This window comes from Panicum virgatum, chromosome 5N, assembly GCF_016808335.1.
Source record: "Panicum virgatum strain AP13 chromosome 5N, P.virgatum_v5, whole genome shotgun sequence".
NCBI lineage: Eukaryota > Viridiplantae > Streptophyta > Magnoliopsida > Poales > Poaceae > Panicum > Panicum virgatum.
Window position 1 is genome coordinate 6,391,488 of NC_053149.1, and position 70,272 is coordinate 6,461,759.

General features: G+C 51.5%; 3 protein-coding genes and 4 long non-coding RNA genes across 7 annotated transcripts in view; 3 read left to right on the top strand and 4 right to left on the bottom strand.

Annotated features, from left to right (window-relative positions):
• The window catches only part of LOC120675850 (myb-related protein Hv33-like), a 1,253-nt gene extending 133 nt beyond the window's left edge, over positions 1-1,120 (top strand). Inside the window, exons 1-2 of the mRNA XM_039957058.1 lie at positions 1-119; positions 244-1,120. The exon at positions 1-119 is cut by the window's left edge and continues 133 nt beyond it. Coding sequence (XP_039812992.1) covers positions 1-119; positions 244-815 — 691 coding nt within the window. The 3' untranslated portion in view covers positions 816-1,120. The remainder of the gene's footprint in view (positions 120-243) is intronic.
• A 21,457-nt stretch (positions 1,121-22,577) lies between these two features.
• LOC120674378 (dihydrolipoyllysine-residue acetyltransferase component of acetoin cleaving system-like) lies at positions 22,578-24,864 on the top strand. The gene is made up of 4 exons (XM_039955558.1): positions 22,578-23,404; positions 23,864-23,953; positions 24,027-24,094; positions 24,265-24,864. The coding sequence occupies exons 1-4, from the start codon at positions 22,718-22,720 to the stop codon at positions 24,413-24,415; spliced, it is 996 nt and encodes a 331-aa protein (XP_039811492.1). The 5' UTR covers positions 22,578-22,717; the 3' UTR covers positions 24,416-24,864.
• Positions 24,865-28,303: 3,439 nt separating this feature from the next.
• Positions 28,304-28,766, bottom strand: LOC120672531. Its single transcript, XR_005674196.1, has 2 exons — positions 28,710-28,766; positions 28,304-28,636 (listed from the first exon to the last, which is right to left on the bottom strand). It is a non-coding gene; the product is annotated as an uncharacterized LOC120672531 (long non-coding RNA).
• A 178-nt stretch (positions 28,767-28,944) lies between these two features.
• Positions 28,945-29,436, bottom strand: LOC120676076. The gene is made up of 3 exons (XR_005675643.1): positions 29,380-29,436; positions 29,066-29,315; positions 28,945-29,002 (listed from the first exon to the last, which is right to left on the bottom strand). It is a non-coding gene; the product is annotated as an uncharacterized LOC120676076 (long non-coding RNA).
• Positions 29,437-38,334: 8,898 nt separating this feature from the next.
• Positions 38,335-39,621, bottom strand: LOC120676352. Its single transcript, XR_005675789.1, has 2 exons — positions 38,954-39,621; positions 38,335-38,868 (listed from the first exon to the last, which is right to left on the bottom strand). It is a non-coding gene; the product is annotated as an uncharacterized LOC120676352 (long non-coding RNA).
• Positions 39,622-50,359: 10,738 nt separating this feature from the next.
• On the top strand, positions 50,360-50,827 carry LOC120672823. Its single transcript, XR_005674337.1, has 3 exons — positions 50,360-50,415; positions 50,489-50,662; positions 50,770-50,827. It is a non-coding gene; the product is annotated as an uncharacterized LOC120672823 (long non-coding RNA).
• Positions 50,828-65,870: 15,043 nt separating this feature from the next.
• On the bottom strand, positions 65,871-68,189 carry LOC120674468. Its single transcript, XM_039955647.1, has 4 exons — positions 67,541-68,189; positions 67,295-67,470; positions 67,018-67,139; positions 65,871-66,918 (listed from the first exon to the last, which is right to left on the bottom strand). The coding sequence occupies exons 1-4, from the start codon at positions 68,187-68,189 to the stop codon at positions 65,871-65,873; spliced, it is 1,995 nt and encodes a 664-aa protein (XP_039811581.1).
• Between the last annotated feature and the right edge of the window lie 2,083 nt (positions 68,190-70,272).

Genomic DNA, 70,272 nt, shown 5'->3' on the forward strand with positions numbered 1-70,272 from the left:
GGGCACGGAAGCGATGAAGGAGAGGAAGGGGCTGTGGTCGCCGGAGGAGGACGAGCGCCTCTTCATCCAGATCACCTACCACGGCGTCTCCACCTGGAGCTCCGTCGCGCAGCTTGCAAGCAAGGATAATAATGCCGATTAATTCTTTCGAATCCAATTTGGTGCTAAATTTTGCATCATCAGTTAGCTCGCGTGTCATTTATAACCTGTTCTGACACCGCATCAATGGTGAATAATGAGCAGGGCTGAGGAGGAGCGGCAAGAGCTGCCGGCTGCGGTGGATGAACTACCTGCGCCCGGACCTGAAGAAGGAGCCCATCTCCAAGCGCGAGGAGGAGATCATCATCTCCCTGCAGCAGTCTATAGGCAACCGGTGGTCGACTATCGCGGCGACGATGCCGGGCAGGACGGACAACGAGATCAAGAACTACTGGAACTCCCGCATCAGGAAGCGCCTGAACGCCGCCGCCAAGGCTGGCCGCGACGACGGTGCCAGCACCAAGCCAGCGCCGGCCTCCGAAGAGAAGTTGGAAGTGGAAGCAACCAACAATGCGGACACCGAAGCGGGGCCTGTGCCCATACCCGAGCGTTTCCCGGTGTTCGCGTGCCAGCTGATCGACGGAGGAATCGCCGGCGGCGGCGGCAGCGGAGAGAACACCCCGTCGACTACGAGCAGCACGCAGCAGAACTCCGGTGAGGAGAGCGAGGCTAGCGTCGGCGACAGCAACATGATCCATTTCATCTCGTTCGATGATCTCGATTACCCAGCTGATTTGCTCATGGATTTACCGGGGGCCATGGACGCATGGGAGTGATCTGTACCCTTCAAATTCTACGAGCTCGTTCAATTGATCCAGCATCATTACAGCCAAGTGCCAACAATCATCGCGTAGCATATCATAGGTACTATGAGTTATGATGTATGCGTGAAATTCTCGCTACTAGTGTTTAAGTCAATGAATGTTCATGCTTGATTTATCATGTATGAGCTGAATTGAATTAGGAGGACAAGATCAGTAGCCAACTGTCGGTGTGGTAAAAATCGTACTTGTCATTTACATTCTTTTAGATGAGTTTTTTTTTGGTAAAAGATACTATTGTAAGTACCTAGCTACCTTGTGTTGCGTCAACTGTTTGTTCAGTTAATCAATACTAAGAGACTGTTCGATCTGCTTGTTTTGAGTCTCGCTGAAAATAACTTGTCTTTTCGACCACAATCGGAAAGCACAACTGGAAAACCTATCGGGACAGCTAGTTTAATTTGCGGAAAAATTTTATATTGTGTAAGGGAGTTACAGAGCTAGCAATTCGATCAAAGCTGATACTGATACTGATACGCATTTCAGCAGAGAGAGAGGTGTGTCTAATGTTTGCTGAAAGAATCGATTCTTTTTCCTGCATATTTTACTCGAATAATGCTTTCCGTTTCAGTAATTCTCTCTAACCAAATCTCCGACACAGTTTTTCTAAGCTATATTTGTTGGCAGCCAAAATTGGCACTGCCGAAGGCCGACCGGTCAGACTGATCTGGTCCTGTGTAATCCGAATCAGGTTAGATTTGATTTGTAGAGTCCGTTTGTAACCCGATTTGAAAAGAGTACGTCCTCTCCGTTCTATAAATATAAAGGCCATGGCCGATTGAGATCTTTCTACCCAATCGAATCAATCAATTTACTATTTTCCTATTTTGTTCTCCAAACCCTAGCTTTTCTAATCTTGTGCTGTTCTTTGCTCGTCTCGACGGCGTTCAAGGATGTCTTGAGTGGCCTGCCGACCTCAAGACAAGATCTTCGAGCTCCGAAGGGTCCCTCCCGAGCTTGAGGTTTTAGGTTTTACGGTACTATCTGCATCCAACCGGCTTGACCGGTTAGTGCGACCAGTCTGATCGGTCGCCGGATTTTCTCGCTGCTGATTTGATCGTTGCGATGCGCGCGTTCTAGCACTTATGTGTTGACCAGAACTGCGTCAACAACATTATTCTACATACAGCAGCTTCGATCTTTCCTGCGTGCAAGCCTATACGTAACGCTTGAGTTGAGATACAAACTATCGACGGCTGTCAGGATGCATATACACTGGCATTCCTGACATGCAGCCCCGGGAGCTTGCTCGAGCTGGCCTTCTTCGTCGTCGGCGCGACCATGGATGATGGGTGGTGCATGGCTGATGGCGCAACCAGCCGCTGCAGAAAAAGAACTGGTAAAGGCAGCGCACATGCAGCACAGTATTAGCGCGCGACAGCAAAGTTAATGTTTTCTGCTTATCCGCATACGCCCATGACCTGTTGCATTCTTCGCTTTACAACATATCTAATCTAAGATCAGTCCACAGCCTAGCCTGGCCTCTCTAGCTAGCCGTCCTGCAGGTGCAGCTATGTCTGAATGCATGGTTAGTTTAGTTCAGTAGTGGTGGTAGCAGTAGCAGCCCAGGTGGTCGTCATTAGCAATTGAAAACTGGAAAGCAAAGCCAGGTCTGGATGGATGGATCATGGATGGATGCCTAGGTCCATGCCAGGCATATGAGCTTACCTGCTCCATCCCATGCTGAACTAAAACTAGCTTGACTGTTGATTTGGAAGAGCAGCACTTGTCCAATTACACTGCATACTGCTTGCTGCATACGCGCGTAGGCTAACAATGACTGATGACCAAGACTAATGATGATGACTAGCTATATAAGTAAGTACTAGCTAGGACTAATATTGACTAAAAGGAGTACACTGCTACTCCCTTCATTTCACTAATTTCTAGTATTATTGTTGTCCATTGTAGAATGAATGATGCAACTATTTTCAATCTTCCAAAGCATTTAATTATAGATAGAGAGTGAAAACATTGCACTCAAACCATACTCTTGGAAGCACATTTTGGAATGGAATTATTCGCCTGATGCCAAAGACAAGTTAAGGAGAGTACCAGTAAACAAATTAAAGTGGGCCTATTGGTTGACAGTAATTAATTAATTAACAGTTAAATCACATTCATGCTTGCTTAATTGATGCCGAGTAACTTTCTAGCCCTAGTCTAACCACCGGCTGTCTTCGTCCAGTTAATTAACTCGTGGATCGTAGCAGAGAAGATCAAATCACTTGGACATACATACAGGTCGTAGTCACCAATGACGGAATGGCTAGGTGCCTAGAGCTAGAAGACTAACAATGACTATAATCATACTTGCTGATATACTACGTGTACAGTAACTGTCAGCTCAGCTCGCACTCGTGATCAACACCGTCGTCTAATTTTATTACCCTACTTGCTTACTAGTCTAACCTCTTGCTCATGTCTTATTCGCAATTAATTAAATCTTCATTAGGATCGTAGAAGAGATCGAATCACATGGGTGTATAGGTCGCGCTGTCTGCTTGTACCAAAAAATTCTGTCTCTTTGTGATTTTTTTATTTGCTCTTTTCGAATGTGTCTATTTTTTTAACCTCAACTGTAATAATGGAAGAAAGTCGACTGGGCGTTAACTTTTCCGTTGCTCAACTTCTTTTTCCTGGCGGCCGAGAGGCCTGTTAAGCTCAAATGGGGCGGTTTTTTTATTTTTTTATTTTTATTTTCATTTTTTACAAAAATATATTTTCGATTTGGAAATTTACAGGAATATACCCCCGGCCGCCCAGCTGCCGGGCGGCCGGGACCTGGCTGCCCGGGAGCGGGGCGGCAGGGGCATTTCTGAAAAAAATTTCTCGGAAAAAATTGTGCGCAGGTCCCTGGGGACCGGTCGCCCGGCAGCGGGGCGGCCGGCCCCCCAGGCCGCCCGGCAGTGGGGGCGGCCGGCCCTGGCTGCTCCAGGAGCGCCTCACATCCAGCATCGGCAAGGTCGGGATCGCCGTCGCAGTGCTCGTCTTCGCCGTGCTCACCGCGCGCCACTTCACGGGAAGCACCAGGGACGAGCAGGCAAGCTGACGTTCGACAGGCACCACGTCACCAGCCTTCGACAGCGTCTTAACCGCGCTCGTCGGCATCTTCCAGCAGGCCATCACCATCATCGTGGTCGCCATTCCCGTGGGCCTCCCGCTCGCTTTCTCCATGAAGCGGATGGTCAAGGAGCACGCGCTAGCTGGTGCGCACGCTCTCGGCCTACGAGACCATGGGCTCCGTCACCGCCATCTGCACCGACAAGACGGGCACTTTCACGCCGAACCAGATGAAGGTGACGGAGTTCTGGGTCGGCTCCGACCGACCAAAGCAGGTGGAGGTCACCAGCGCCATCGCCAGCTTGCTGCGCCAGGGAGCAGGGCTCAACACCACCGGAAGCGTGTACCCGACGGAGAAAGCACTTTTGTCTTGGGCCGTGGCGGACCTCGGCATGGACGCCGACGCGCTGAAGAGGAGCTGCAAGGCGTTGCACGTTGAGGCGTTCAACTCCGACAAGAAGCGCAGCGGCGTGATGATCAGGGACAACGCGACCGGCAAGGTGACCGCGCACTGGAAAGGCGCCGCGGAGATGGTCTTGGCGAGCTGCCCAGCATGGCCATCAGGCATATATAAAGTCATGTCCCATGAACAGCTGACTCCAACCAGCATGCCCATTAGCAGTATGAGGCCATGTCTCATGCACAGCAACTCTGCCCCTTCGATAGCCCATCAACGCCAACCAGACCTCTCTCGGGAACCTTCCACGATGGTCCAGTCCATGCCCCCAACGAATAAAAAACCACACCGCTCCGTCCTCTCTGCTCCTGATGACATGCTTCACACAGGCTTCCACATTCTTTATTTGTGGGGCATGCACGGAAGCGGACGCGTGAGAGAGGCCGGCCGCCCCGCTGCCGGGCGGCCTAGGGAGCCGGCCGCTCCGCTGCCGGGCGACCGGCCTCTAGGGACTTGTGCGTAATTTTTTTTGTAAATTTTTTTGCAGAAATGCCCCTGCCGTCCCGCTGCCGGGTGGCCAGGTCCCGGCCGCCTGGCAGCTGGGCGGCCGGGGTATATTTCTGTAAATTTCCAAATCGAAAATATATTTTTGTAAAAAATGAAAATAAAAAATAAAAAAATAAAAAAACCGCCTCAAATGGGACCGTTCGTAACTGGGCTTCAATGTTGGGCCGTAACAGAAGATGGGCCGAAATCAACCGCTAGTTCCTTTTCTTCCCATTGTCCGCAAATCCTTTCCATCTTCCGAAAGGTACAAAGAGGTTGAATCTTCTAATGTTTGAGATTCGTGCGGGCCACGGGAGCTGTACGATCTTCTTCTTCTCCCCTCCTCTTGCTCGGCTCCTTCCTCCGCCGAGCGCCTCCGGCGGCGTCCGCCTGCTGCGCGCCCTTGCCCGCCTCCTGCTACGCACCCTGTCGGGTATCATAATTAGGGACACCCTAATTGGGGTACTAAGATCGCTCCAAAAACACAAAACACCTGTTAAAATAACCGAACCCACAAAGGCCCACAACCTGCCTCCCATTCGGAAGAAAGGAAGAGACTCGAAGAAGCCCAACGTGCGGCCCATTCGCATCCCCCTCGAACCCGTGGAACGATCTCTGCCTCGCTCGAGGGTCCCTCTTGGGCCCGCCGGACAACCTCCGCCTCGCTCGAGGGTAGCGGATCTGCCCTCGAGCAGGTGACTCACCTCCGCCTCGCTTGAGGGTAGCGGATCTGCCCTCGAGCAGGTGACTTATCTCCGCCTCGCTCGAGGGTAGCGGATCCGCCCTCGAGCAGGTGACTCACCTCCGCCTCGCTCGAGGCCGTCTCTCGGTACAAGGGACAAACGGCCCCGCCGCCCAACCAACCGTCGTACGAAGGCATTAAAGGCCAGCCACTCTGCCACGGCTCAAAGGATGGGCGGCGTCAGACTGCCACTCCCACAGTGGACGTGACCGGGGTCCCCATCCGCTGACTCCGGTCACCATTCCGCCATCCCGGATGCTGTAGCAGTGCCTTGGGACCTGCACGCGGAACAAGATGGGCTCGGCACTGCTCTCATCACTGTTCTGCCGACGCCGACCATCCGGACTCGTCTCCCACTGGGGAAGGGGTCCAGGACTTCCACGTGTCCCCCGGACCTTCTAGTGTGCACGCCCGCACTCCCACCAGGGGGTCCGGGACCATCGCGCGTCACCACTACACACCGCTACACACCACCACCACGCCGCCTGCGGGACACTGCAGGACGACCGGCGCGATCTTCACAGGACCAAGGACAATGTCCAGGACGACTGCGACGCGCGCCGCCTTCCCACAGTGTACTTCCTACAGTGTTCGACCACTGTACCCGCGATTCGGGGGGAAAACGACGACTTCCGCGCCCCTACACTCGTGTATGCCGCCCCCTCCTTGTGACTATAAAAGGAGGAGGCGGACCCCCTTTAAAGCTCTCTGGGCTCTAACTGGACTCTAGGCTGCTGGCTAGTTAGTCTCTCTCTCTGGTTTCTATCTCCCGAGAGAACTCTCAGCACTACTGAGCACTCATCTCAACCGACTCCGCTCCTAGCAGAGACTTGGGAGTTTCCCTCCCTCTCTCGCCTCGCTTGTACCCCCTACTACAAGCACTCCGGGTGCAAGATAATATAGTGCCCTCGCACACCCCCTTTGCTGGACGTACGGCCCCGCGGTCGGAACCAGGATAAACCGTGTGTTACTGTGATTGCCTCTTGCATCATCATCTGGGATGAGGAAACACGCAGCATTTACTAGTTGGGATCCAGGCCCCCGGGTCGGGACACCGACAGTTGGCGCGCCAGGTAGGGGCGTTGCGTGACTTTTTTCTCTCTTTTTCCCATTTGATCTCCAGGGATGGCGAGTAGATCCAACCCATACCCTATGGGCGTTTTGGATCCGCTCCCAGCGGGACGCGTGATCTCGTTCGGGAGTCTTGAGTTCAGGGCAACCGGCAACGGTTACTTCATGCAGCTCCTCTCCCCCGGACGCAACCCTATCGCTCCGACTTCGCCAGCCCGGCGCATCAGGCGCTCGGGTCAGCGTTCGCGACAAGCACGCGCGGAGCGGCGTCGTGCGGCACGCCACAGCTCCCCCACGTGGGTCGAGGCTGGCATGTCGCAACTCAGCATCACGACCAACGGGGCCACCGTTTCGTCATCACGTGCCTCGGCGTCATCTGCGCCGGCACCATCGCCTGCGGCAGCAGTGGTGCCTCCCAGGGGGGACTCGACTTCGGTGCCGCTCTTCCCCTTCGGGATACGCAACGCTGCCACCCACGCCTCGTCAACCGGGGCTAACTTCATCAAGCATGAGGATCTGCCAGGTCATCATCTTCGGTCGATTCACAGCCTCATCGCGTCGTCTCCTGACGAATCCTACCCCGAGACGGCGAGCTCGATCGCCGACGATATCGACTTCTTCATGAACAACTTCGCGGCCGAGGAGGCCGAGGACTACTCCGGGGTTCGCGACCCCGACGCTCTTCGCTCGTTCCAGCTGGCGACGGCTTACTGCCTCACCTGCTCCGAAGACTCCAGCGAGGGGGATTTCGATCCTTCCCGGGAGTGCTTCATGGCGGACCTTGCGGACGAGCAGGACGATAATGCTCCGAGCAATGACGGGGACGGCGGGGCGGACGTGCGGGCAAAGCAACCGGTGGTCCCGCCTGCGGCCCCTTCCTCGTCAAGTTCAGCAGCGCGACAGGCTCAGCTGGCGTAGCTCAATGAGCTTCAAGCCAAGCTCGACGAGCAGCATCGACAAACCCAGGAGCTACGCACCACACTCGAGCAGCAGCGCGCCGTGCGTGGTGCACACGCCCAGACGGCGGGACGTGTTGCCCGGGAGCGCATCCTGGCCGACGAAAACGTCGACAAATCTCCGGAACTGCAAACGGCCGGCGAAAAACTCGTCGCTGCGGCCTACCTGCTTCAAGCCATGCCCGAGCCATCGACGCCTTCGGGCCGCAACCTGCACCGCGAGGCACAGGAGCTCATCGAGCAGGCTGCTGTGCAGCAGGCCGAGAGTTCTGCGTCTCGTATGCGCTCGAAGGCCCCAGAGCAGTGTGATGGGAATGCGCATCAGGACCGCGAGGTTTCAGTGCACACACCCCCAGCGGGAAAGGGCAAGGCAGCCGTAGCGCCCGGTGCGAGGGCGCCCTCGGTGCACGAGCGCATCGGGAGAGTTCCCGTAAGGGAACGAATCTGTGACAGTCGCGGACACGCCGGCGACGGCGACGCCCGCAACGTCATCGACGGCAGGAGGTACACCCCTCGACGGGGTGGACGCTTCGACCCTGAGCACGACAGGGGCGAGTCACCGGAGCCTCCGGGCACCCGGGTCTTCAGCCGGGAGATTCGAACTGCATCCTTTCCTCCGCGCTTTCGACAACCTAACACCCTCGTCAAATACTCGGGTGAGACTGACACTGCAGTCTGGCTCAATGACTACCGCCTAGCGTGCCAGCTAGGCGGTGCGACGGAGGATGCGGTCATCATCCGCAACCTTCCTCTTCATCTTGCTGATGCCACACAAACGTGGCTCGAGCACTTGCCTGCGGATCAGATCCACAACTAGGCCGACTTGGTCCACATCTTCGTGGGCAATTTCCAGGGCACGTAGTGCGCCCTGGGAACTCCTGGGATCTCAAAGGGTGTCGCCAGAAGCCCCGCGAGTCCCTGCGTGATTACGTGCGACGCTTCTCAAAGCAGTGCACCGAGCTCCCTAGTGTCACCCACGTCGAGGTCATCAACGCTTTCCTCGAGGGTACGACCTGCAGGAACCTGGTGCACGAGCTCGCGAGAAGCCGACCCATCAACACTAATGAGCTGTTCGACGCTGCCACCAACTACGCCACTGGCGAGGAGGCCGTTGGTGCCATCTTCGATGACAAATCGAGCAAGCGCAAGGACGATGCGCCCGCGGAGGGCAGCAACGCCAAGCCCAACACCCCCGCCAAGAAATAGAAGCGGGGGAGGAAGGGAAAGAAGCTGATCCCACCGAACCAGCGTGGGTCAGGGCAGGTGGAGGACTCCGAGGAGGCCCTCGCCGCCGCCCCAGACCGCAAAGGGCCTCGAGGCCCCCCTCGAGGTGGTGGTGGCCAATTCGACGACATGCTCAAGAAGCCGTGCCCTTACCACAAGGGCCCGGTCAACCATACCCTCGAGCAGTGCGAAATGCTCAACAAGTATTACAACCGCGTCACGCATCACGACGAAGACAAGAAAAAGGATGCGGGCGACAAAGGTGGAGATGACGAGTTCCCCCAGTGGAGAACGCCTTCTTCATCTTTGGAGGAACAACGACGAATATGACTTCTCGGCAGCGCAAGCGTGAGCGCCGCGAAGTATTTTTCGTCACCAAAGCCACGCCATCCTACCTCGACTGGTCGAAGGATACCATCGCCTTTGGCCGCGAGGACCACCCCGACTACGTCCCGCATCCGGGACGGTATCCGCTCGTTGTCGACCCCATCATCGGCAACACCCGCTTCTCCAAGGTGCTCATGGACGGAGGCAGCAGCCTCAACATCATGTACGCCCCTACCTTGGAGCTCATGGGGATCGGGCTGGACAAGCTTCGCCCCAGCAAGTCGTCATTCCACGGCGTCGCGCCGGGGAAGCGAGTCCAACCCCTCGGCCAGATCGATCTGCCTGTGTGCTTCGGCACAGCAGCCAACTTCTGCAAGGAGGTACTCACTTTCGAGGTGGTGGGATTTCGAGGGTCCTATCATGCCATCCTTGGTCGTCCTTGCTACGCCAAGTTTATGGCCGTCCCCAACTACACCTACCTCAAGCTCAAAATGCCGGGTCCGAAGGGCGTCATCACCATCGGCTCTTCGTTCGAGCATGCCTACGAGTGCGACGTCGAGTGCGTTGAGCGCGCGGAAGCTCAAGCGGAGGACGAGGCCCTCGCAGCCACCCTCGACAAAATGGCGAGCGAGGCCTTGGACTCCACGCACCGACATGCCGAGAGCTTCGAACCCACCGAGGGTATCAAGAAGGTGCCCCTCGACCCGAGCCACTCCGACGACAAGGCGTTGCAGATCAGCGCCACCCTCGACGATAAATAGGAAGTGGTGCTCGTCGATTTCCTCCGCGCCAATGCAGATATCTTTGCGTGGAGCCCCTCGGACATGCCTGGCATACCGAGGGAGGTCGCCGAGCACTCTCTTGATGTCCGACCCAACTCCAAGCCGGTGAAGCAGCGCCTAAGACGCTTCGACGAGCTCAAGCGCCGGGCGATCGGCGAGGAGTTGCAGAAACTTCTGGCGGCCGGATTCATCAAAGAGGTATTCCATCCCGAGTGGCTAGCTAATCCAGTATTAGTGAAGAAAAAGAGTGGAAACTGGAGGATGTGTGTAGACTACACTAGTTTAAATAAGACATGTCCGAAGGTTCCCTTTCCTTTGCCACGAATCGATCAGATTGTAGACACTACCGCGGGATGCGAACTCTTATCCTTTCTTGATGCTTATTCCGGTTACCATCAAATCAAGATGAAAGAGTCCGACCAGCTCGCGACTTCTTTTATCACACCCTTCGGCATGTACTACTACGTCACGATGCCCTTTGGCCTCAAAAACGCTGGAGCCACATACCAGAGGTGTATGTTCCATGTTTTCGGAGACCATCTAGGGCGCAGCGTAGAGGCATACGTCGATGACATCGTTGTGAAATCCAGGAAGGCGGACGACCTGGTTGCTGATCTCAGGATCGCATTCGATTGCCTATGAGCCAAAGGGGTAAAACTTAACCCCGAGAAGTGCGTGTTCGGAGTGCCTCGAGGCATGCTCTTGGGCTTCATCGTCTCCCAGCGGGGCATCGAACCCAACCCTGATAAAGTCTCGGCCATCACTCGCATGGGACCGATCCGAGACCTAAAGGGGGTACAGAGGGTCATGGGATGCCTAGCGTCCCTTAGTCGGTTCATCTCGCGTCTCGGCGAGAAAGGCTTACCCCTGTATCGACTCTTGAGGAAAACCGAGCACTTTGCGTGGACCCCCAAAGCTCAAGAAGCCCTCGAAAGGCTGAAGGCATCGCTCACTCGCGCCCCCATTCTCACACCATCCACGGACGGTGAGCCCCTCTACCTGTACGTAGCCGCGACGACCCAAGTGGTCAGCGCGGTGATCGTGGTCGAAAGACAAGAGGAGGGCCATGCATTGCCCGTCCAGTGGCCGGTGTACTACATTAGCGAGGTGTTGTCTGAAACTAAGACACGCTACCCGCAGATTCAGAAGCTGCTTTACGCAGTGGTTTTGGCTCGGCGCAAGCTGCGCCACTACTTTGAGGCTCACCCCGTCACCGTGGTCTCATCTTTCCCCTTGGGAGAGATAGCCCGCAACCGGGAAGCCGAGGGTAGAATTGCCAAATGGTCTGTGGAGTTGATGGGAGAAACACTCACCTACACCCCCCGCAAGGCGATCAAGTCCCAAATCTTGGCTGACTTCGTGGCTGAGTGGACGGACACTCAGCTACCCCCACCACAAATCCAGGGCGAATGCTGGACTATGTACTTCGACGGATCGGTGATGAAAACTGGCGCCGGTGCCGGCCTACTCTTCATCTCACCCCTCGGAGAACACATGCGGTACGTGATACGTTTGCATTTCCCCGCCTCTAACAACATGGCGGAGTACGAGGCCCTTCTCAGTGGCCTTCGCATCGCCATCGAGCTCGGCGTCAAATGCCTCGACGCACGCGGTGACTCTCAGCTTGTCGTCGACCAAATAATGAAGGAGTCTAGCTGTCGCGACCCGAAGATGGAGGCGTACTGCAATGCAGTGCGCCGCCTCGAAGACAAATTCGACGGCCTAGAGCTCAATCATGTCCCACGTAAGTACAACGAGGACGCCGACGAATTAGCGAAGATCGCGTCGGGGCGGACTACCATCCCCCCGAATATCTTCGCTCAAGACATCATTAATCCCTCCGTCGAGTTCACGAACCCGACGGAGTTAGGCCCCTCGTCCGCTGGGCCCTCCGGCGCGAACCCTCCGGCGAACGAGGTCGAGCCCATGGACATTGACTTCGAGACCACCTCCGCGGACGAGGCCGAAGCAATGGAAGTCGACGAGGCCCCCGCTTCGCGAGACTGGCGCGTCCAGTATCTAGACTGGATGATTCGAGGGGACCTACCCTCGAACCGCGCTCAGGCGTGGCGCCTCGCTAGGTGGGCCAAGTCCTTCGTTCTGATTGACAATGAGCTACACAAGCGCAGCCCCTCGGGTGTCTTGCAGCGATGCATCCCCATCCCCGAGGGCAAGGAGCTGATCCGCGACATCCATGCTGGCATCTGCGGCCATCACGCCGCGCCACGTACCCTCGTGGGTAACGCGTTTCGGGAAGGATTTTGCTGGCCCACCGCGGTCGCCGACGCCACCGACGTCGTGCGGACCTGCGAGGGTTGCCAGTTCTATGCTCAAAAAACACACCTCCCGGCCCATGCTCTGCAGACCATCCCCATCACGTGGCCGTTTGCCGTGTGGGGACTGGACCTCGTCGGTCCACTGAAGAAGGCGCCCGGGGGGCTTCACCCACTTGCTGGTGGCGGTCGACAAGTTTCCAAGTGGATCGAGGCTCGACCCATCGGCAAGATCAAATCCGAGCAAGCAGTTCTGTTCTTCACCGACATCGTCTTCAGGTTCGGGGTCCCAAACTCGATCATCACTGACAACGGCACCCAGTTCACAGGCAAGAAATTTTTGGCGTTCTGCGACAGCTTCCACATACGTGTGGACTGGTCGGCTGTGGCACACCGACAGATGAATGGGCAAGTGGAGCATGCCAATGGCATGATCCTCCAAGGACTAAAGCCAAGGATCTTCAACAAGCTGAACAAGTTCGGCCGGAGGTGGCTCACAGAGCTACCCTCGGTCATTTGGAGCCTAAGGACGACCCCGAGCAGAGCCACGGGCTTTTCCCCGTTCTTCCTCGTTTATGGCGCCGAGGCCATTCTCCCCACTGACTTGGAGTACAGGTCGCCAAGGCTCAAGGCATACAAAGAGCAACAAAACCAGCGAGCTCGCGAAGACTCGCTGGATCAAGTGGAAGAGGCTCGAGACGTGGCACTCCTACACTCTGCGCGCTACCAGCAATCCTTGCGAAGGTATCAGGCGCAGAGGGTCCGGCGCCGAGACCTCAACGAAGGGGACTTGGTGCTGAGGCTTCGACAAGACAACAGGGGCCGCCACAAGCTCTCACCACCATGGGAAGGACCGTACATAATCGCCGAGGTGCTCAAACCCGGCACCTACAAGCTGGCAAACGAAAAAGGCGAAGTCCTCACCAACGCATGGAATACACAACAGCTACGTCGCTTCTATCCCTAGAACTTCAAGTTTTTTGTACATTTGTTCGTACTCGCATTTTCAATTTCCCGAAGTAATAAAGTACGCTCTACTGGTTTATTTTTGGGAACCATCCGGGCCCTCGAAGGCTAGGATGCGCGCTAACTCTGAGGTACGCTCGGCTTTACCCTCGGCAAAGCTGAGCCTCCCTCGGGGGCAATTACGGGGGGAACCCCCGAACGTCCCCAAAAAGTCGCCAATGTTTTTCAAAATATTTCCGTCTCGACCCAAATTTTCTCGTATCCTTGGAAAAAACGGACGCGAGGCGTAAGCAATTACGGTACGGGGCCGGCCGAGTCGTGAGCGCCGTGAGCGCGGTGTGGACCGCTTCCTTCGCCGCGGTCTCGTCCGCCACCTTTTGCCTCATCTCTGAGCAAAGGAAATCGACATTAGCCACGAAAGAAAGCAAATCGGCGAAAAATCAAAGGTACTCACCCGCCATGTTCTTCTGCGCTTCCTCCCTCTGGGTACGGGCAGCCTCTTCGAGCGAGGACAAGGAGGCTTCCTTCTCTCTAAGGGCGGCCCCATGTTCTGGGGGGCCACCTCCTTCCCCTCGAGGGCCTCGCCCTTTTCCCGGAGGGTCCCGGTGAGCGCGACCACGGCCACCTCTTTATGGAGGAGCTTGGCCTTCTGCTGCTCGAGCGTGGTGCTGAGGCGCTGCAGCTCAGCGCTCTGCACCTCCGCCTCGCGAGCTCTCTCCTCGAGCACCGTCCGAAGGCGCTGCAGCTCGGCAGTTTGCGCCTCGGCCTCCCGGGCCTTCTGCTCCGCTGCCGCCCTCTGGACGTCTCGCTCGCCAGCAACCCGCGCTAGCTCCTCCTCCAGCGCCTGCTGACGCGCTCCCAGATCGGCCATTTTTGTATTGGCGTCGATGTTTTTGAGCACCAGCTCAGCGTTGTGTTGCCCGAGCTGGCTCATCTGGGAGTACAGCCGGTTCATCTCGACGCTTTTTTGGCGCGAGATTTCCCTCAGCCGCTGCAAAGGGGGAGGGCGTGGGTGAAGATGCGTAAAATCTAAAACCGAATCCGAGCAATTTCCGGGGGGAAATATTTACCTGGCTGACCTGGTAATCCGCGTTCTGATGGAGCTGATAAGCGCGGTCGAGGGCCTGCAAGATCTCGCGCCCGACGCCCATCTGCTTGTTTCAGGCTTCCTCCTCCTCCTGCTCCTTGCGGAGGAACTCCGAGGGGACCCCGGACGGGACGATCACCCCGAGGTGGCTCCCCTCGGACGCCCCCGCTTCAAGCACGCCCGCGCTGGCCGATGCGAACTCGGCGATGTGTGCGGCAGCGCTCGCCGCAGCAGCGGGGTCGATGTCCATCGAATCCCCGTACTCCTCGCTGCTGTCCGGCAGCTCCACCACCACTGTCACACCCCCTTGCGCCATTGGCTGAGGCACTACCGCAACGGTACCCTCGTCCAGGGCCTCCGCGGGCCCCGGCGCAGGGGCTCCTTCCACCGCCGGCGCTTCTTGTGCCGTATCATCCTCCGCGACGCCCCCGCCCTCGGCCCTCGAGGGCTCGAAGACGAGGGTCTCCTCCACACGGTCGGCAGGGCGCTCCTGCGCGCCCCCACCGGTCTCTCCTTCCGTATCCGGTCGGGCGGCGCTGGCCGCGTCGCCCTGACCGGCCTCAACTTCGATGGCCGCCTGGGCAGCGCCACCGACACTGCCCTGGCCGGCCTCTTCGCCGGCGTCGGCCGCCTGAGCAGCCGCCTCGGCACCACGCTGACCAGCGTCGCTCTGACCGGCGTCACCCTCCTCCTCCCGGGCTTGCTGCGCCGCCTGGGCCCCTCGGGCCATGGCCTCCCGTAGCCTAGCGGCCGCCGCCTCAAGATCCACGGTGGGCTGGGGCTGCGGCGCCGTGTGCGGAGTGCTGTGAGCCCCGGTGTTGAGAGCCTTGGCCGGGGCAAGCCGCACTGCATCCTTGGGAACGGCCCCGGGGCTGGAAATCAAGAGACGCGAGTTGAGCAGGACCGAGAAATCCACCAAATACATAACAAAAAACGAAATCCAAAATACTTACCCGGATCGAGCACTCATGCTCCGCTTCCTCGTGGCGCTCCTTCGAGCCCGGGGCAGCGAGCTGTCCCTCGAAGACTGCCCCGAGGGCGCCCCCCTCGTGTCGGCCCGGTGGCTCGAGGCGGCCAGCACGGACGACTCCTCTCCCGCCGCAGCCTCGTCGCCACGGATCAGCACCTGGGGCGCGGGCGTCTCCTCGCCGGCCGCCGGTGGGGATGACTCCCGCGCCGCACCCTCAAGGGAGGGATTCGCCGATGGCCCCGCTACGGCCCTTGGCTCCTCTGGCGCCACGGTCGCTCCCTCTTCTTCGTCCCACAGGTAGAACGGTGGGGGGCTCGCGCCCTCCCCGTCCCTCCTCGGAGCGTGGTCCTCGGCATCCGTGGCCTCCTCCTCATCCTCCTCCGAGGACTCGGGTGTGGCGGGCCGCGCCTTCCCCTCTGCTCGAGCGAGCTTGCACGCCTTGTCGTGCCTCGCCTTCCTTTTCCTTTTCCTCTCGGCCTTCGTCTCCGCCACGTCCTTCCGCCTCTTCATCTTCTCCGCATGGAGGCGATTGATCAGGCGCTGTTTTGGGATCGGGGGCCTCGAGATGCCGCACCTCAACCCCTGTAAAACACGCCCGAGATAGGGTCAGGAGAAGGGAACTACACGACGCACGACGAGTTCGAAGCCAAAACTTACCAGGGAAATATACCCCGGCTCGGGGCGCATCTTGATCCTCCAAAGATCCGCGGAATCTTGGGGAAACTCTGCCACCGCGTACTTCGCCCTCCGGGCGGCGTTGGTGTGGGAGAGAAGCTTGCTCGACGTCCTCGAGCCTTCGACCTTGCTCCCGGGGGTGAGCTCGAAAATCGGCAGGGCCCTTTCCACGAGAGGGATAACCCTCTGCCGGTGGAAGTTCGCGATGACGGCCGCTGCCGTCAGCCCCTTCTTCGCCAGATGCACCAACGCGTCGGTGAGGCCATCGGGCTTGGCCTGTTGCGCTGGGGGCGACACCCCCCAGTCCCACTTCGGCGGTCACTCCCGGAGAACTTTGTTGGTGAACTCCGGAAGCGCGCCCTTGTGGTTCCGAAGGTAGAACCACCCTCGGCTCCACCCAGCATTGTTCGTCGTCATCTTGCTCGTGATGTAGAAGTTCCTCCGGGTCGGGCGGAAGTGGAGCGTCAGGCCACCGGCGCGCGCGTACCGCCTCGGCTGGTTCCGCGCGTTCTCGACGAAGAGTTCGCCGCGGAATAGATGTATCCAGAGGTCCTAGTGGGCCTCGATGCCGAGGTACCCCTCGCAGACGGCGACGAAGACTGCCGCCTGCGAGATGGAATTGGGGCTGAAATTGTGCAGCTCCACCTCGTAGTAGTCGCATAAGGCCTGCATGAACCTGCTGACGGGAACGCCGAAGCCCCGCTCGTGGAGGCGCACGAAGCTCACGACATAGCCTTGCGGGGGCTTCGGCTCGGTCTCATCCGGGTGCGGGGAAATCCACGCCGGCGCCCCCAAGTCTGGGTTCCGTGGCAGCAGCCGGTCGGCGACCAGCTGCTCCAGGACCGCCACGGTGGCGGAGGACTTCCCCCACGGCAAGGGCTCCTGGATGTCCGTCATGTCTTCGATTCGAAGGGGAATGTGGGAACGAAAGCTCTGGATGGCTAAGGTGCTTCTTTCTCCCTTCTCTCTCTCTCTCTCTCTCTCTCTCTCTCTCTCTCTCTCTCTCTCTCTCTTTCTCCTCTCCCTTCTTCCTTCCGCTCTTGGCTGCGGGCTCCGGATGCAGGGGACGCGAAGAAGGCGAAGCATAATGAAGGCAAATGGCCAGGTGAACCCGGAACCTCCCCTTTCTCTTCATATTTATTCACCATGGCGGGCGCATCCGTAGCCATGGCCCAAATCTACCGCATTGAAGGCGGTAGATTTTGCTATCGCCGACGGATGGGTCCCACGACCGCGGAGTCTCCCACGCGCGCACGCGACAATAAATGCGGCACGGTAACCGGCGGGCGCGGCGCGACTGTTGCGCTATCCCATCCGTCAGCCGCCGCCCACGCCGCTTCGTTTGCCCGAGGCGGACGCCTGAAAAGGCGCGCCCATGCTGTGCCGCCCAAATCGGGCCACGTCGCCCGCTACCGGCGGAAGACCCGCGCGCGCGTGGCTCGCGGCTCTGCAACGTTTTCAGACCACGACGGAATATTCCTTCATAGCAGTCTCTCTACCCTCAAAGAAATCGCATTTCGAGGCCTTACTGATCAGGGGGTCGAAGCCTGGCCCTTCAGAGGGTTCGACAGGCGCCCCAGATCACCAGAGTCAGGGACTGCGGGGATGTGCCGTACAAGCTACCCTCGAACGCGGAGTTCGAGACATCCTACGCAGTGTTCAAGGCCAGTCGAGGGTGCCTAGAAGGGGGATCCCATCGAGGGAGAGCATCGAGCCCTCGAACCCTACCGAATGGGTTCGAGCCCCGCCTAGCGAACCCTCGCGAGCGCTTTATGAGACGTGTCTATGGACCACGAGCCGACCCCTATCGAATGGGGCACGGACGTCCGCTTGAGCAACCCGCTAATAGCTCACAGAAGCAGCCATGGCTCGCGCCCCGGGCATGGGTAGCATGGTGCGCTTCACCCCTCCTCCCTGCGGAAGGGCGACGAGGGTCGTAATCGAAGTCGAGGGTTCCCCTGAACGCCTTCACACGGGCCTGGGCTCGGGGGCTCCTCGCACACCACGGTTCAACCCACACCCTCGAATAAGTCGACGACCGTCAATCGTGAAGACTCCACGTGTCTAAACCAAACCCTCCGCTGTTGACGTGCGCTCTCCTGATGGTTAAGCTAAGCGCCGGACCACTGTACCAGCACAAAGAGTGCCGAGGCCGGCTGAAAGAGTGCCGATACCGGCTGAAAAAAGATGTTGGGCAGCCGCTCCCGTAAAGCTACACAGGGGGCAGCGTTTATAGCCCTTGGACGAGCACAAACTCTCCTCCAAGGCCTCGGGGGCTACACCCGCGGGTGCGCTGACGCGCCCCCGCGAAGGTGACTTCACACATATTCGAGGGTCGTGACTCTATGTACACCCCTATACCCTCGGTAATCCTCCCCGCAGAGAAGAAAGTGAACTTTATTGCTCAATGCAAATGAAGATTACAAAGGGTCTCCGGCGCAAAGCCATCGAAAGATACAAACACGTTACCACCTACGTGGCAATTTTCCCTGTCTTGGGGAGGAGCGAGCGACGAAGAAAGGCACCGAGCCCCTAGCTGACGCAACAGCGAGGCTGCTAGGGATGCGAGGAATAGCCCCCAGACCACACGAGTCCAGCGAGACGCTTTCCTCGCAAGTCTTCTTCTAGCGTCTCCTCCACCGAAGACCATGCGGGGGGTCGAGCTGGCGGACAGCGCCCTCCGCACCGTCTCCCTGAGGGCAACCTCGTCGCCTGGGGAGACGATGCAAAGAACAGCCGCCCAACCTGGCACTGATGCCGTGGTCAGGCGCCCCCATCCCCCTTCAGGCTAGGGGACATCGCAGAAGCATGACCCCACGGGCCCTATGCTCTTCTGCTGATCCCGCTGAACCTGGGGGATGGAGCGCACGCCCACTCCGGTCTTCCCCTACCGCTCGCAAGCATTCTTCTAGCGCCAAAAGCCTAAAAAAGCCAGGCCACCCCATCTGGGGGCCGGTCACAAAAAGGCAAAGGAAACATAACAAGATTTAGGCGATGTTGGAAGAAAGAGCTGGGAGGTTGGAGAAGAAAGAGAGCCCCACGACCCCTATTTATAGATGCGCCGGGCTTGTAGCTTCAAGCTTGTCAAAGAGCGGAGGCTTGTGTCGCCCGTGACGAAACGGCGCTCCACGAGCAAGGGATGTCCTCGGTCCCCGCACCGAGACATGACCAAGCGAAATAAAGCGGAGCTGGGCCCCTGGACGCTAAGCGGTGCAGCATCGGCTCTAGACGGATGCCCTCGAACGGCGCACCGTAAAGCAACCAGGAACGCCGGGGCCAAGACCCTACGTGCGGGCCAGCGCGATGGGAGCACCAGCTGCCAAGCAGCGGGTGCTACCATCGCCCTGGCCCCCCCTCAGCGCGCGGACACGTCTTGTCCTTCAAACAAACAAACAAAGAGGCGCGTGCCTCGAAGTACTCCCCCCACGGGCATACTATCCCGACCGGCGTGTTGTCACATCCGCCGGGCTAGTGCTCAGGCACGTCTGGCGGGTGCGCGGCATTGACTGATCACGTCAAAAGGGAAATCCCCGAATTACCCTTTGGCCGAACCCACTGATTCAACCAAAGTCTCGGGGGCTACTGTCGGGTATCACAATTAGGGACACCCTAATTGGGGTACTAAGATCGCTCCAAAAACACAAAACACATGTTAAAATAACCGGACCCACAAAGGCCCACGACCTACCTCCCATTCGGAAGAAAGGAAGGGACTCGAAGAAGCCCAGCGTGCGGCCCATTCGCATCCCCCTCGAACCCGCGGAATGATCTCCGCCTCGCTCGAGGGTCCCTCTCGGGCCCGCCGGACAACCTCCGCCTCGCTCGAGGGTAGCGGATCTGCCCTCGAGCAGGTGACTCACCTCCGCCTCGCTCGAGGGTAGCGGATCTGCCCTCGAGCAGGTGACTTATCTCCGCCTCGCTCGAGGGTAGCGGATCCGCCCTCGAGCAGGTGACTCACCTCCGCCTCGCTCGAGGGTAGCTGATCCGCCCTCGAGCGGGTGACTTACCTCCGCCTCGCTCGAGGCCGTCTCTCGGCACAAGGGACAAACGGCCCCGCCGCCCAACCAACCGCCGTACGAAGGCATTAAAGGCCAGCCACTCCGCCATGGCTCAAAGGACGGGCGGCGTCAGACTGCCACTCCCACAATGGATGTGACCGGGGTCCTCATCCGCTGACTCCGGTCACCATTCCGCCATCCCGGATGCTGTAGCAGTGCCTTGGGACCTGCACGTGGAACAAGATGGGCTCGGCACTGCTCCCATCACTGTTCTGCCGACGCCGACCATCCGGACTCGCCTCCCACTGGGGAAGGGGTCCGGGACTTCCACGTGTCCCCCGGACCTTCTAGTGTGCACACCCGTACTCCCACCAGGGGGTCCGGGACCATCGCGCGTCACCACTACACACCGCTACACACCACCACCACGCCGCCTGCGGGACACTGCAGGACGACCGGCGCGATCTTCACAGGACCAAGGACAATGTCCAGGACGACTGCGACGCGCGCCGCCTTCCCACAGTTTACTTCCTACAGTGTTCGACCACTGTACCCGCGATTCGTGGGAAAACGACGACTTCCGCGCCCCTACACTCGTGTACGCCGCCCCTTCCTTGTGACTATAAAAGGAGGAGGCGGACCCCCTTTAAAGCTCTCTGGGCTCTAACTGGACTCTAGGCTGCTGGCTAGTTAGTCTCTCTCTCTGGTTTCTATCTCCCGAGAGAACTCTCAGCACTACTGAGCACTCATCTCAACCGACTCCGCTCCTAGCAGAGACTTGGGAGCTTCCCTCCCTCTCTCGCCTCGCTTGTACCCCCTACTACAAGCACTCCGGGTGCAAGATAATATAGTGCCCTCGCACACCCCCTTTGCTGGACGTACGGCCCCGCGGCCGGAAACAGGATAAACCGTGCGTTACTGTGATTGCCTCTTGCATCATCATCTGGGACGAGGAAACACGCAGCATTTACTAGTTGGGATCCAGGCCCCCGGGTTGGGACACCGACACACCCCTCCGCCTCTTGCTGCCCGCCGGCGCCGCCGCCTCCCTACTGCTCGCATCCTGCTGCCCCACCGCCGCCTCCTCCTCCTGCTACTGCTCTCATCTTGTTGCCCCGCCGCCGCCGCTTCCTTCTGCCGCTGCTCGCCTGCTGCTGCCGCCGCCTCCTGCTGTTCGCCTGCTGCCCCGCCACCTCCGCCTCCTCCTGCTGCTCGCATCTTGCTGCCCCGCCGCCGCCGCCTCCTTCTGCCGCTGCTCGCCTGCTGCTGCCCGCCTCCGCCTCCGCCTCCCGCTGCCCGCCGCCAGCTAGCACGTCGCGCCGCCATCCCACGCGCTCCGCGCCGCCGCCTCGCCGGAGAAGATGCTTCAGTCACGTTCAACATTTCGAATTCAGCATTTCAACATTTTCATGCTTCCAATTTCAACATTCATTTGTACATGTTCAATATTTTGATGTCAAATGTTGAACCTGTTTATGAAAAATGTTGAGTTAATCCTATTAAAATGTTGAACATATTTGTAGCAGTTAATTGGGCTAAATGGGCTTTAAAGATGAATAGTTTATCTACCTTCCACAAGATGTATAGGAGGGCCCCCATTGTCTCATGCCAAGCCTGAGACCGTGCAGACTTCTATCATGAGTTCATGACAACTTGACAAGCTGGTCGTCAGAGATTAGGGAAGAATTATCGATGCAGGATGCAGCTGCAGCACACATTCCTCTGGTGCAGGATGGCTTTGCTTTCGCCAACCAAGCGGTAGGTGGCGACCAATAGGATTAGCCGATTTGGAGTGCATGATACTTCACTTCCACTTTTCTCTCACCATGTAATCGACCTCCCAACGAACTCGCAAACAAAAAACCTTCTAGAAAGCAGAAACCCACCCATGGCACTACAGCGTCCATCGGGTCTACTACGACGAGGAGACCTTCTAGAAGCTTTACCGCACTTTTTCCAGTTTCCACGATGGATTCTTGGCGTTGAAAGCTAAAGCCATTGCGCATATGTTGGGCTAATGACAGGTGGGACCTGCCCCCTTAAATTCATATTAACTAGGCGTGTAGACCGCGCATTTGCGCGGCTAGTATTGAAAATTCAAAATTTTGAATGTCGTTATATCCTTACTTAAAAATTATACTATTTTTTAACCATACATCACCCTATTTATTATCGTAAATTATGTATTATTGTTGGTTAAAACAATTCAAGTATGATCTACCTATAATAATAATTTGATTTGTTGAGCTTTAATAATATTATGCATATAATTATTCTTATTTTTGTTTTATTTTGATTGTTGTTGTTAGCTTTAATTTTTATTAATAATATATGTTTGTAACTAATACATAGATAAATGATATTTATATTTATTTTTTCATAATGGCATTGGTGGGTGATTTTTAATTAGGCACAGGGATATTTTAGTCTAATTTTTATCATAATAGCAGTGGTGGGTAATTTTTATTTTTTATTTTTTTCTAATTAACGTGAGAATTTCTAAACCTTGAGAGCGAACGTAGAGGCTCTATTTATTGGCCAAATAATAAAATAATAGATATGCATGCGAGTTCCTTTATTCTATTATCACTGGAAAAATTTGAACTCAACAAACTGAAGTTGATGTGATCCAACAAAATGCACCACCTGCCATTGAAAAGTTCGGAGAACGACCAGTGCTCTGCTCCGGCCGGCTACTAGGACAGAGCTTGAGGGGCAGAGTGGGCTGGCCTGCAGGCAGAAGAGAAGCAGCTGCTACTAACAGAGAGGCAGGAGGAGCCATGGGGTTCGGCGTGGTGTCCCTGCTCAACGCGGTGTTCCGGCACATGTTCACCTCGGCGGGCCTCCGCCCCGCCTCCGCCACCGTCGACGCCGACGACACCACCATCCACTTCTGGACCCACCCCTCCCTCCTCCAGCCCTCCTCGGAGCAGCAGCAGCCGCTGCCGCCGCGGCCGGTGGTTGTGCTGATCCACGGGTTCGGCCCGGACCCGACGTGGCAGTGGGCGGCGCAGGCGGGCCCGCTGTCCCGCCACTTCGACCTGGTGGTGCCCACGCTGCTCTTCTTCGGCGCCTCCTCCACGCGCGCGCCCGCCCGCTCCGACGCCTTCCAGGCCGCCGCCCTCGCCGCGCTCCTCGACGGCGGCGGCGGCCACCTCCCGGGCCTCGGCGCCGGCCGCGCCGTGCACGTGGTGGGCACCAGCTACGGCGGGCTCGTGGCGTACCACCTGGCCCGGGAGCTGCACCGCCGCGGCGGCGGCGCCCGTGCCGGGAAGGTGGCGCTGTGCGACTCGGACGCGTGCAAGGGCACGGAGGACGACCGCGCGCTGGCGGCGAGGACCGGCGTGGCCGAGGTGACGGAGCTGCTGGCGCCGGCCGACACCCGGGCGCTGCGGCGGCTGATGGCCGTCTGCGCCCACCGCCCCGTCAAGTACATCCCCGAGTGCCTCCTCCGCGACATGCTCCGGGTACGTACACGGTATACTACACCCATCCGATCCGTATATACACGCAATGTGTACGGATCGCGTTGAGCTCACTGAGCCCATCCAACCAAAGTGGAGGCCATCATAAGAGATGGAGCCCACCACCAGTCCTGGGTTTGGTCATGGGCTGGCCCACATAAGTTTGGTAACTGATCGTCCCAGCTTTTTTAGTTATTAGTTATTGCAAATCGAAGATTTGGCAGCGAATCACATCCGCGACCACTGACAGCTCCAATCATCTCATCTCCTCTCGCGTACACTTGAAGCGTACTAGGAGGACTAGGTCGCCACCATGACGCGAGCATAGCGTCATGCATGCATCGGCTCCTCCAATTGAACCCCTAATCGCAGAGAAAGCAACCTGACAGCAGTATCAGGTTGTTTCTTCAGAGAGCAATGTGATCAGGCAAATAATTTCTTGCTTAAATGCTGCATTTGCAGAAGTACTTCGGGGACAAGAGGGAGGATAAGATAGCGCTCATCAAAGGGATCACCACCGGGGAAGGCTTCCAGCTCGCTCCTCTGCCTCAGGTACGGCCTGACCGAACCAAGAAGTAAGATATAGCACATCATCATACAATGAATCGATTTCAACCTGTGGCAGGAGGTTTTGATCATCTGGGGCGAGTTCGACCAGATCTTCCCTGTGGAGAAAGCGCACAAGATGAAAGAGTAAGTTCCTGCTGTTCGTGCTTGATAAGTTCTGTCCGATTCTTCAGTAATCACTAATCAGTGAGTCAGCCAGTGCTGAACATTTGGATCTTCAACACAACTTAACGTTATTGATTACTGAAGAGATGGAATGATGAACCAAACATCTGAACTCTGCCACGCGCATGCAGGAAGCTCGGGAAGAAGGCGACGGTGAAGGTGATCCCGAACACGGGGCACCTGCCGCAGCAGGAGGATCCCAAGCTCTTCAACCAAATCCTCCTCGACTTCCTGCTGCACCCGGCCACATCCAACGGCAGTGCCGCCGCCGCCGCCAAATAGCGCCTAGTATTCGCGCCGCCTTGATGTTGTGTGCATCCGGTGATCGTTCGTGGAGATTCTGTCTTCTCCTTTTGTTTTCCCAGCCTGTTTTGAAATGCAGAGGCAATGCAGATTGCTGTGTGCCTGTGTTTTACCAAGGTGTAGGGAGAGAGTTTGCAGCCTTGCTTTTTTTCAGTTTTTTTTTCTTTTTCTTTGCGAGCAATTGATATTTTGGATCGATGTCACAAAGAAGCTGCACATAAGAAGCGTCCATAACTCCGCTACCAATGGGGCGATTTTTCTAAAGAACACTTTTGGGCCCTCTTAGGTGAAAGCCAGCGAGCCCACCATGCATTGATCTATCGTTGAGCCATTCAGTTTGAATTTTTCTTTTAAGTACTAAACAAAAATCAAGCGATTTCTTTGGAAATATATATGAAGAACGAGGAGCCAGCTCCTTTCGTCTGTCAGTGTTTTTGTTTCAGTTCGAAACTGTAGTCGTACCTCTTACAATCATGTGATCAAACAAACAAGCAGCTTCTCACTTCGGATTGTAACAATCATCCTAATGCAAATTTTTTGTAATTTTCCCTTTCCTTTTGATCCATGTCTAATGACTCCGTCTTAGTTGCCATATTATACATTCAAAAAATGTACATTCCACCATCATTACTTGATTACTCCGTAGCGAGCTACTCAAATTGAGGCCCCACGTACGTATGTAAAGAGCCAGTCACCTGATTCTCCACCTTCTCAAGGTTTAGCAATGGTGATATTTGGGATTGCTCATCTTATGGCCTCAACTCATTGAGTGCTTAATTACCATGACACAATAAAAATGCACAGTCAATTCTAGGATAGAATAAGAGCTACCCTAAAATTTCTCTCGCTGTGTTGGTTACGCAAACAACACATGAGTCATCACAAACTTCTCGTACCATACAGGATATGAATAGCATAATTACTATGCTAAACTTCTCCCGTCATGCGGGATAATTCCCTATGAGGGACACAAATACTGGAATTAGCTCTCGGGACATGTTTACATCAATTTCATAAAATAAGTCTGAATACTCTGTAACACATATATTTAATCAACGTTGGTCAAATTAAACATGCAACTGACTTCTTGCAACAAACTTAGTCATGATGATAAAAAACATTCACTTATACTCCATTTTCTGATTAAATCTTCTCGTTAGTTCTAATTTAATCAAAAAATTAATAAACTAACAATATTCAAAACTTGTGAAAGAATCACTTGCTTTGGACCAAGGCCCTTTCCTCACCAAAAGCAGCATGTTTGCTTGCAGCCGAGTAATCTCATATGTTGATGGATTGTCTTTCTTTCTCTCGGACAAAGTTGTATGGCTTAATTTGTCGCTAGCCAAAAAATAAAGCATACAACATTCTCTTCTACATTAATTCTATATCATCGTCGTGTAAAAATAGAATTAATGCATGAAAAACTCTTGAATAAAATTTATAATATTGCTATCATCAACGTTGGTAAAAAAAATAGCAATATCATAATTAACTGAAAATATATAACCACTCTTCCAATTAAATTTTCCTGTTGGTTCAAATGTAATTAGAAGATAAACATAATCATCATAGCCGCAGAAATATGAAAAGTATTCTTATTCAGAAGCATTTCGTTGAACTCATCTACTCTAAACAGTTTATGCCGTTGGTTCAAAATTGAATAGTGATGAAAAATTGGACTAAAAATATCAAAAGGTGCTCCTGAAAAGGAATAAAACTAAAACGAAAGCTTTACTGTGCAAAACGGCCTAAGGCCCACTTTTCTCGGCTCTGCACGGTCAGCAGCGGCGGTTTTTTTATTTTTATATTTTTTATTTCCGTTTTTTACAAAAATATATCTTCGATTTGAAAATTTACAGAAATATACCCCAGCCGCCCCACTGCCGGGCGGCAGGGGCTTACTTGCAAAAAAAAGACGAAAACAAATTGCAGACAGGTCCCTGGGAACCGGCCGCCCGGCAGCTGGAGTTTTTTTTGCAATTTAGCCCTTTTCGCGAAATAATTTCACATATGTGCCCTTTTTGTAACTTTTTGCAGAAATAGACCCTGGGGGTGGGCGCTGTAATATGTGGCGCCGAGATAACACGTCTTGGCGCCACAGATCACGGCGCCGAGGTGCCACGCACGCACAAGCAATCTAGTGAATCTTCGAACTTGCCTTTAATATTTTCGGACATTTTCAGGAGAATAGAATACTGTGAACCACACATCAAATATAACGGTAAGAATTAAGAACTAAAAACTGCATTACACAATATAAATCATAGGAATTACATCATAATACAACGTTAATGAAACACACATCAGACATGCAGTGGCATGACAGAACCCGTTGCAACTACGGTAAATAGATTCTGAACTAAGCTAACATGACTTAGGTAATTTAGAAAAACACAACAAACACAACGATGCAGCATGTGACAAGCAATAGGTAGTCCTAGTAGCCGTACCCCCACGTAGCAAACTGCGTTGAGCCTTCTCCGCAGTATCCACCCATTGCAGGTGGTGCAGGCGGTGGTGCCGGAGGGGCAGGGCCCTTCTTCTTGTGACAAGGGCAGTTGCAGCAAGGAATAGTGCATGGTTCATCTTGTGAAGCGGCAGCATTGCTGGTATCATCATCTTCGTCGTCTTTGTTACCCTCGCTCAATTTCTCGTAATGGTTTACCTTGCATTCCAGATCAAAGATCTTTATCTAGAGGTACTCGATGAACTCCTGAACTGAATCAATTGGTGCAAGATCGACCCATCTGGTAAAACCACAGTTTTCTGGAGCATCTGAAGACTGCAAAATAAATTTCATGTAAGGTATCTCAACGAAGATAAAGAAATAAAACAACCGAGTATTACCCATGCGTGTGGGCATTTGAAGAAACGCCGACCGCGATCCATCCCGTCGGTGCACATCTGCACTAAGCAGTCCTCACCATGTCTGCATTTTGGCCACGGTTCTCTACGGTTGTCGTATTGTCGTAGAGGAGTTTCATTTGTAAAATCACTCTTGTGCTGTGGCGGAAACTCAAACACTGGTTCCGGAAAGGAATCAGGTCCAAGAGGCCCCTCCCATATTATGGGGTCTCCCTTTCTTCCCCCTTTTCCTTTCCCAAAACCGTAGTAATTCTTCCTGCTAGACCCACCTCCAGACATTGGGTATACAATGAGCTTTGTTGTTTGAGTGCTGCTGGGAGTTCACAAACTTCGGAGTATTTATAGGCGCACAAAGGTCTGATACCCGGAGTGTGGAGTGTAAATAGACCTGAAAAGCCTACATGACAATACAGTGAAGAGGCTAGCTGACCGAACACTAAAAAGGCTAGATTCAATTATCAAACTGACTACTCGATGCATCTCTGTGCATGCAGAGCATCTAAGTGCATGCAGACTCACAGCACTGCATCGCTGCCGCTCGGTCGATCGTGCCTAGATGCCGCCTTCCCCACTACACGCCACAGACCTTCGCTGTAGAATGACAGTTCCATTGTCCTCGCCCGAGAGACTGCTTTGAATGTGAGCTGGTGTGGTTGCCGTGTTGTCATATCTTTTTGAAATGGTGAAAGGGCACTACTATTGGGCTGTCGTCTTTTGTCACATTTGTCTGGGCAAACAATGCGACATATGCGAAACCCGTGATCGCCGTGCTGAGCAGTGGCAACCTGTGATCTCGTACTCGCAGATAGATACACTATGGTCCCTATTTTGAGCTATACGAGCGTACCACGAAGTTTACTCTGTATGCGGTAGTCGTCATCATCGTCGGCGGGATCTCGGCCGCTAACTCCTCCCACAACTAACTTGTCCTTCATTAAATCACGGAAAAAATTCGCAAGAGATTCCCTTATTTCACGAGCATTATGGAACCCACAAACATAACAAGTTCACATCAATAATATCTATAGAAACAAATGACAAGTAAACTACCACAATCATAAACAATCATAATCCGAACAGTCAAAACAGTCCATAATGCCGCCGGAGAAACAAGTGCAAACAACTAACGACCCCTACCATTCCGACCTCTCTTACGTTGTGCGTGTACGTGATCTGTAGGGTAGCTATGACGTTCCGGTGGCCCCACATTTCTGGCAGGATGGCATAACTGAGCCAGAGGTGTATGCAAGCTGGGATCATTGTCCTGGGCAGGCGTAGCAAACAACCGTGTAAACTCGTCCAAGGAGGCCACGGCGTTGTCTTCAGACCACCCTACAGATCACAAAAAAAAAATTAAGTAACATTCAAAAGGTGAATGCAATTCCGTACAAATTATTGTACGTACCCTGTGTTGGAGGAGGTGGTGGTGGTGGATAGGAAGAAGCTCCTTCATATCCTCCTGGTGACGGCATAGGGTGATACGAAGATGGCCCCGCTCCGGTGAACTGTTGTGATCCTGAGTATAAATAATAACGTATGAGCCTTCGACTATAAAACATAAGCAAATAAAATTATACACCACATATTTACCTAAAGTCCCTCCAGCATGTGGCATAGAGGTAAACTGGGTTCCATGAAATGGAGCCCCTTGCGAGGCACCTGGCCCTCCATAGGGCTGAGAACCGGGGTACCCGTACCCTGTGTGGAGTCGTATTTAAATAATGCATATAAACATACGGATCGGTAAATATCACACCATACCTTCTGCCTGTCGGTGGTATAAGGGAGGCTGCTGCCATGCGGGACCACAAGGAACCGACGTTGACGCTTGCGATGATCCGTAGGAATCCTCGTACTCCGTCCGCGTACCAAAGGCATGAAGCAGACCTCGGGCTCTATCACGTTGAGTGGTCCAGGCCTCGAGTTGTGCCGGCACGCTCATCGTAGACCCGCCATGAATCCTCATTACATTCAGTGAGCAATCTAATTCAAGCAGCCTGCATGCCTCGAACTGCAACAAAAAAACTTAGTATACAAATATTAAAAGATCAAAAATGCCGTCAACATTTACTCACCGCCCCAGCTAATGCCTCATCCCTGTGTCGTGCATAGCGATCCTGCGAAGTCGCAACGAGTCTTCGGTTCGTACCAGGTCAGGTACGCCCGAAACGAAGGCTCAGTGTGTGGACCGGTATCCTCAGCCAACTGCTCGTCTGCATCATCCCACGCAGCCACCCATGGTTGTAATCTAGTGACCCACATTGTCGAGAAAGGATGCCCAGCCCTTGATAAACTGCACGTTAAATAGAAATTAGTTTCACGTTATTAGTACATGGGTGCTCATACATTTTTGTTACCTATGATCGTGGCGCTGAACACGATCCAACGCTGAAGACACAGGGAAAGGCTGGCGTCTACCGAACTGCCTCATGACTCTATCCGGGCAGTGGGCCTCAACTGCAACGTCGTACACCAAAGCTGCAGTAGTCATCCATAGGACCTGGTCCTGTGTGCACACCGAAGATATCCCAAGCGGTGCACGTGCGACTATAGCCGAAGGACTGTGTGGCTCCCACACAATGTCTTCTGGGGTCAATCGATCAAATTCGGCAACAAACTCAGAATAAGACCGCCGGGTCTGTACATGTGCCCATGTTTTTTGCAAAAATAAAAATTATGTGTCCATAAGAAAGGTATTGAGGGAACAATGTATGACCATAGTACGCATAGAATATAAATTTTTATCAGGTCCATACCTGTCGAGAGTACTAGAGAGTCCCCATGGTGGATCTGTCGTCCTCCATGTCACCGTACATATCCGGCGTGTACGGTGACTGGTCAATCATGGGATGACCAATCGCAATCCTCTCGTAAGACCAAAGCTGTAGCAGAATTGGGCACCCCGTTAGGACAACATTCCTATCATTCTCCGTGATGCCTTGCAGAGTCCACGATAAGTGCATGCAAGAGCTGCTGAACCCCAACTATATAAGGGTATGGCATCCTCATCTGCATCGGCGATCTCCTGTGCGTATGGCAGAAGCACCCTATCCACACTGTGCCCGTGTGAGTTGTTGAACAGGAAGTACCCAACTAACCACAGCAATCTAGTCACGCTGTAGTCATCAGCATGGGTTGCCAACAGATCCGGCTGCAATGAAGTACGAACATTGAGAATAAGAAACACATGAGTTATTTCAAAGCCATAAAATACATCAACACATCGTTTTGTACGAAATTGTACTTGAAACTGTAGGAGCCATGACTTGGAAGGGCCTTTCGACTGTGGGTGCTCATTGAAATCTTCAGGATCAATCGTGGTGGCAACACCTGCAAAATGTTCCTCAAGATCCTCCAGCCACGTAGAAGGTACCACACGGGGCCCGACAGCGTCTCCGGTGATAGAAAGACCAAGCAGCATCGCAACGTCCTGCAGGGTCGGTGCCATCTCCCCACAAGGGAGGTGGAACGTGTGTGTCTCAGGTCTCCATCTGTCAACGAGAGCTGAAAGTAGAGACCTGTCTAGCTTCACCAAAGCACTCTCAGCAAGACGAGCCACTGTGAGAAGACCTACCTCGCTCAGCCTGCATCATACAGTGCTCAAATGGTAATACATTATATATTGAAATGTATAACGGATAAAAACAGAAAATATACGACATATCACCTGGGCACCCATCGTGGGTCTACAGCAACCAACTCTGCAGGTGGACGTGGACGCAGCACATTTAGTTCTTGGTGCTGAACCTTCGCAAGGAAGGACCGGTGACCCGAGTCTATTGTTGGGTCCAGCAACGCAGGAGTAACCCCGGCCATACCTACCACGTAAGATCAAAACAATACAATACAATCACACACATCTAAATATTTCTAATATTTCCTTATATTTCCTAAATAATTTATAAGATTTTCTAACCATTAATAATAATTTCTAATATTTTGTAACATTTTAGAAATTTTCTAATATTATCTTGCAATTTTTAAGATTAATTAATTAGATTGCTAATGTACTATATCAACGCTAATCACAACAATTAACTACACCTAAATGTACCACTAATCAGTCCTAATAATAATTAAAATGATTGCTAATCTACTATTTCAACAAAATAGTTTCTATAATTTTTTACAATTTTCTAACATTCTCTACAATTTTCTATAATTTTCTACAATTTTCTAACATTTTCTACAATTTTCTACAATTTTCTAACATTTTCTTGCATTTTCTAATACTTCTCTAACAATTTTCTAGTATTTTCTAATACTAAATCTAACACTTAATATACTATATCAACGCTAATTACTATAAGTAAATGTACCACTAATCACTCCTAACAATAATTGAACTGATTGGTAATCTACTGTTTCAAAAAAATAATTACAACATAATCTATTTATAAAATATAGAAAATTTTAGTTACCTAAAGTCGCCGGCTTGAAAAACCGACAGGGCTTCGCCGCTTTGCCTCTCCCTCCCTCCCTCTCTTTTCTTTTTTTTTTGGATTTTTAGCAAGGCAAATGAGGGGGGAGGGGTAGCCAACACCCTTATATAGGGGTGGGGGGCCGGGCGGCCCGGGAGGCCGGCCGCCCGGCTGCCGGGCGGCCGGTTCCCAAGGACCTGTCCGCAATTTTTTTTCCTCTTTTTTTTGCAGATAAGCCCCTGCCGCCCGGCAGCCGAGCGGCCAGGTCCCGTCCGCCCGGCAGCGGGGCGGCCGGGGTATATTTCTGTAAATTTCCAAATCGAAAATATATTTTTGTAAAAAACAGAAATAAAAAATAAAAAAATAAAAAAACCCGTCATCAGCGCAGCTGCTAACTGGCACAGCTCAACCTGCTCAGATCAGCCTTCAGCGGGTAGGGTGGCCCGCTCGCGCTCCACGCGTCCCAGTAGGAAACGCAGCTCGGCTCGCTAGCCACACAGCCAAGCTCGCTCTCTCTCGGCTCGCCTGCTCGCCTGGGCCTTCGGCCCCAGGGTTAACCGAACCGTCGGTAACCGGTCCGGTTTGACCGGTTACCGGTCAAACCGGTCCGGTCCGGTTCCGGTTTGGGCTGGTACCAAACCGGCCCAAATTCAAAATTTAAATTTGAATTCCAAGAAATGAAAAATTGCCAAAAAAATTCCTAAAAATACTTCAAGGTGCAACAAATCTAATGGTGTCAAATTTTCTCAAAAATTCATTCGTTTAACATACTTTTCGGGCATTTAAAGTTAAAACAAAAAAGAAAAGGAAAAAAATGAGACGGCCCATTAAGGCCCACTTGGTAAACTGGTCAAACCGGCCGGTATACCGGTTACACATGCGATTTTAAATTTGGATTTGAATTCAAACCGGTCAAACCGGCTGGTAAACCGGTCAAACCGACCGGTAAACCGATCTAACCGGTCGGTATACCAGTACGAACCGGTTGAACTGAGTTTTTTGAATTTAAATTTGAATTTGACCGGTTTCTACCGGTAACCGGTGCAACCGGTCCGGTAAACCGGAACCGGAGCCCGGCGGTTACCGGAGACCGGTCGGTTAGGTGAACCCTGTTCGGCCCACGGTGCCTCTCTCCCATGGTCAATCCGGAAACGGCTCACCGTGCTTCTCGGGGTGATAAAATGTGGCCTCACCTCGGGGTTATAAAAGGGTTGATAAAATCTATTTTACTATTTAAGAGTATTAAATAAAATATGTTTATAAATTTTGTTTACTATTTAAGAGTATTAAATAAAATTTGTTTATAATTTTTTTTGACAAATGAGTGTTAATTCACGAGACGAATCTAATGAGCCTAATTAATCCATAATTTGCAACAATGATGCTAGTATAACCATTCGCTAATTATGGATTAATATACCTCATTATATTCGTCTCTCAGTTTAACTCTAGAATTCTACAATTAATTTTATAATAAAACTCTATTTAATATTTTTAAATAACAAGATTCTTTTTGACGTGATAAATTTAATTCCCGAATCCAAACACCACCAAAATGTGGCCGTGTGGCTCACCGCAACCCTAACCCTAACTGCTCTTCTCCTCTCCCGACTCGGCGCCCGGCCGCCGGCAGCGTCATGCCGCGTGCTGGTCCTCCGGTCACCGCGCCATGGCAGGGCGACCTTGAGCCGTGTCGCCTTCTCTTCTTTACCTTTCTCCTTTCCCTCTGCTCGAACCGACCGGCCGGAGGAGGTGGCGGCGCCGCCGCTAGCCCATCGTCCATGCATGTTTTGCGATGGTTTAATTCCAGCGGCTGCGTGCACCATATAGGCTTCGTTTGGCAGTACGTGGGTTCAACCCACGTGAGAACCAATCCAAGGAGGGATTAGGTGGATCCCCTTCACCCACCCAATCCACGTCCACGCAGGGGTTAGATCCTCAGCTACTAATTATTGTTTGGCTAAGCTAGGAGGTAGAGAGGGGAGAAGGAGGAGGCGTACCTGGCCGCGGTCGTCGAAATCGCTGCCAGCAGCAGAGAGGTGGCGGCGATGTCGCTGCGGGACGGGCCGCGTGCGAGGCGATGCATGGGCACGTGAGGAGGCAAGCATCCACGCGTGAGGTGACGATTTTTATCTCCCCGTGGGTTGACAGGTATCGGATCGCGATCCACATCGACCCGTGCTCTACCAGGATTTTTTTTCTATTTTATATTTAAAAATAAAAAAATTAAAATTATATGTCGCTTTTGAAAAATATCAGAAATGGGGGTCTCCCGCCCGCTAGGGGAGCCACAGGCACCCTGTCGCCCACCCAAAGGCGACAGGACCTATCTATAAAAAAATTTACAAATAGGTCCCTAGTGTGCTGGTTGCGAAGGGGGAGGGGCCGGTCCCCCCACAGCGGGCGACAGGCCCCTGTCGCCCGCTGGAGGGGCGACAGCGGGCGACAGGCTCCCCCTCCCCTATAAAACCCCATCAGCCCTCCTCCCCCCTCATTTGAGCCTGAAAAATTCACCGAAAATCCAGAAAAAAGATAGGGGCGAGGAGAAGTGAAGCGGCGAAGCCCTGTCGGATTGCGCACTTGTGATCTGCCGGTAAGTACATTTAACTTATGTATTATTCCATTGCTATTATAGAGTAATTAGATTTAATTAGTGCTATACTAGTCAATTCAACAGTATGACTCGATTGGTATTTGGTGATGTACAGATATGTCGAACAAGATGCAGTTTCAAGTGTTTTTTTGTGACTACAATGTTTTATATGGACCAAATGGAGTAGATCTTTCTACCTTTAAGTGCACATCTAGCGGCATAGATAAACCTCTAGAGAGGAGTTTTGGTTCCATATATAAGTGGCTGCGGCGTGGGTTTCGTGTTGTTTCGGAGACACATTTGATGACCGTCCACGCTCTTGTGAATTGGGAGGTAGAAGGTGAATTATGAGAATTGATGATGATAGACAGCACTGATGACTGGCGGAAGTATATGGAAGCAGCTCTAGAGCATGGGTGGCCTCTGGCCATTCTTGTTCAGATTCGAGAGAAGGCACAACATCAAACTCAATATGGTGAAGATCAAGCAACTCCGAGTACACAACGAGAGGCAAATTATATTGAGCAAGATAATTCAGAAGACATAGCGAACCATAACAACGGACCACAAGGCCTTGCGGACGAGGGAGAGAGGATACATAGCATCATGGACGAGATGGAGGTAGAAGACCAAGCTGCAATGGAGATGGAAGAATATGAGTGCTCATCTGATGACGAGCAGTACTTATTGCCAAAACAGTGGAAGGAGCATGGTTTTGGCAATCCTGTTGCAGAAGATGTAGGACATCAGGAGTGGGAGTACAGAAACAATAAGGTAGTGTAGGGAACTACATATCCTAACATTGAGGCTGTCAAAGATGCTGTGAAACTATGGGCAGTATCTTTGAATAGAGAATTTAGAATCGTGAAGTCAGGCCATAAAGAATATGATGTCAAGTGTGTGAACGATGGCTGCCCATGACGAGTACATGCATTCAAGGGTAGATGGAAGTGGAACTAGAAATGTTCTATTTTGACAGAGCATACATGCTTGATGTCAGAAGTTCAGTAATCGCATCGCAACATATCAACCGATTTTGTTGCAAAGCAAATTTATGGGCTGATTATGGATAACCTCAATTATGAGCCAAAAATGATTGTTCGACATATTGAGCAAACTTGCCAATACACCATCAGTTATTTGAAGGCATGGCGGGCTAAACAAAAGGTGTTCGAGATGAGGTTTGGCACATATGAGGCATCGTATGATAACCTGCCTCGTATGTTATCCCATGTTGCAGCTAAAAATCCTGGAAGCTTTTATGACACATGCCTCATACCAACTATGACTAGGGGACAAAACATTCTACAACGAGCCTTCTTTTGTCTTGGTGCATGTGTTAGAGCATTTCAGTACTATCTTCCGCAGAATTACATTTTTGACTGGAAAATATAAAGGTCAGATACTCACCGCAATCGGGATAGATTACAACAAACAAATAATTCTGCTCGCATTTTCATTTGTTGAGAATGAAAACTCTGACAGTTGGTATTGGTTCCATGAACGAGTGAAGGTTCACGTTGTTGCTGCACATCCAGATGTTTGCCTTATTAGTGATAGGCACGCAGGTCTGCTACAAGCAGTACAGAAATTACAAGCCAGAACTAGGACAACGCCTCCATTGTGGCCTGATGTTCAAAACAGGTGGTGTGTTAGGTATATGGGTGCAAACTTCTATGACCACTTCAAGAACAAGGACCTTATGAACATGTTTAAGCAGTTGTGCACCCAGAATCAACAGAGGAAATTCAATGCTCTATGGCAGATGCTTGATCAGTTGACTGCAGAGCAATTGAAGGCAAGGGCAGCAGGGACCAGCAGCAGTCAGCCTACAAAGGAAAGGCCTTCAATTGAGAAGCCATTTTCACACTGGATTCGAGGTGCACCTAAGGAGAAATGGTCATTCCTTTATGATACCAACAGAATGCGGTACGATATTCAGACAACAAACCATGCAGAGTGTTTCAATATGGTTATGCGTTGTTGTCGTGCCTTCCCTCTTGTGGGAATTGTTGAGTTCATCATGTATGGGTGCATTAAGTATTTCAGTGAGCGGTACATGGCTACTAACTTGAACATGAACAACCCCAAATTCAGTTTTGCAGAAGAGTGATAGAATATATGGAAGAGAAGGTAGCAAAAGCCAAACAACACCGCGTCATATCGACAGGTACAATGGAGCATAGATTTGAGGTTCTACGCAAGGATAGAACTGGTCGTGGCATCCGAAGAGATAGGGTGGTGCAAGAGACTTTGATTAGAGCAAACGACAGTGTGTTCTGCTCCTGCATGAAGCCTAAGTTATTGCATTTGCCATGCTCGCACGTCATTGCGGTATGTGCAGAGGCGGGGTTGCACCCCAGAAGTATTTATTTCACCTTACTTTAGCAAGGAGGCAGCTGTAAGCACCTGGGGACACGAGATATACGGGATTGAAATAGTGGGAACTTTCATTGAGGACAATGAGGTTAAGATGTATGTTCCTGATCGAGCCGCTAAGAAAGGGAAAGGCCGCCGTCGAACACGTCGTATTCGGAATGGTATGGACGAGTCCGAGGCAAGCAAGGCCGAAAAGCGTTGCACCCAATGTGGAGTTTTGGGTCACAACTACAAGAAGTGTCCTCAGAATGCACTTCACGATGCTGCAGAAGCGGGTCCTTCTAGAAATCCCACGGATGGAGCACCTCCTACGTTCAGACCACCATTGCCGAGAGTTGCTCGTGGAAGGCACTCAGTGTCATGATATATCCGACAGCGTAGGAGTGGTTAGATATATCCGATATATGTATCTCTGATGTTTGTTTGTAATGAGATTGTTGTCGACCATTTCTTTGTGCACTTCAAAGTTTAAGTATTTTCCATTACGTACGAATTATCGACATTGAAACTCTGAACTAACAGTTACTTATATTAACAAATAATACAACATTAACAAGAAGGGCTGATGAATTTTATAGGGGAGGGGGAGCCGGTCGCCCGCCGGTGGGGGGGCAGGCCCCCCTGTCGCCCCTCCAGCGGGCGACAAGGGCCTGTCGCCCGCTGGGGGAGGGGGCGATCGCCCCCCCCCCCCTTCGCTACCAGCACATCAGGGACATATAGTTTTACAGATAGGTCCTGTCGTCCCTGGGGGGCGACAGGTCTCTGTCGCCCATACAGGAGGCGACAGTGTGCCTGTCGCCCCCCAGCGGGCGACTGTCCCCCATTTCTGATATTTTTCAAAAGCGACATATAGTTTTGAATTTTTTTATTTTTAAATATAAAATAGAAAAAAAATCCGCTCTGCCAAATGCAATTTTGGGCCGAGCAGGGGAGCTCACTCCGACGTGGGCTGGCTTCCACGGGTGGCGGGGTTTGGGGCCTGATCCACCCCGACCCACGCGTTCCCAAACGAGGCCATAGGGTAGTGACTAGCGAGCCTCATCCAGTGAGCTTCCCCTGGAAAATAGATACTCCTACATACACGATGAGTACACCTTAGCTTCATCAAACACTATATCGTTTTGACACAAGCATAGCACCAACAAAAGGCCTTCACCCCCCTTCAGGACTGGTTCTTGTCATGAGTGTGAATAACATAATTATTTGTTGCAAACAATAATGGACTTCTTCCATGCACACTTTATTTTCTCTATTTAGCCAGCATGGAATTTCGAATAATGTTATAAGCCAGGTAAAATTCATCAAACATTCCTAGCATAGAAAGCAGAACAGGGACATGTGTGATGTCTTACTTTGTGTCGATGTCATGACACTGTCATATCTCCTTTTGTGAGCTCAAAGTCATGGCTAATTTCTAAGTTTCTGTTTCGTTCAGCCTACTTATGATATTCCCAATGTCAGGCCTTTGCGTTCGGTCAGGATGTATACAATCTAATGCTATTTCAATGCATCCCTTCACTTGGCGGCATTGGTATATCAGTGTCATACAGCCCTGTGCTTCCTGTAGCCTCTCTCTCCAGTTTTCTTGCACCTATGTGATCAATCCAAAAAGGAAGTGTCATTTGGTACCAAATGTGTCAGGCACAGAAAGATACTCAGAGTTTATATACATATTCAAGAATCTTGATAGAAGGGGCTTAACTTACATGATGGATAAATTCTTTAGAAGGCATTTCAGCTACCTTTCGGTAGCCTTCGGACCCAGCAATTATCTCTATCATTACAACACCCAAGCTGAATATGTCAAACTTGTTTGAGAAATAGTTACGCTCAATGTGTTCAGGTGGACAATATCTACTGCATGACATTTGTAGATTCAAGAGTGTTAGAAAACACGATTAGTTTTTTTTTGAAAACTGAGGTTAGAGAGGAATTAAGTTACATTGTTCCTAAAGAGTTTGATGTAGCTCGAGTCTGGTTGTCACTGACGTGCTTAGATAAACCAAAATCGGCAAGCTTTGGCGCCATATTCTTGTCCAATAATATATTACCAGGTTTTAGATCTAAATGGTACATAGGAGTTTTCAATCCCTCATGGAGATATTTTAAACCCTCGCAAGTCCCCTTGATAATTTTGTAGCGTGTGTGCCAGTCCATTCCACGGGATTCATCTACAGAACCAAACAGAGCAGGTGGAGAAAATGTAATGATAGGCAACATTGCCTATAATTAATTATATATAGGACTATCACTTACCGTCAAGGTGTCCTTGAAGATTTCCATTGGGCATATACTCAAAGCAGAGTGCTCTATAGATTTTATCAGCAATAACAGATCTACCTTCAAACTCTACACATTCACGCTTTATTTCATAGCAGTAGCCATGTAGCTGTACAATATTAGGGTGGTTGAGCCTCTTAAGGTTCTCGAACTCGTTCAGCCTTCATGAATTCCTCTTCATAGTCAAGTCGTTGCGGCATCAAGTGAAGCAGTTTCACAGCAATCATTTTGCCATCTTGCTCACCCTAATCAACATTTCGCATTGATGGCATTATTGTATTTGCAAAATAGAAGTTCACATCACATGAGTCTGTTTAGTATCCCAAAAATAAATTTTTCTCACCCCAAACATGTTATTTGATGCTATAGTCCATTTATTAATGTACTCACATATCATTTTTCTTCTGATTATCCTTTAGTAATATATTGTGGTATGTTTAGGACAATGTCGACTAGTCTATAAAATCCCTGATGTATTTTTTCTCATACATAATGGTCCCTTATGTAATTGATGGAGAAGAAATCAAGGGTGGATCCAACATGCTCCTGCACGGACAATAGAGCCCTACTAAAGCCCAGTTAATGAAAAAGGGGGAAGAAGAAAAATTGAAAGACGAAGGCAGACAAAGAGAGAGGAAGTAGCAGCGAACAACCCCCCCCCCCCCCCCTCCCTCCTCTAAAGGATGGTGAGGTGAAGTTTTAATAAGCACCAAGAGATCTATGAAATATACACATATCCAATAGATCTACAACTGTTATTATGAAATATACCCATGGGTAATCTATACCCGTCTGTCACACATATGTCCTCATTAATTACTATAGAATATATACATATATCAGATGAATCTATGGTTATTATTAGACTATTGGTTGGTGAAGTGTTGTTTCTATGCTATAATTGTCTGCAGCAGGTATGCATTCGCGTGCGGGTTACCCGGCGGGTATATTTACCCACATGAGTATGGGTACGGGTAAATTCTTTTACCCATGCACGTGTATGAGTATTTTAGTGGGTAAAATTTTGTCTAGCGGATGAGTATAGGATCACAATACCCAACGAGTATATACCCATAGTCATCTCTACTCCTTATTTCCAGTGATGCTAGCTAGATCCACCATGTTGAAGTATATACCCATAGTCAACTCAATATGGTATTCGGGCCAAAGGTCTCGAGTTCAAATCCTGTCGGGCACGATTAAATAAATAATTGCAGCCGACTTTTATTCCACATTGAGGCCTGACGGAGCCTACACGTGAGGGGGGGGGGGCAATTCACTTTATACTTCAACGCACCACTGTAAGGAAGCAGTGCATGGGATAGATTGGAGTTGCGTTGGCACTCGACCTGCCCTGCATGGTTGGGTCATGACCCGCTCTAGGCTCTTGACAGTAATTAGAGATGCAACCATATTTCATTAGTCATGGGAATTAGAATTTTATAGAAAATGCAACTATATATATTTTCAACTTGTCCGTGCACTGTTGGAGAAACGCACATTGGTACCAGCACGTTAGTGCCGGTCAAAACGGAGCCGGCACTAACGTGCATGAACCGTACAAAGCGGGTACGTTAGTGCCGGCTAGAAACTCCAGCCGGCACTAACGTGCCATCCCCCAACGGTCAGCCCGTCTGCCACAACGGTCAAAAGACACGTTAGTGCCGGCTGGTGATTCTAGCCGGCACTAACTTGGTCAATTGCATGTTAGTGCCGGCTGGTAAATCTAGCCGGCACTAAAAGTCCACACTTAGTGCCGGCTAAATCCACTAGCCGGCACTAACTTGCCCCGTATAAGCCAGGCACTCCTTCTTCCCCAGCCCGACCATTTCATTTGGCCGAGCTCCTCCTCTCTCTCATGGCGTGTTAGAGGGGAGGTGCTGTCCATTTTCCCCCAAATTTGTGAGGATTTCACCCATCCAAGTGCACCAAAGGTTAGTAGCTTCTTCCACTCTTCTTTCACGGTATTTATTCTTTGTTTCATGCTTTCTAGATAAAGAAAATAGTGATATTAAGGTTGAGGAAAAATGAGCATAATTTTCCAATTTATTCATTAATTTGAGTAAAATAGAATCGATTTGTTACTTTTTAGAGAAGGTTTTCTAGATAGTTTGACTATGACACATTTAGAGTAATTTTTTTGAATTATTTCACGGGGACATGTGTATATGTTATTATGCAAAATTTTAAGGATTTTAAGGATGAGGAAAAATGAGCATGATTTATTAATTTGTTCATTAATTTGAGCAAGGTAGAATTGATTTGTTGCTTTTTAGAGAATGATTACTATATAGTTTGACTATCACACATTTAGAATGAGTTTTTTTGAATTATTTCATGGTGACATGTCTATATGTTATTGTGCCAAGTTATTTTGTTATTTAGTTTAAATTTACTAGATAGGTGGTCTATGACACATTTACATTTTTTTTAATTACTTCATAGTAACCTGTTTTTAGGGATAATGAGCATGATTTTTTTTAATTTGTACAGATGGACCGGCAATGGATGCACGGAAGCCGGAGCACCTCGGCGTGGATTCAGGGTTTAGATTCTTTTCTCAAAGCGGCAATGGCAAATAGGTCGCCAAAGGGTTTAATGTGTTGTCCATGCAGTGTTTGCGAAAATAAAAAGGAATTCCGAAAAAGAGATACTCTATGGAATCACCTGGCCTTGAATGGTTTCATGAGTAACTATAGTCTTTGGACTAAGCACGGCGAAGTTGGAGTTATGATGGAAGATAATGAAGAAGATGACGATGGTGATAACAATCTTCCAGATTGGGCATGGGTTCATGAAGCAGGTGGCTTTCAAGATGAACCAATGGACGAGGGTGAAGCAAATGTTGCACAAGAGGAGCCACCTGACGAGCTAGGTCAGGCGTTACTTGATGCACAGAAAGACAGTGAGACTGTGAAGGAGGCATTAAAGTTCGAGAAGATGTTGGAGGATCACAAAAGGCCGTTGTTCCCTAATTGCAAACCGGAGCAAAAGAAGTTGGGTACCACGCTGGAGATGCTGAAATGGAAGGCAACTAATGGTGTAACCGATAAGGGATTTGGTGAGCTATTAAAGATTGTAAAGAACATACTTCCTGAGGGTAATGAACTGCCGTCAACAACATACGAAGCTAAAAAGATGGTTTGCCCTCTTGGATTGGACGTGCAGAAGATTCACGCATGTCCTAACGACTGCATCCTGTATCGCGGTGAATACGAGAACTTGGAAGCTTGTCCTGTTTGCAACGCATTGCGGTATAAGATTAGGCGAGATGATCCAGGTGATGTTGATGGGCAGCCGGTAAAGAAGAGAGTTCCCGCAAAGTTGGTGTGGTACTTCCCTATAATACCACGTCTGAAGCGCTTTTTCAAAAACAAGGATAACGCTAAGTTGATGCGGTGGCACAAAGAAGACCGTAAGGAGGATCACATGATCAGACACCCAGCAGATGGGTCCCAGTGGAGAAATCTTAACCGAGAGTATCCTCAATTTGACAACGACCCAAGAAATATAAGATTTGCTCTAAGTACTGATGGAATGAATCCGTACGGTGAGTTTGGCAGCGCTCATAGTACATGGCCTGTGACCCTATGTATGTTCAACCTTCCTCCTTGGTTGTGCCTGAAGCGTAAGTTCATCATGATGCCGGTGCTTATAGAAGGGCCAAAAGAACCTGGCAACGACATTGATGTGTTCCTACAACCCTTGATGGATGATCTATTACTACTCTGGAAAGAAGAAGGTGTACGTGTGTGGGATGAGTATAAACAGGAGTCCTTCAACCTCCGAGCTTTGCTTTTTGTATGCATCAATGATTGGCCTGCACTTGCAAAACTTTCGGGACAGTCGAACATGGGATACATGGCCTGCACCCACTGTTATGATGAGACCGATAGCATTTATTTGAAACACTGTAAGAAGTGCGTATACATGGGCCATCGTCGATTTCTTCCAACCGATCACCCCCTAAGAACCGAAGGGAAGCATTTCAAAGGAGAGCCCGAAACTCGTCCTAAGCCTCTATTTCGTAATGGAAAGCGTGTGTTCTCGATGATCAAGGATGTGAAGGTAGTATTTGGAAAGGGTCCCGGTAGGCAACCTGTTCCCAAGGATGACCAGGGACATGTTCCAATGTGGAAGAAGAAGTCTATATTGTGGAACCTACCTTATTGGCAAGTCTTACAGGTTCGCAACGCAATTGATGTGATGCATCTGTCGAAGAATCTTTGCGTAAACCTACTAGGATTCCTGGGAGTGTATGGTAAGTCAAAAGACACATTGGAAGCAAGGCGCGACATGCAACAGCTAGCTGGACGAAAAGGCTTGCAACCCGAAAAGAGAGACAAAGGATGCCACTATTTAAAACCTGCCAGCTATAATCTGAGCAAAGAGGAGAAGGAAAGTATGTTCGATTGCTTGAACAGTATCAAGGTCCCGTCTGGGTACTCCTCAAATATACAGGGCATAATAAATGTGAAAGAGAAGAAAATCCAAAACTTGAAGTCACATGACTGCCACGTCCTGATGACACAACTACTTCCGGTTATACTGAGGGGTGTTCTACCGGAAAATGTGAGATTGGCAGTTGTAAAGCTTTGTGCGTTCATGAATGAAATTTCGCAAAAAGCAATTAATCCAAATAATCTAATAAAGCTGCAGAAAGACATTGTCGAATGTCTTGTCAGCTTCGAGATGGTCTTCCCACCTTCTTTCTTCAATATTATGACACACCTTCTAGTTCATATTGTGACAGAAATAACTATCCTGGGTCCTGTTTTTCTACACAATATGTTCCCTTTCGAGAGGTTCATGGCCGTATTGAAGAAGTACGTGCGCAAACGTTCTCGCCCAGAAGGATGCATTGCTAAGGGCTATGGAACAGAGGAGGTCATTGAGTTTTGCGTTGACTATCTTCCTGATCTCAATCCGATTGGGCTCCCCGTGTCACACCATGAGGGGCGACTAAAGGGAAAAGGCACACTAGGAAAGAAATGTAATATGAACATCTCTTGTAGTGAATTCAGCCAAGCAAACTTCACGGTTCTTCAGAATTCATCCAAGGTGGCTCCCTATATTGATGAGCACATGAATATTATACGGTCCGAAAATCCACAGAAGAATTTTGCTTGGATTACACGCCAACATATAAAAACTTTTGACGGCTGGTTCAGACGAAAATTATTGGGCAACAACACAGTTGATCAAGAACTTCAATGGCTGGCCAGGGGACCATCAATAACCGTCCAGCAATACCAAGGGTACGAAATCAATGGGTATACATTTTACACGAGAGCTCAAGATAAAAAAAGCACCAACCAAAACAGTGGTGTCCGTATGTGTATAGTAAACAGTAATGGAGAAAAAAACAACTACTATGGTGTCATAGAGGAGATATGGGAACTTGAATATGGACCCATAGTTGTCCCTCTGTTTCGTTGCGAATGGGTGGCTGGAGGAGGCGTAACGAAGGACCAGTATGGGATGACCATAGTCGATTTTAAAAAGATTGGATATAAAGATGAGCCATTCGTTCTAGCCAAGGATGTGACACAAGTGTTCTATGTGAAGGACATGTCGAGCAAACCGAAGAAAAAGTCGGATAAGACGTCTCAAGCAGACAAGGCTGGAAATGAGCCGAAACGGCACATAGTTCTTCCAGGTAAAAGAAAAGTTGTTGGAGTCGAGAATATTTCGGACAATTCGGAAGATTATGACCAGATTGATGACCTTCCTCCATTCTCAGTTGACGTTGACCCCAGCATCCTCTTATCCAAAGAGGACACGCCTTACTTACGCCGTGATCACGTCCAAGGCACTTTCATCAAAAGGAAGATTATCAATGTTCCAGTAGATAATGATGATGAGTAGTACTTTTATATAAATTATATATTATATTTTCTCATTTAGTGATGTAATGTAACGCACCGCGCCGTATTTGTCTCAATTCTCGATACTATTCATCCAATTAGGACACAATATCATCTTCAAATAATATTATATTTTTGCATGGTATAACTATTATTTACTTTCACTAATTTTGCATTACTAGGAGTGTTGAAACATTAAATTACAAACAAATAATCAAGTAATTTGCGAATTGATTACATCATTGTATTGGCTATTACTGAAAAGACTTTTGAATATTTTTGCATGGATCAATCTGAAATTTTTTCGATTTATTACAAATAATAGAAGTATACTAACATATAAACCCTATAAGCTACACATAATTGATAATAGTAGCATATTTGTTAATTTACTTCAATTGCTATTGTTATTTTGTAGATATAATTACTATAATTATTGTGTAGCTAAAAAACTTAAGATATAAATTTTTGTTTTATTATTTTAATTATTAAGCCTATTATGAATAAATTTATGAATATTAAAAATTTATTGTAAATGGTAACCGGCGTGGCGAATTTACAATTCCCGCCAGATGGGACACGTTAGTGCCGGCTAGTAGTTCTAGCCGGCACTAATGTGAGAACGTTAGTGCCGGCTAGACCTACCAGCCGGCACTAATGTGTCCCATCTGACGTCACGGGGGCACGTTAGTGCCGGCTGGTAATACCAGCCGGCACTAACAGAGCCACGTTAGTGCCGGCTGGTAATACCAGCCGGCACTAACCGAGCCCCCGTGACGTCACTAACCTACCAGCCGGCACTAATGTGTCCCATCTGACGTCACGGGGGCACGTTAGTGCCGGCTGGTAATACCAGCCGGCACTAACCGAGCCACCCCCAACAAATTACTCCCTTCGCCACCCAATTCCGATCGACGTTGCCCGCCGCCCCGACTTCTTCTTGCCGCCCCTGGCTCGCTCGCCCGCGTGCGCCGCCGCGTTCTTCCCCGGCCGTGCGTGGGTCCCCGGCCGGCGCTCGACCGTGGCCGCCCTCGAGGTCCTCCCCAGCCCGCCGTCCCTCCTCGTCGTCCCTAGGCCGGCCGCCCCCACGCCTCGTCGTCTCGTCCTCGCCGGCCCGGCCCGCGCCGCCGCGTACCTCGGCGTCCTCGCCCGGCCCGCGCCGCCGCGCACCTCGGCGTCCTCGCCCGGTCCGTGGAGCCGCCCGTCGACTCATCAGCGCCATCGCGGCCGCCCGGCTGCCCCCACGCCGCCCCGGCCCCGACCACGCCGCCCCTACTTCCACCGAGGTAATGTGTTCTATCTCCTTTTCTGTGAAAGATCATTATAAGCAATTTCTTGCATGAGGTCGCTAGCTGGGGCAAATACATTATGCACAAGTATGATCAGAAGCTAGAAAAGCACCATGTCTTTCTTCAGGGCAAGGCATATAAGCAATTTCTTGCATGAGGTCGCTAGCTGGATTCCTATGCTAATATTTTGGCTAACACATCTGAGATAAACTAGGCTATTAAAGTTTTCTAGCTACCATAGTACTGCTATATGACGTTTCGGCTTAACGAGCGGCCTGTCTATTGCTATTAGCTGCATCGACAATTCGAAGTCCTACAATATTGGCAAAGTTCATACACGCTGTTGGACAAGTTGAACTGATTGACTAAGTATCCTACTGGTGATCCATGTCAATAACTTACACAAGTAATTGTTTACTTGCTCTTTAACCGGCTAGTCATGTTGTAATCTCCCTTCTTTATAAATGAAATAGGTCCAATCTCATGCCCCTTCGTGAAAAAAAAACTTACACAAGGAGAAATCCCCTAAGGTCCTGTTTTTTTTTTTGACATTTTGGATACTTTTTAAGCAATAGCTTCGTGATGTTCAAAAGTTAAATGCCTCGAGTGTGCAAATTGTGCAACTGCAAAGTATATTGCGAATTGCATATATGAATGCTGACTGAATCTTTGAATGAATTACCCCTTACCTTGATTATTAGATCATACAAGCCTTATATTTGATAGTACCAATACAATGGTTTTCTATTCTATGTTTCTTCTGTAAAAATATCAGATGGTTTTGTAGTCGTTAAGTATGAGTACTTAAGTACGAGTACTGTGCCAAGTCTCTGGAGCATAATTTTGAAGCAGGAACAGGTTATGCTAGCATAAGTGTATATCTATGACCTTCATAATGAAACATGATTGCTACTATATATGACAGTCTCAAATAATTAGATTTTGTCACTTATGATGATGTTCCTTTTTTCTAGAAAGATCTTGTTATACTTAACAGTCGCTAAATCCAAATGAATTTTTCAGTATTTTTAAAAAAATATGCTGCTATATTTCAATCACATTGTAGATTTAAGAAATGTGAAGTTACTGATAACTGGATTCAGTGCTTTAGTTTTTTAACCTGATAGAGAATGTTGTGAGGCAAACAGGGGAACCACCCCTAATGTTTCTTCAGTTCGATGTACAGATCAGAAGAACATATGCATTTTGTCTCTCGGAATAATTTATTAGCAAGAAGAACATATGCATTTTGTCTCTCGGAATAGAAATAGCAATGTTAGGATACCCATGCTATGCAACCTATCTACTGCCAATTTCTCCCATGCTGCTTGGTCATGCACTCCAATGGAGCTTTTCTTTATCTTGCGGCATTATCACAGTATATATGCTTATCTCATTTAGTATTTCACAATCTGGATGTTGCTATTGCATACAAAATAATCTAAAGGCCTTAGCAACTGGGCTCATGCACTCTCTTTGTTTTTTATTGTTTCAGGTAGTGGAAATGGATCCTACGGACAACCAAGACGAGTTAATGCACGAGCTCATTCGTGGTAGTTCTGGGCACATAGCTCCAGAGTTTGATGAGGACGAGAACGATGGCAGCCAATTTTTAAACTTGCATTATCATGGCGACGAGGAGCAAGATATTAGTGGGGAGGAAGAAGGAAATGTCGAGGAAGCCGAGGTATAAAAGTTTAGTGATTCTTTCAGGCATCAGGATAAATGTTTTGTCAATATATATGTTAGGAGCAAGATATTGTTTGTGACACATGCGGCCCAGCTGCGAACTATTTGTGTTATGTTGCTAGCTTTGTTGATGATTTCAGTCCTTGTGTAAGGAGTCGTGCTCCAGCTAAAAATTCTTATGAATGTTTCAGTCAATAAGTTACCTAATATCATGATAATTTTCGATCTGGAACCCTTGCTTGCGGGTTATGAAGGTTACGCATACCTGCCGCGACGTCCACTAGTTGCTAGCAACCCGCTTGATAAATTTGCGATTCTTTCAGGCATCAGGATCGACGAAGCCTAAACGGAAACGTGGCTCCAAGAGGAAGATGGTAGGATGTACAACCATCACGGAGATCAACGAAGCAACCGGCGAGCCACTAGCTCCTGGTCAAATTAAGACAACATTTGTAAATCAATTGGGATATCTTGTTAGGGAATCCGTCCCCATAAAGTATAAGCTTTGGAAGAGAAATAAAGTCTCTGATCGACCTGAAGATATCGTGCCAGATTCAGAGAAAGATTTGTTATGGAAAGAGGTGTCGTTGCACTTCAACTTTCCCCCAGGCAAAGCTGACAAAATAAAGGGATGGGCATTTAAGAAGATGGCAATTCAGTTCGCCTCATTCAAGAAAAAATTGGTGGCAAACTTTGTCAACAAGGGCCTCACTCCAGATTTTGATAAAGTCTGGAAGAAGCAACGAGAGTGGTGGAATGAATTCGTGAATTACAAGCACAGTGCTGACAGCATGGCAGCCTCGATTCAAGGCAAAATGAATGCTAGCAAAAAGAAAAACTTCCATAGACTTGGGCCCGGAGGTTATAAGGTTGCCATTCCGAAATGGGAAAAGATGGAAAATAATTTAATTGTAAAAGGAATCGTACCGCAAACCTTGAGTTGGCCCAAACGAGCAAGGTATTACTTCTATGCTCATGGAGGCACACTAGACCCCGACACTGGAATATTTGTGACTAGCGACGTACTAAGAGAGGCTGCCCAAAGACTCGAGGACGCAATGAGGCGTACCGAAGAAGGAACCTTCCAGCCCAACAGAGAGAATGACGAGCTGACTTACGCTCTTGGGAATGCGGAACACACTGGACGGACCCGAGGTGTGGGCGTAGTTCCATGGAAATATGGCTTTTCCGGAGATCTCGAAACCTACCGAAGCCGATGCAGAAGCAAGGCAGTAGTGGCTGAGAAGATTCATAGCCTAGAAAACCGGATAATGTCACTTGAGGCAGCAGTTGGGCAACGCTCGGACCAACCAGCTGCCAATGTGGAGATCAGCCCCTCTTCTCAGCGTCGTAGCAGTGTTGCTTCCACGGAGCACCCTAATTTGGGTGCCGACAGGCCGAGGGACCCCATTGATGACATCACCGTTAGGACCCAATGTGAGCTTCTGGTTCTTTATGGGAAAAAGCTTAAAGTTTGTGCTGAGGGTTATGCGGAAGTCCAAAAACAGGGCGGGACAATACATTGCCAGCCGATTCCTGAAGGATTCGCCAGAGTCTTTGTTGACCGAATTACTGAAGAACGCTGGGAAGACATGGACCTCCCGATCCCTATAAGTCCTGAAGAAACAGAACTACAACATGCCGTACACACATGGATCGCGTGGCCAAAGCGCGACATAAGATTGGTGCAAGCAGACACAGATTCCGCTCGGTGCTCAAGGCAAAGATCACCAACGCCAGCTGATAGGAATCCTAGTGTTGGCCCACCTTCTCCACCGCCTGCACGGGACCCCAGCATGGATCCGCCATCACCAGCCGCACAAAGCGAGCCAATTCTGGCATCATCACCAGCCGCACAACAGAATCAGAGTCAGCGACAGAAGTCATACACGTCCCCTTCGGTCCAGCCATCTCATAAGCAGCAAAGAAAGAAGAAAAAGAAGGCGCCAGAAGAGGAAGAGGCAGAAGAATCGTTTCAAACCTTCTTGCTGAAGCGCAAGCTACTAAGGGAGGCTGCGAACAAGAAGCCAGAAATAGATCCGGTTGCAAAGGCACACTTTGTGAAACACTTCATTAAAGATCCCACCAAGGAGAAAGAAAGAGAGTCGGATTATGATCGGCAGATCAGAAAGTGCTACAGCAACCCCAAGAATCGCCTGATTAATGCAAAGACCGTTCCCCAGCTCGGAGAGCAGTCCAAACAATCGATCCCTCCGTTGATAGTGTCGCATGAAGACTGTCCCGATGAATCAAGAGATCCGTTGACCATGGCTGGGATGATATTGCAAACTGATCTAACAAGGGCTCAATTGCTTGGGGAGGCCCTACAGAATGCCCGCGGCAGGAAAAAGTTTGTACTTGGTGAACCTTTGATATGGCCAGAGTTGCTACCATTTCTACCAACGAGAATGGCCGAGTTACACAAATGGTATGCCGTGCAATCTAAAGCTAGTAAATTAGAGATGTTCCCAGCTCGGATTAAAGATGAGCATTTCTGGCGGGGGGCAGATGATGTATATATCGAGTTTGCATCACTCTACGATTTATACCATCAAGATGCCCTTCACAAGTCACTCGTCAGTGTATGGTGCATGTAAGTATTGTCTCTCATTTCATTATTTTAGCCTTGAGTGTTGATTGATCCCCGTTTTTCTTGTGTCCCGTAGGTCAAAAATTCAAATTTGCCGAAAGAAGAACTTTCATAACGTCGGGTTCTTCGACCCCGATATTATACACGAGAAATCGCTAGCGCTAAATCCTGGAGACATAGTAAATGTTATATACAGGGGGTTGCGTAAAAATAGCATGTGTCCCTTCATTCTCTTGCCATACAACCATCAGTGAGTCGTTCTTTGTTAGACTTTTTTTTCAATCCCTTCGTATTAATAATACCATTTAATAACTATTATAATCAACATTAATTGGTTATGCGTATGTATATGCACAGCTTTCATTGGATATTGCTTTGTATTCGGATTGAGGAGCACAAGGTCTTGGTGTACGACTCGTTAAGGCAAGATAAATCAAAGTACCAAGATATCATCGAGGTGGTAAATACTGCATGGAGTCGCTACCTCCACAAACACATAGGCTTGCCCATAGGTGAAATCGAGCCTCTTCATTGGGTGACTGATTTTCCGGTATGAATATACTCTCGCTACTAATGTCATTCGCAATAAACATCAAAAAAATTCTATATCGTAACCCACATTTGTCCATAGTGTTGGAGACAGGGCCAAGGAAACAACTTATGTGGATACTACGTATGCGAGTGGATCAACTCTTTTGCAAGTGAAAAAGGGCAAATGACAGTGGATGCATTCAATGTACGTGAGCACAATCACATCTGCTCATTATTTTATTTCATTATTTTTTATTCTCATGTTTTTATCGAAAAATGTGACAGCGTTGGCGGATGAAAGAAGAACTCATTGAAATCGCTCGGATCAGGGCAATTCAAGAAGCTATATGCGGATTTCTACTCGATGAAGTCATAAATCCTAAGGGCGAATTTCATGGCGATCTCCGTCTAAGCGTCGCCCAAGAAGATCCGACGACGAGGAAGCTGATACGTTATTATAGTTGATGTAATATCTCATGTACTTTTGAACTCCTAAGTGTTCCATACATGACATATAATATATATATATAAATATATAATGTTAGTGTAATATGCTGTTCTAATAATACTGTGCAATGCAAAGAGTACGACTATGTAGTCACATACGCTAGAAATACGCATAGCCATACGTATAAAAACGAAAAGAAAAGAAACATAAAGAAGAAAAAACATTTAGTGCCGGCTAGTTATATCAGCCGGCACTAACCTTGCTGTCAGAACTCGGGCGGGGGCGGGCACGTTAGTGCCGGCTGGTATTACGGACCGGCACTAACATACGCACGTTAGTGCCGGTCAGAGTAGCCGGCACTAACGTCTGTCACGTTAGTGCCGGCCATTTAGTGCCGGCCACAGGGACCGGCACTAAGCCGTCCTGTGACCGGCACTAATGTGCCTTTCTCCAACAGTGGTGGATAGAATTGTCCTAGCTAAAAGTATTTGTCGTAAATATTTATTGAATAAAAAATACTACACACACACATATACACTTGCCTTGTATACTGTTCCAAATGTCCCAGTACCAAGCTTTTGTTTGTCGGACAAATCATTTGTAATTTTTCTCAAAAATTCCAGTGGCATGACTTGTGGTGCCACTCGAGAACCGCTGGACCAGCCAGGCCCGGAGCAGCTCCGGCGCGTCGTCGGAGAAAGCGGGCCGACGCAGGTTGCACCGCGGCGACGGGACCCCGGTTATGGAGCCTGCCGCAAAGCGCCAGAGGACCGCTGAGGGCGCGGGCCAGGGTAGCTCCCGGGCCCTTGGCTCTCGCGGAACCCCCAGGGTAGCCGCGCCGCCACCACCACCGCCGGGAGATGCCTCCCCCCGGCAGCAACAGCAGCAGCAGCCTCGGGTTGCGCCTCCGCCGCCGCCTCGGGAGCAACAGCAGCAGCCACGAGGTGCGCCTCCGCCGCCGCCACGGGAGCAGCAGCAGAAGCAGTCGTCCAGCCTCCGTGGGCGCTGGAGACCCGGCGCTTCAGGGTAAGTGTTCTTCCGTTCACTCCCCTTATTCCCGGTGCTTCACTTTTTGCTGAAGGCTTCTTCTCTTTGTTTGCCAGAGCCTCTCGCCCAGGCAGCTCTTCCACCGCCACTGGCTCGTCAGCGGGGGTCCAGGTGACCGGGGCCTCGGCGGCAACGGCGGGAGCGACGGCGGGTGCGGGGAGCTCGGGTGCGGTGGCTTCCGCTAACCCGATGGTGCCCAACGCGGCGGCGGCACTAGCGCCAGGTGCAGCAACGCCCGACGCGGCGGCGGCGGATGCGCCAGTGGCAGACACAGCCACACCCGACGCGGTGGCCCCCGAGGCCCCGGCTGCAGCCACACCTGACGCGGTGGCCCCCGAGGCCCCGGCTACGGCGGCAGTCGCGCCGACACCGGGCTTGGCGACGGCGAGCACAGCGGCAGCGGGTGCAGCAACAGCGAGCACCTCGGTAATCGAGGTCCCGATGTCTGTACCGGACGTCCCCACCCCCAGCTCCGAACCTGCAGTAGAGGAAGAGCTAGAGGTGGTCTCCGGTAGGCGGCTCCTGCAGGGTCCTCCAGAGGAGGATGCAGTTCCCCTCCCCCAGGTGCTGGTCCGAGTCCGGCAGACGATAGAGGAGGCGACCTTTACCACCGAGGCGGCATTCCGGCGGGAGTGGGCTGGTCTAGAGAGCGAGCGTCAGTGCCTCGGTGACTAGCATATCCACCTGGAGGAGCGCACGAAGGCCGAAGCCTCCCGTGCCGCCGCCGCCCGGTCCGAGCTTGAAGCCGACCAAGAGTCCTACAGGAAAGGGCTCCGAAAGGTGTTCGACCGGGAGTTTGCGGTGTCGAGGCGGGAAAAAGCCTTGGCGCTGTGGGAGGAGGCCATTGCCAAGGAGGAGGCCAGCCTCGCTGCCCAGCGGTCGGAGTTCGAGTCTCGCAGGCAGGGACTCGAGTTCCGCAAGCAGGAGCTCGACAGGCTCTCTGAGACTCTGCATGGATGGCGCGAGTAGCTGCAGGAGACCGCCAGCAAGCAGGCTGTTGCCGAGATGGAGCTCGAGGAGGATAGGAAGGCCCTTGCAAAGCGGGAATCCCACGCCACCAACATGGAGCTCTAGCTTGCGCGTCAGCTCGAGGCCCTCAAGTCCCTGAAGGAGTCAGCGGCGAAGAAGGAGGCCAAGCTCCAGGAGAGGACCCGCCAGGTGGAGGCGGCCCAGGCAGCACTGGACGCCCGGGTGCAGGAGGCGGTCCAGGAGGCAGTCCGAAAGCTGGAGGAGGACCAGTGCAAGGGGGCCCAGCGCATCACCGACTGGGCGGGTGAAGCAAGCTAGGCTCACGTGCCACTCGGACTAAGTCCAATCCATGTGGTAGAGCCGCCAGCTTCACTCACTGATGCCCTCCCGATGCTGGACTCCGCTTCAGAGAGACTCCGGTGCCTGGAGCAGGTCCTCGCCGGCCACCTCAAAGCCGAGGGCCATGAGCTGATCCGGATGGTGGCGGAGCACATTTTTACCTGCCTCCGAAGCCATGACCCCACCATCTCGCTAGCCATAGTCGTTGATGGTCCGGTGGCGGAGACAGAAGCTTCCGCACGGGAAGGTGTGCGGGAGGTCATCGACTTCGTTGCCGCTTACTTCAAGCATGAGCCTGCAGATTCCGGCTGGGCCATCACAGTAGTAGCACTTTTGTTTTGTTTTTTGTAGATGTAAAAACATTGTACTTGTTGAAATTTTAAATAGAAGAAAATTTCAACTTAGTTGTTTATCAGTTGCTTTGGTTTGCAGTATGCAGCACCCCGGCGCCCTGGCCCCCTGGTAGATAGGTTCAGTAATTTAGAACCTATCTACCATCGGAGCCGAAGAAGACACTCTGGACCCCCGTATGAGGTTGAGCAAGCGTCCTTGGGCATAGGTGTGGCATAAATTGCAAGCCGAACGAGCGACTTATTCCCTGTATAGCAGAAAAAACTATAGAGAATGAAATCAAACTCGCTGGGATGGTAGTAATGATACTTCAACTTAGCTGTTTAACGCATGCAGAATCGATCCTTGGTGTCTGGCTCAAAGCGAACGCTCCGGGCCCCCTGGGAGACAGGCTCAGTTGTTTTGAGTTTGTCTACCACCGAGACTGGACCTCGATCTGCATGAAGTCTTAAAGCGGATGCCGGGACCCCCTGGTAGGTAGGCTCAATGGTTTGAGGGTAGCTACCACCAGTCTAGGCCTAACCTGAATACCACTCAAAGTCAAAGCTTAGTAGCAGGCTCGCAGGACTTATTTTGGACCAGCCCCCAAGCTAGTGCGAGGTCCGGGGCTCCGGATACGCAGGTCCAGGCAGCTCAATGCTTGTTACAGAGTGGTGGAGTGTGTAGGCTTAGGGTACGGAACCAGGCTAAGGCGCTACACAGGGCTCCAGACCACTCCAGGAAACAAACACGACTTTACCGGACCTGGCTCCGACGTTCCGGACCCCTCCCTAGCAGTGGGTGAGGCCATTCTGTCGTACTCGATCCTTTGAGATATGGAGCTGGACCTGCCGTGTAGGACTTAGGAAGCCAACCCTTGAGCTAGAACGAGGTACGGGCCCCTAATTACCCAGCTCTGGGTACTAGAGCACTCGTTACAGGGTGGTGGAGCGTGTAGGCTTTGGGTACGGAACCGGCTAAGCGGCTACACAGCACTCGCGACAAGAGTGGTAGTCCGCGTGGGGGTTAGAAAGGTAAAAAACTCAAGAATCGAAATGCGAAATAAAATTCTGACACAAAGATAGAACTGGGGTCAAATCTTTTCTTTGCAACTTGATATACATGGCTTGCGCGATGGATGCCAGAGGCCGGGTTTATGAGGGCGGACCTCTACCGCTTTGGGCCGCGCGTTAATGCTAGCCGATGGTGCGATGGATGCCAGAGGCCGGGTTTACGACGACGGACCCCCACCGCTCTGGGCCGCACGCTAATTCTATCTTATTACAAAGGAAAAATTAATTTTCCTGCTCTGTCTAAGTGTAAAACTTACGCAGATGCTCTATATTCCATGGGTTGGGTAGCGGCAACCCATCTTCTATGGCAAGGTGAACGCATCTGGCCCGGCATACTTCTGTAACCTTGAAGGGCCCCTCCCAACTGGGGGAGAGTTTGTGGAGCCCTGCTCGGTTCAGAATCCGCCTTAGGACGAGGTCGCCAGCCCGGAGCTCCCTGCTGTGCACGAACCGTTGATGATAGCGCCTGAGCGCCTGGTTGTAGCGTGCATTTCGGATTGCTGCTCGCCATCTTCATTCATCAACGAAGTCCACATCGTCGCACCGCAGTTATTCCTGCATGGATTCGTCAAAAGCCTGGAACCGTGGTGAGCCCAGGTGAATTTCCAGGGGAAGGCATGCTTCAGCCCCATAGATCAGGAAGAATGGGGTCTCCCCGGTGGCTCGGCTGGGTGTGGTCCGGTTGCCCCGTAGTACGCACGGAAGCTCATCAACCCATTTGGCACCATGCTTCTTCAAGCAGTTATAGGTGCGGGTCTTGAGTCCCCTGAGGATCTCTGCATTCTCTCTCTCGACCTGTCCATTGCTGCGGGGATGTGCCATGGACGCAAAGCATAGCTGGATGCCGATGTCCTCACAGTACTCTTGGAAGAGTCTGCTTTTGAATTGGGTCCCGTTGTCCGCGATGATACGGTTTGGGACGCCAAATCTGCACACAATGGACTTGAGAAATGCGACTGCTGATTTTTTGGTGATGCTCACCACAGGGGTAACCTCCGGCCATTTTGTGAATTTGTCAATGGCGACGTAGAGGAACCGGTACCCGCCGACGGCCCGGGGGAACGGCCCCAGGATATCCACGCCCCATACGGCGAATGGCCATGAGGGCGGGATCATTTGCAGAGCTTGAGCCGGTGTGTGTATTTGCTTTGCATGGAACTGGTATGCTTTGCAGGACCTTACTAGCTCAGCCGATTCCTGGAGTGCTATCGGCCAGTAGAAGCCATGCCGAAAGGCCTTACCAACAAGCGTGTGAGATGAGGAATGACTTCCACACTCGCCTCCATGGATCTCCGCGAGCAACTCGCGGCCCTCTCCCTGGGAAATGCACCGCATGAGGATACCATTGGTGCCACGGCGGTAGATATCCCCTTCTACCACCGCGTAGCGTTTAGCCAATCGTACTATGCACTCAGCAGATGCATCGTCATCAGTGAGGATATTGTCTTTCAGGTAGTCCCGGATCTCGGAGATCCATGCATCAGGAGCTCGCTGAGCAGGTGGGAGTGGCTCTATGAGTTCTCCAGGGTCCTCAACAGAGCACACAACCCAGGGCGGGCACCACAGGTGGAATGCCGCCAGGACCGCTAGCTTCAAGGTGCTAGCTTGATCCCCTTCACCCAGTTCGGCAGGCTGGGCGGTAGGTCTCAACAACCGTCTTTCGAGGACGCCCTCGGGCACGGATGCCCTGGTAGATGCTCTCGCGAAGAGATCATCTGCTGCTGAGTTGAGTTCGCGGGGAACATATTGCAGTTCCAAGGCGTCGAAGTCCTTCTCGAGCTTCCTCACGTGAATGAGGTATGCCGCGAGTTGGGGATTGTTGCAGTTGCAATCCCCTCGGACCTGCTTGATGATTAGCTGAGAATCTCCCTTCACCAGAAGCTGCCAGACCCCCAGAGACAGGGCTTGTGTCAGGCCAAAGATCAAAGCTTCGTACTCTACCATGTTGTTGGTGGCCTTGAACTCAAGGTGCACCATGTACTTCAGCTGATCTCTGTTTGGGTCGATGAGGACAACACCAGCTCCAGCCCACCGCTTGCGGACGGACGCGTCGAAGAAGAGTGTCCAGTGGGGCTCGGTGAAGATTGGTGTCCTGACTTCTGGCTCCGGGTGTCCGGCGTTGAGGTCCGGACCCCCAGAATTGCTTGGGGAAGGAGTCCATTCTGCTATGAAATCAGCCAGGATTTGGCTCTTAACTGCATGGCGGAGCTGGAACTCCAGCTGGAACTCAGCCAACTCTGCTGCCCACTTGGCGATGTTGTCCATGGCGTTGGAGTTGTGCAGGATCGCTCTTAGCGGGTAAGAGGTCACTACGACAACTCTGTGTGCCTGAAAGTAGTGGCGCAGTTTCTTGGATGCAATAAGTATGGCATAGATAAGCTTATGCGTCTCAAGATACCTGGCCTTTGCCTCGTGGAGGACTTCGCTGACGTGGTAGACTGGCTTCTGGATTGTCCGGACCCTGGCGACTGGGTCCGGCTCGCCCTTATCCACCGCGTCAGGTCCTTGGGTCCCCAGCGGTTCTGGGTTCCCACTGGGACAAGGCTCCTACGGACCCCCTTGTCCGGGGTCCGGTCCTTCAGACAGAGGAGTGGTTGCCGGACCCCCATGTCCAGGGTCCATCTCACCATCCTTGGCCGGGGAGACCCTGGTGTCCCCCTGGCGAGCTTGCTCCGTCCTCTCGGCGACCAGCACCTTGCTGACCGCCTCTGCAGACGCAGCAAGATACAAAAACAACGTCTCACCTGGCTCTGGAGCCACCAATACTGGCAGTGAGGTGAGGTGCTGCTTCAGCTCCTGGAAGGCTTGTTCAGCCTCTTCGGTCCAAGAGAATGGACCGGACCTCCTCAATAGCTTGAAGAAGGGGAGGGCCCTCTCAGCCAGCCTCGAAATGAAGCGGCTAAGAGCGGCTAGAGATCCAGTAAGCTTCTGGACGTCCTTTATGCGGCCAGGAGGCCTCATCGCCTTGATCTTGGCTGGGTTTGCCTCAATGCCTCGGTGTGAGACCAGGAAACCCAGCAACTTCCCTGCCGAGACGCCGAAAATGCACTTCTCGGGATTCAGCTTCGTGCGCGTGGCGCGTAGCCGGTCGAAGACGAGGGACAAGTCCTCAACTACTGTTGACCCTACCTTAGTCTTGACCACAATGTCATCAACATACACCTCAACAATATCTCCAACTAGATTACAGAAGGTTTTGTTTATAGCTCGTATAAACGTGGGTAAGGCATTCCTCAGACCATATGGCATGACAATATAGCAATAAAGTCCATCCACTATTACAAAAGCAGTATGTTTTCTATCCTCTCTAGACATCTGAATCTGGTGGAAACCAGAGTAAGCATCTAGGAAGGACAAAAGGTCACACCCGGAGGTGGAGTCCACGAACTGATCGATACGTGGAAGAGGATAGGGGTCTATAGGACATGCCTTGTTGAGGCTGGTGTAGTCGATGCACATCCGAAGCTTCATGTTGGCCTTTGGAACGAAGACCGGGTTCGCCAACCACTCGGGGTGATGGACCTCCTCAATGAAGCCAGCATGTAGCAGCTTGCGGACTTCTTCACGGATGAAGTTCTGCCGCTCCACGGACTGCTTCCGAGGTTTCTGGCGTACCGGCGTGGCATCAGGGTAGATCCTCAGATGGTGCTCGATCACTTCCCTGGGGATACCAGGCATCTGTGACGGTTCCTAGGCGAACACGTCCACATTTGCCCGGAGGAAAGTGATGTGCACGTCTTCCTATTTCTCCTCCAGGTTTCCCGCGATGCGGGTGGTCCTGGAGTAGTCCGCTCCGATCTGCACAGTCTTCACGGGAACATTGTCCGGATCGGTCGGCTGAACCTTAGGTGCCTTTGCAGGCGCCCTGGCTTGTGAGGTGGATGGGTCCTCCTCGGAACGTGCGGCCTCCACCGCCAGAGCATGCAGTTTCTCAACTGCAGCGACGGCAGCGATGCGGTCGCCCCGCACGGTGAGGACACCGGCAGGGGAAGGCATCTTGAGGACCAAATACCCGTAATGGGCAATGTCCATGAAGCGGTAGAGAGCCGGCCGGCCAATGATGGTATTGAACGGGAGGTTCACCTTCGCAACATCGAACTTGACACTCTCTGTGTGGAAGTTCTCCTCGGTCCCGAACGTGACCGGCAGAGTGATGCTCCCCAGAGGGAACACCGGATGTGGGCCCACTCCGGAGAATGGGTGAGAGGGAGTCAGCTTGGACTCCGGGATCTGCAGCTGCTTGAACGCTGCATAGCTGATGACGTTGAGGCCAGCCCCACCGTCTATCAGCACGTGATAGAGCCTGATGTTGGCTACGACAGGGGCGGTGACTAGAGGTAGTACACCAGCCCCGGCCATGTTCTCCGGGCAGTCAGATGGCCCGAAAGAGATGGTGGTGTTCATCCACCTGTGGTGCGGCGCCGCCTTCGGGACCCCCGGCTTCACCGAAAGGACCTCTCGGCGAAGGGTCTTCACGTCCCGCCGGGAGACAAGCTCCCAGCTGCCGCCGTACATTACGTACAGCATCTTGCAGCGCTCCTCGTTGTCGGAGTTGGAGTTGTCGCGGTCGTAAACGCCCTTCAGCTCCCGAGCGGGGGATTGGTACCCCAGCTCCTTCTCCCCAGCAACGGCCTCACAATCTGAGGCTTTCTCCTTGCCATCCCGCTAGCGAGGAGGAGGTGAGCCGTCCTTGGAGGACTGCTCACGCCTCCCACTGACCCGCTTCGCGAGTTTCTGGATCTCGCGGCAGTCAGCGGCGCTGTGGCGAGCCGTGGGATGCACTGGGCATGAACCTCCGCTGCCACCTTGCAGGCGTGGGGGTTTGCCATGCGCATTCTGGGCCCAAGCCGCTGCCGCAGCAGTTGGTGCCGCTGCCGCAGCGACTGGACCGCCGGGATGTGGCTCCCCACGACTCCGGGTCTTGTTCTTATTTTTCTTGCCACCGCCCTGGGCGGTAGCCCCGGAGCCACCAGCCTTGGCATCACCGTCTTGGGGGGCTGAGTGCCATGCGCGGCCCTGGCACACTTGTCATCCAGGGAGAAAAGCGTGGTAACGCTTTCCACCTCATGCGTCGCCAGTTTCTCGAGCATCTTTTCATCACGTACCCCCTGGCGGAAAGCAGTGATAATAGATGCGTCAGAGATACGAGGAATGGTACCCCGTACCTTGGTGAAGCGTGAGATGAATGCCCGGAGCGTCTCTCCGGATTTCTGCCTCACGGCGTGGAGGTGAGCCTCCACACCATGCTGCTGGTACGCACTGGCGAAATTCGCTGTGAACCTCGCACAGAGCTCCTCCCAGGACTGAATCGTCCTGGGAGTGAGGTTCATGAGCTAAGTCCGGGCTGTGATGGCGGTAACGTACACCTGCAGGAATTCCGACGGATTAGTGGTACCGTCGTACTTCTCCGGCAGGTGTGGGTGGAACTTGGACAGCCATGCCACCGCGCGGAGGTGATCCGCCAGTGCAGCGCAGCCCACCCCAGCCACCGGGGTGCCCGCCTGTATGCGGGCGTTCACCGGAGGCTTGGGCGACGCTGCGTCCAAGTCGGCGTTGAGGTTGCGGCCCTCAATGTTGAGGCGGCGTTCTCGCGCCCTTTCCACAGAGATGCGGGCATCCTTACCCGCACGCCTGCGGTTGAGCTCTGCCCACAGGTCTTCTGTTCGTGCACCCCTCACGCTGGGGGAGCGCACGGACACCGACGCACCGCCCTGGCGCTGGTGGTAGGGTACCACCGCATTGCCAGGCGGAGGTCATTGCCCAGTCCTTGCAGAACTGGGGGAGGCCTAAGCCAGATGGAGGAGACGATCAACGTCGTCCTGCCACTGCCTCAGGGCATCTGGCGAGGCTGCAGCAGCCAGAGGGTTGCGAAGCAACTCCCTAGCTGCCGCCAGCGCTCCACCGCTCGCAGCTTGTGAGGGGGCCCTTGACGGGCACCCTGACTCTTGCCGACGTGCAGCGCGCGCCGCCGCCGATGGTGGCTGCCCCACTGGCACGGTCGCCCTGGAGCAGGAAGGCGAGAGGCGTGTGGCGCAGATGACGCTACACCCTCCGTCATCTCCACATCGTCGCCGTGGTGGGAGTGCTCAACCACCCGAACCATGGAGACGAGCAAGAGATGAACTAAAAACAGCTAAACCTCCCCCTACCTGGTGCACCAAATGTCGTGGTCTGCAAACCCACAGCCGAGTGGCGTAATGCACCCGCCTAACCCAGATGGTGAGTACTTGGGGGTTAGCTAGGGTTAGTTCGATCTCGCTGGAAGAACACGATGAACACAGCAGGTTTAGAGTGGTTCGGGCCGCCGGAGCGTAATACCCTACGTCCACTGTATGTTGTATTGCTTGTGTTCCCTTAGTTTCGAGAGAGTCTGAAGAGGATCTGAGAGAGCTTAGTCTAGCGTGACCTGGAGTGCAGCGAGCGCCTCCCTTTTATATCTCAAGGGAGGCGCGTACATGGCCATTGGGTCCCCGACAGGTGGGCCCAATCGATGTAGTATAAAATAACATATTGTTCATACATTATGGCGTTGCAAGCGAAGGATATCTCATTCCTGGATTTCCTTGCTCTGCTCCTGGGAATCCTCCGTCCAGCATATCCATGCCCTGTCTTGTCGAAACGGTGCCAGGGTGTAGCTTGCGGCGTAGGCGGTATGATGGAAAAGTGACGTGTCGTCGTATCCAATTAATGCGGCAGATGGGCTCTGCGCGGATGCGGCACAGACGGCTGCACTGTGTACCTCTGTAATACGCGGTCTATAGTGAGGCCTGTCAAAGGCTGCCCCGCGTGCCGCGGCGGCAGAGCACGCCTCAACCACCCGCATTGAATGAGGTGGGTGGGCGAGTCTTCCAGCGGAAGACTCGCGCCCGCGCCTACGGGAGACGTGGCGCCCCCGGACCCCCCCGGCGGTATGTTGGCTCTACGCGCGTGGGAGGTCCGGACGGACGCGGGGTGGTCCCGGACCCCTATGGGGGTCCGAGCCCTCGGCTGTTGGCTCGGAGTTTCCCCTCCTCAGGGACACGTGGCGACACCGGACCCATCCTAGAGCGGGGAGCGGGTCCAGGGCCGTTGGCCCGGTGAGGAAGGAGCCTGACCTGTGGGGCCCGGCTGCTCCGCCCCTTATGGCATAGTTACAGATGACTACGCGAGTCATGCCTTAGTGCAGTAGGAGTGGGTATCCCTGCTACAGGGTACCGACAAAGTCACAACGCAGCTGGCGTTAAAGGACAAGGAAAGGCACTGTATCGATAGTACTGTAGCAGCCACTATAGCAAAAACACTGTTGCATGTTAGTGTAACACAGGAACTGTTCAGCAGATCTGACCGTTCATCGTTCAGAGGTGGTAAGTCACCGCTACAGTGCTCGATGACTTGCCTTCAGCAAGTCAATGAATCAAAATCCATTTCTACTAGGGAGGGAACAGAGGCGACGGGACTCAGCGAGTCGGAGCCGGATTCAATGACACAATGTAACTGCCCTAAAAGATAAGATAAAATACTGTAATGGTGGTACTGTAGTGTTACTATACCAAAAGCACAGTTGCATGGGCAGTGTTTGATATTGTAGCATATATACTGTTCATCTATATCTAACCGTTGATCTTGCGGTGGATGACTTCCTGGTAAGTCACTGCTACAAGACTAAGTGACTCGCCTTCATCCAGTCATTGAATCTGAAGTTTCGCAGAAACAAGCGGTGGCGGTGGAGATGAGTCCCCTCTAGCGGCCGACAGCGTCCACGCGCAAGGGAGGCCAGTCTGGTAGGGAAACCGGTGGATCCACCATGAGCGAGCTCGATCTAGGGACGGCGGAGGCTCTGGATCGGGGCCGAACAGCGCCTGGCAACGAATCATCAATGAATCTAAATCCGTTTCTGCTAGGGAGGGAACAGAGGCGACGGGACTCAGCGAGTCGAAGCCGGATTCAGTGACACAATGTAATTGCCCTAAAAACAAGAAAAAACACTGTAATGGTGGTACTATAGTGTTACTATACCAAAAGCACAGTTGCACAGGTAGTGTTTGATATTGTAGCATATGCACTGTTCATCCATATCTAACTGTTGATCTTGCGTTGGATGAGTTCCTGGTAAGTCCCCGCTACAAGACTAAGTGGCTTGCCTTCACCCAGTCATTGAATCTGAAGTGTCGCAGAAACAAGCGGTGGCGATGGAGATGAATCCCCTCTGGCGGCCGACAGCGCCCACGCGCAAGGGAGGCCAGTCCGATAGGGAAAACTGGCGGATCCACCATGAGCGAGCTCAATCTGGTGAGTGGGGACGGTGGAGGCTCCGGATCAGGGCCGGACAGCGCCCGGCAATGAAGCTGATTGACGGGCAGTGGCAGCGGTCCGGCGGCCGGCTCGACCGCAGCCGCTCCTGCGTGGCCCTATTGTGCGACGGCCAGCTCGACCGCGGGCACCCCTACATGGCTCAGTGGCCCGGCGGCCTCGCCTATGGGGTGGGCACCGGCACGTGCTTCTTGGAGGGACGGCCATGGCGGGCGGTGGGGTTTTGCTGGAATGGTGGAGTAGCATAGTGGTTGCGGCTGTGGGCCCGGATTGGCTGTCTAGCGTGCTAACTGCAACATCAGCTCTGGCATCGACATCGAACGAGAACCAGAGAAGTGAGGCACGGGAGACGCAGGGAGAAGAAAGGGTGCCTGTTCGAGGAGACCCTACTAGCCCCTGCTAAAGCCCCGCTTGCAAAGAACTAGGGTTGGTTTTTTGGATTGGTGCCATTACAATTTTCTAACTTTAGAAAAATATCATTACTATTCGTCTATTTTGAGTTCTACCATTACAATTTTTCACTTCTTTGAACCATGTCATTTTATACATCTTTGATGCTCTTGGCCCACTCACAGACCCGTGCATTTTTGTATGGCCCAAAATACCCCTGCTGCTTCTCTCCCTTCACTCATTGATATTGATATGTGGGGTCCACACGTCAGTTTCTCCTTCAACCTCCTCCTCTCCACCATGCTGCTCACCTCCCCCCCGGCGGCCTGCTCCCCCACAGGGCGAGATCCTTCCCTCGCCGGGGAGAGCCCCTCCCCCTCCTGGCCTTGCGCCCTCGGGCAGGGGGCATAGCCGGCGGAGGCGAAGGCAGAGCTCGAGCCGGTGTGGTGTATGTGGAGGCGGCGCTCGGGCGGAGCTTGGAGCGGCATGGATAGGCTGGAGCTCCGCCGGTGCGGGAGGGGCAAAGCTCCGGCGGGGAGGAGCTTGGAGTGGCGCGGGGTGGACCTCGGGCGGCACGGGCGGAGGCACGACCGGCGCACGTGGAGCTCGGAGGCACGGGCGTAGCCAGTCGGTGCGCGTGGAGCTCGGCAGCGCGGGGTGGAACTCGGGCGGCGCGGGCGGAGCTCGCCGGTGTGCGCGGAGCTTGGCAGCGCGGGTGGAACCAGGCCGCGGACGGATCTCGGGGGAAGGCTGGGAAGCGCACCCGGCACTGGAGTATCAGGCGGTGCAGGTGGAGCCATAGCTGAGGGAGCTCTATGGTGGGAGAAGGGTTTACATTTTCGTTTTCAACCGAAATTTTGGTGTGCACCGAAACCGGTATACCGGTCCGATTTTCACGGTTTACCAGTAATTTCGACCGGTAAGGGCCGTCAAAATCAAAATTTTGGAATTTCGGTGTACCGGCCGAAATTTCGGTGCATTATACCAGTATACCAGTGCTTTTCACCGAAAAATGATGGAAATGGTTGGAAAATGAGTGGAAAATTATGTATTTATGAAAAAAATTGAAAATTTTGGGGAGTTTGGCCTAATTATGTCAATATTGATAGATCGTAATGTACAACATATAAGAAACTCCAGCACACAATGAGAAATACAAACACGAAACACATAATTCATGTCCAAAGTGCACACGTACTTAGTACAAAGTACAAAGTCCACAGTAATCAAAAGTATTGTCCATCCATAATCCATGTAGCAAATGCATAGTCTCTGCATACGAAGATTTTGTATGAAATGAATGGAATAACTAGAAAACGCGAAATATAGATATAAAAACTTTTCGGTTGCTTAAGTACCTGTGTTCTTCACTCCTCATATCTCTCTCCCGGTGGTCCCTCATACGGCTTACTTGTTTCTGGCAAATATGGGTACATAGGTTGTCCGTACCCCTGACCATATGGAACTCCATATGGTGTGTAGCCGTGAAGTTGCAAGTAAGGCAGCGCTGCAACTGACTACAGAACAGCAGGGTTCATGGCCCCTGGTGGTGGCCATACAAAGCCTCCTGTAGGTGGAGAAGTGTTGTAGGGGTTGTAGTGCTGACCAGTGGAGGAGGAGCTAGAGCTATCTTGATCATATGCAAGGAGGGCCTGTCAACCTCGTGTATGTGCGGATCTTGTCTATCGTTGCGATGAGGGTGGTCCATGATCTGTATCTTGTGTGGCATGGGTGTAGTCCTCCTCACCAATGAACACAATAGTACCTTCGTGATGCCAACCAGAAGCAGCACCGTCGTTGCCATCACTGTCACCACCGTCGTTGCCATCATTGTTACCACTGTCATTATCATCACCACTAGGCTCAGGTGTGCTGTCGTCAGTACCAATGACCTCCTCATCGTCAGTTCTGGTTCTCTTCCCTTCTCTCTGTACAGTACTAATTTTACTCTTCCTTTTTCCTAGATGTGTGTCCCCTACTGTTTTTTCGGCCCAAACTTCCACATCTTCATTTTCACCATGCTGACGTCCTATGTTGGTGAACTACTGGCTTGGCACTAGCGTGTCACTGAACTCCGAGTCTTCATCAAAAGCTGGGTCTCCATTGGACCTTGATTGATTCATCCATTGTTCAATTGCTGATTGCTGACGGTACAAAGACAGATCCATGAAACTGCTAACTGGATCATAATCGGAGGAGTCTGCCACTTTACTAGCACGCTCGAGACGGAGGCGGAGGTTGTAGTTGGCAAACACCATTTTATCAAGTTTCTTGTGGCTCAGCCTATTGCGAAGTTTGGTGTGGATGTATGCAAATGTGCTCCAGTTCCTTTCACACCCACTAGATGATACACACTGTGACAACAAGCATCGAGCTACCTGAGACAACATTGGTGCATCTTCCCCAAACGTAGCCCACCAAGCAGCAGCTGAAGTTTTACAGTCAATGGCCATGCACCGCGCAGTGTCAGAAGAAAACTCACCTAGCTTCCTCCTGAAAAGTTCAAACTCCTGCAGTGCGACCGCGGCACCTTCAGCATCCAACATTTTGTCCTGCCCCATACGCAATTCACGAAGCACCCTCTGTGTTGTGCCCATAGTGTAGTCCACATAAGGGTTAAGAGCACAAGCAGTCTGCACATAGGTGCCTGACATGACAGTGGTCATCCTAGAATCTATCACTTGCATGATCTGTCTAAAGTGGCTGGGGTCATGTGTGAACTTACTGCTATATGTATGTCTCATGTTTTGATACTCCATTAGTACCTCACCCAAATTTGAAATCTTATCTTGGTCAGCAAATCGAAGGAAAATGTAGAGAGGCTCAACATCATTGATCACATTTGCCATATTGGTCCACCAATCAAGACTAGTCATGCACTCATAAGCGTACCTTCCATTCTGCGTATGGAAGTGGCGTGAATTTTGGAATTGAGGTGAGACTAACCATGACATAAACTTGTCTTTCTTCTTCATCATGCTTTCAAGGAACATGTAGTTGGTCCCAAATCTAGTTGCATTCCATTTGACCAACTCCCCACCAACAGCATCCCTCATCATGTTGTGAAGATTGTTTGAGTTGTAGAGCCAGCTGCAAATGCATTGCGCGCTTTCAATGGTTGCTTCATGGTCCGACCACTTGCCTATGTCCTTGAGCATAAGGTTTATGGTGTGGGCAAGGCAAGGCTACCATGCGATGTGAGGGAACTCATCAGTGAGCATGTTACAGGCCTTTTTATAATTCGATCCATTGTCAGTCACTATCTGAACAACATTCTCACTGCCCACTTTGAGGACCTGTGCTTTGATCGCCTGCACAACAATATGAAGCATAGATGAGTATGATGCCGACTGTGCCTATGTTCAGTGCGTGAAGCAGGAAATACCTGTTATAAGAATTGGTGGTCTTGTATTTCACCCGATGCATCAATCGACTTCAAGAAATACATGGTGCCCCCGCTATATACCAAAAAATTGATAACCGAGTTCCGCATAGGCCTGATCCAGGAATCACACATGAGGGTGACGCCACAATGTTCCCACTCGGCCTTCCACTTCTCTATCTCGTTATGTATCTCATTCACATTGTCATCTAAATACTTGCCATCAATATCCCTTCCTGATGGTATTTTGATGCCAACACCTGCAGTCACGGAAACATAAAGTATTGAGATCACAATGACGAAAATAAAATCATATAATTCAAAATGTACCTTGATTTTGCGTCTCCAAGATGGCAGCCCTGAAGTAAGGGTCATCGACTTTCCGTCCTGGAATACCTACAGCATGGCATGCCTTTGCCCATGCCCTCCCGAGAAGGTCCCTCTTACTCTTCCCCTTCGCAGTCCATGGTCCAGTATCTATCCGTTGTTGTCGTGGAGCCGAGCTCAACTCAAGGTGGTAGTCCCTAACCCTCTCAGGGACATGTGACTGGCTCCTAGTGAACATCGAAGACATTGGTCCTGATCCAGAGCCACCACCCCTCTCATATCTTGGGCCAACTTGCTGCATGAACTCGTGCTCCTGCCTTGAATGCCTTAGTGCTGCCTGCAACTCTTCGTCCTCATCGTACCCCTCGCCCCTCAGCTGCTCTGCATCAACGTTCGACGACCTAGCTGCTGCTTCCCTCAATACCTTTTGACGGGCCCTTTCTCTTGCTCTATCTTTGTTCCTGTCCAACTGCTCAATAAAGTATGCCTTCACATCCGGTGGAACCGAAGGGCAGTCTGCCACATCGCTTCCCCTATGTGCCAAATGTTGTTTGAACATTGTTGCCCCTCCGCCACCCTTCTCCCTGCCACAATAATTGCATTTGAATCCACTCCCGACCTTTCGGCCATGCTGCCACACAATGTCGGCCATTGTCCTACAACGATGCAACGAGGTATAGTGTAAGTAAATACGCTAGACATTCATGCAAGGTTAGGTACACAAATAACCGTAACATGTACTGTGCTTATCATTCTCATCAAGATATCATGAACTCACATTTCCCACTAACCTATTTCAGATCAACACAAATATTAATGTCCATTTCTCAGCAATTCTTGTTACAACTTATGAAACACATCCACACAAATGATATGCCTCAAATAGATATATAATCTAAGAAACACTGGAAAAGAATCAGAGAACTAAGAAATCAGAGAACTTACAAATCAAAGAAATGCTCTCACCGTGGGGAAAACCGCCGGCGGCGGCACGGTCGAAAACCGGCCGCGTGCTGGCCGGAAAACTGGCGCTCCTAGCCGGCAAACCGGCTGCAACCGGCAGCCTGAGCTGAGGGCGGCGGCACGGTCAGAAACCGGCCGCGTGCCGGCCGGAAAACTGGCGCTCCTGGCCGGCAAACCGGCTGCAACCGGCGGCCTGAGCTGAGGGCGGCGGCACGATCGGAAACCGGCCGTGTGCCGGCCAGAAAACCGGCGCTCCTGGCCGGCAAACTGGCTGCAACCGGCGGCCTGAGCTGAGGGCGGCGGCACGGTCAGAAAACCGGCCGCGTGCCGGCCGGAAAACCGGCGCTCCTGGCCGGCAAACCGGCTGCAACCGGCGGCCTGAGCTGAGGGCGGCGGCACGGTCGGAAACCAGCCGCGTGCCGGCCGGAAAACTGGCGCTCCTGGCCGGTAAACCGGCTGCAATCGGCGGCCTGAGCTGAGGGCTGCGGCACGCCGAGCTTCAGGAGGGAGGGAGCTGTCGGTGGGAAACTGGGAATGAGGGGCTGTCGGTGGGAATGGATAAGGGGTTAAAGGGAGTACATATTTTCTTAACGGGTTAACGGGTTCGAAACCAAATCATCAATTTGACCTACCAAATCAACTTAGATTTGAATGATTTCAGGTGCTATAAGCTAATAAAAATCTCTAGTTTTTTATCATAACTTTTGCCGATTTTTATGACGGTTATTTATAAATTATTTTGAAATTTTGAAATTCGAAACGAAAAATACCGAAAAACACCGGTATACCACTTCCCGGTACCTACCGAAAACGGTAAATTCACCGGTTTTTCGCCAGTTTACCGCCGAAAAGTTAAACCCTGGGTGGGAGAGAAGAGGCACCGGAGGTTGAAGGCGAAGCTGATGTGTGGGCCCCATATGTCAGTGAGTGAAGGGGGAGAAGCAGCAGGGGTATTTTGGGCCATACGAAAATACGCGGGTCTGCGAGTAGGTCCAAGAGCATCAAAGACGTATAAAATAGCACGATTAAAAAAGTAAAAAATTATATAGTAGGACTCAAAATAGACGAATGGTAATAGTACTTCTTCAAAATTAAAAAATTGTAATAGCACCAATCCAGAAAACCCAAACAACTACATAGAATGACATGATGATCGGACAAGAAGCTAGCTAGAAGAACATTTTAAATGGAAGGTTGGACTAGAAGCTTGTAGAGTTTCTTCTGGTGAAGACAAATTGGGATCTAGAGAAGGTCCCTGCAGACCTGGTGGGCTGTCTCACGACGAAGAACGGGATGGAAGTTGGCGTCGCCAAGAGTGCTATCAGTTCTAGTTTTTTTTTTTCTTTACTTTTGCTTTTCTTATGTTCCCTTCTGCTTGGTTGTTGAAAAAGTTGTCCCTAACTGTTGGTATTTTTACACCAAAAGACGGGGCTGTGAACGCTGAACACGGCCTTCTTCTGTTCTTTACGCAAGGCTGGGGGCTTCGTTCCCTAAAACCTTTAAAAGAATGGCATGAAGAATTGAAGATCAATCATTTGGTGAACAGAGCAGCCACTAGAAGGCTATGAGCTCGAAGAGTCGTCGGTGGGTGGTGGGGGCAAAAGACAAATTAGGTCTGAACGAAACTGCACAAAACGAAACTGAAGGACCAAAAGGGACAGCAAATGGCATTTCTTCAGCAACCGTGCACTTCAGCTTTGATTGAACGTAGCGGCCTTTAGGTCAACAAACGGAACAACCATCTTTAGAAACGCGTATGTGTGCATGTAAAA

Coding starts and splice junctions, on each gene's coding strand:
- LOC120674378 (XM_039955558.1), top strand. CDS start 22,718: ATGGGGTTCGGCGTGGTGTCCCTGCTCAACGCGGTGTTCCGGCACATG. Junction 23,405..23,863: donor TCCTCCGCGACATGCTCCGG/GTACGTACACGG, acceptor CTGCATTTGCAG/AAGTACTTCGGGGACAAGAG. Junction 23,954..24,026: donor AGCTCGCTCCTCTGCCTCAG/GTACGGCCTGAC, acceptor AACCTGTGGCAG/GAGGTTTTGATCATCTGGGG.
- LOC120674468 (XM_039955647.1), bottom strand. CDS start 68,189: ATGGCCGACATTGTGTGGCAGCATGGCCGAAAGGTCGGGAGTGGATTC. Junction 67,140..67,294: donor ACTCGGTTATCAATTTTTTG/GTATATAGCGGG, acceptor ATTGTTGTGCAG/GCGATCAAAGCACAGGTCCT. Junction 66,919..67,017: donor GAGTTCCCTCACATCGCATG/GTAGCCTTGCCT, acceptor ATGCATTTGCAG/CTGGCTCTACAACTCAAACA.